Genomic DNA, 72,089 nt, shown 5'->3' with positions numbered 1-72,089 from the left:
CAGTAATACAGCTGTAAAGTCTACTGAGCTGTCTCCACACTTCTATCCATGGATTTCTTCTAGAAGATTTGTAGCTCATTATTTAGTGGTTCATAGGCCTGCTCAAAAATGGAAGGAATATTTTGGGTTATGCAAGTGATCTATAGTGCTTTGGGAAATCCCTTTTCCTTAAGAGCTCAAGAAGAAAACAGCTATGGAAACATAAAATGGATTTTTCTTTAATGGTAGAAGCACCATTGTCCCTAACCTCTTATTATGCTGATTCTCTCCCCATCAATTCATGTTTAGTTAACAGTGTTTAAACTGCATCATTATAATCCTTTCCTCTTATAAATGCTTCAACCTTTCCACTAAAGCAAGGTGGTTTATGTGTGTGTACAGTGTAGAGCCAATCTGCAGTGCCTCGTGGCAGTGTTTGTAGAGGATGTAGTAAGAGTTTAGTGCCATCTCTGGGGAATTGGACCACTATTATTTACAGTCATGTGAGTGTAACTCCTTGCATATAATTTCTGAAATGTCACCCTGATACAGTATATATCAAAGTCTGAAATTCTGTGCATGTTTATGCCATCAGGTTTTGGCATGGATTCGGAATTTGAAAAGCAGAAACTGGTCCCACTAAATAATATGAAACTTGTGGAATCATGCCAGCTGCTTCCTGCTAATGTGACCTTTTCTTCCATGTTTCTCTTTCCCTGTCTTGCTGATGGATAGGATGATTTTAAGAGAATTTAGTACATGATAGAGCTGCCAGATTTGGATCCACATCCAATTATTTCCAAAGGTCAGAGGCACTTGCACTGGGCATTCTTGTTTGCATTCCTTCTCCTAGTTTCCAGGAACACTGGTGACAAAAATAAGGCAGGGAATAACTACTGAATGTATGAACTCTTGGCTAGATATCACTGATATCCTTCTTATTATAACATATATTTTAAAAGAAATTAATGTATTCTATACCTGCCTGCTTATAGGTCTTTTTGTACCTTCCTATTCCAGCATTGGCCTTTCCTGGAGACAGAACTGAATTAGAGAGATTGTTGGATTGATCCAGTCTGGCAGTTCCTGTGTTAATATTGGTCTAAACTTCAGGACCTGTCAAACAATAAATAAATGAATGCCAAACCAAAACATGCTGTTGTAGTTTTAGTTAAATGGGAAGGATTTTTCAGTGATGAATATTTCATAACACCACGTAATTTCGGAGCATGGGGACCACCCCTATCCAAGCTGAACTGGGGGAAGATTGTCCCTGGGGGTTGTGAGACCCACCGGAAAGGTGGGTCCCTGTAGAGGAGCACCCCGAGAACTCTGGAGACAGGAGATAAAAGGTAATATTTTCTACCTTTTTTTTTGTTGTTGTTTCTTTCCTTTTTTAGTAAAATTTTTATTTTTTTTTCTTCATTCAGACTCCTCATAATTTTTGCTTTCTGTATACTTGAAGAGGGAAATTAAAAAAAAAAAAAAGAGGGTTCATCTCATTAGAGGTCTCAGTTCTCTAATATATTTCCATTAAACCCAGATACATGTCAAGGCTTTTATTTTTGACATGACAGAAGAAAGAAAACCAGAACTGAAACTATGTAGGTCTCCTACTCTGCTCTATCTGTCTTGAGATATAAAGATACCCATTTAAGGTTTTCCAGATCAATATCCATGAAAAATTTATGACTAAACAAATAAAAATGAGAAAATCATTGACCAAAGTTATATTCTGGATATCTAGATGTTAAAATCTGGGTTTTTGAGCCCTATATGCTGGCTTAAAATTTAAAGATTCTGTAACTTCTGTGAATTATTTTTACATTTTATCTTTCTGTGGATCCAGATCTTTGCTCTTGGTTAGAGGGAACAAAATTCCTGAGGACTACAATGTTTCAGAGTCTGTGCAAGCTGTAAAGTTCCCCTGAAACCACTTTCATTAATTTTGCAAAAGTTGCAGCCTTAAGGTTTTAAAAAGTGCTAAGCAATCAGCAGTCACTCATTTGGGAGTCTAATTATGGAGTTAGGAAACAAGTATGTCTTGGTCTATCACTTTCCTCACATAATATCTATACTGGGACTTAACCCCACACCTGCTCGTACAGATGTGTAAATGCTTGTGACTGCTGGTACCACCACAGAGATGTCTCTTTCCAGGTATGCCACTGAGCAACATGGGAAAGCAGCTGGATCTTTCAACCCACCAGGAGGGGAGAAGTCTTCTGATGGCTGAAATAGGTGTTTTATGATTTCAGGTTACATCTGAAGTATTTGAAGTATCTTTGAGTAGAAAATTATGACCTCTGGGATATGACTTACATACATTCTCACATACATTGTGCAGGAAAAGTGCAAATATTGTCCTTTCACATGTGGAATAAGCAGAATTAAGCAAGAATACAATATTCTCTGAACTGTTTCCTTTATAGGGACATTTCTCACAGCTATGGCAAACCAACTCATCCTACTTTTAGAAAAAAAATATTTTTTTCTCCCATGTTTCACTGCCAGTAGCAGTAGACACTGGTTTTTGAAGGTAAAGAAAGATTACTCTGAATGGACTGGCACTGACTGTCAGACAGAAGGTTTAGAAGAGCAGCTGAGCTAGCTTAGAAACCCCATAAATGCCTCCTGCCACAGTCTCTCTTCCTATGTGTATCCATTCCTGACCCTTTCCTCTCAATGGAACTAAAGACCCAGCTGTGAATGCCTTATTTCATGAAAATGGTGCAATGCTTTCTGAAAAACTCAAGCAGAAGCTTTATCTGAGGTTGCTGGACACATGTCCTTTGGAATTCTTGCTGAGAATTATAAAGAAGGACAAAGATCAAAGGTGTGAGTTTAGGTAAACTGTCCTTTACAGCTGTGAAGCAAATGGAATTCATTCCCACTGTATTTAGCCAGAAGCTGGAAGTAAGAGCACTGTAATAAAATCTGCAGGTGGTGTTAAAAGGGGAGGAAACATGGATACCGGAGAGGACATGACAGTAAGGCAAAGAGCTTGATGAAATAGGAACATGGAAAGAGAAATCATTAAATGATATTCAGGAAAGTGCAAAATCTGATCTGGGTGCATTGAGAGAAAACTCATCCCAAATATCTTAATCATAGAAACATCATAGAATCATAGAATCATAGAATCATAGAATCAGCTGGGTTGGAAAGGACCTCTGAGATCATCAAGACCAACCCTTGGTCCACTACCACTGTGGTTACTAGACCATGGCACTAAGTGCCACATGCAGTCTCATCTTAAAAACCTCCAGGGACGGAGAATCCACCACTTCCCTGGGCAGCCCATTCCAATGCCTGATTACCCTCTCAGTAAAGAATTGCTTCCTAATATCCAACCTAAACCTCTCCTGGCAGAGCTTCTTGTTAATGGAAAGTCAAATCCTGAGAATGATCTAGGCCGAACCTGAGAAAACTACAAAACTTCACAAACGTGGAGGTTTTTCTGGTACTCCCAACCTTGCTAATCTGGAAATTTGAGACAATGTGTTTGCTTAGGAGGTGGTGAGGAAGAATGGGGTGATGGAGAATGCCCCTACCTTCAGCATCTTTAAGTGGTGTATGCACACACTCCTCCTTCACTCAATAAAATTTAATTTATATTGTTGTCCCACCTCTGCATCCCATAGGAGCTGTGTTGAGAGCCTCTCCTGGGTGACTCCCTGTTAAATTTCCCATATTATGGGGTCAAGAAATAATTGTAAAGACATATCAACAGAGACACCAACTTAGGGAAACAGCAAGGAAAAGATGTGATTCTTCTGGCAATGAAATTGTGAAGAACAGCTCAAAGAGGAAGACGAAAAACAGCTACCAAAACAGGAAATGTGAACTTCGGAAGAGAAGTCAGAACTGGTAAAGCTGTTTTTAGAAGAAAACAGTATATAGAAGAGATTCTGCTCTGAACACAACTGATAGTTGTAATTAGAGCTGGTAGGAAGATAAGGCAGCTTAGCTTTTTAAAAAATAGAAATCTTAGAAAGAATTGATCTAAAATGCTGTTCAGGGTCAGATCCATCATCTCTCTTCTTTGTTGTTTTATATCTGGGACTGCCAGGCCTCCAGGCACCAAGGAAGACAACTTCACCTCAGCCAGAATCACATCACATCGTTGAGTTTTCTCCTGGTATCTGATATGAACTAACATCCCCAACAGAAATTGCAAGTTTAAACCATCAATTGCTAATGATTAAATTAGCCTAGGCCTAGTTAGCTATCTAAATGTTCAATCCCTTTTGGAATTGCATTTGTGATCTGTCTGATTAGGGAAGCATATGAAAATGCCTTACATCATCTTGTGATGATGAAAAAAACCAAACATTTGTGAAAAACAAAAAGCTTTTCACTTTGCAGAGATGAAACCAGAAAAGTCTGTGTTGAGGAGAGGTTATTTTTATTTTTATTTGAAAGAGCATGGTGAAATAAAGCCCAAACAAATCAAAACATCAAGAAGGCTAGAATGTTTGGGGGAAAAAATGAAAGGCCATTTTTTTTATTGACAAGCAATGTGAATGAAAAATGTCAACCAGTTCTATTTATAACTGGGGATAGGCAAAGAAGATGCATTTAAATATGGATGAAGGAAGTGTTCTCATTTCTACAGTTTGTGAAGGCTCTGTCTGATTTCTCTGAAATGAAACATTAGGCAAACAGGTAGGGTCTAATTCTTTTCTGGTATAATCATTTTAGCAACTCTGATGTTACTGGAGCTATGACAATTTACGCCAACTGAGATTTGCTTCCTGATACTCCAAAGATCCTAATCTTTGGTGTGTAGCAGGAAATATATATTTTTGTAAGTTTATTACAAACAGCTCAGTTACTGTTTTGGCCAGTCTTTTTGTTATACCCATTTTTCAGCATTGTTCCTTGTATTTAAGTCAATTATTAAGTCTCCTCTCATTGCTTGTAGCTCAGTTCCATTCGGCCTTCATTGAAAATGCAGTTTCTTTTATTCTTTGCTTTCAGGATATGCAGTCATTTTAATGTCAAAGAAGCTTACAGATAAACATAAATATTCATGTTTGACTGAATTAAGCATTATTTTGGCACTAAGTGCATGATACTAATTCACAAGATTTGAGCCTGCCGTGGTTTATATTATTTTGTCTTGAGGGTCATTTCACAGCATCATACATGTAAGAGAAAGTAAATGTAGATAAACTGTATCTGAATACAGAAAAATGTGAAAATGTGAAATTCAGCTTTTAAATGAATTATTTTCAATTAGATTTCAGTAATCTCTTCCTGCCCATGGAACATTCCAGATACTTTACACATCTTGGATTTCAAACTTCAAAATGGAATCGATTCCCTAATAGATGATACTGTATCCACACTGGCAAACCGTGTAAGACATCCCATGAAAGACACGGTAGTGCATGCCACTTCCTATGGCCTCGTTTTGTGCTGTGACATCACCTGATAATTTTCTAATCTCCCCTGTTAACATGACCTACGTCAGATACTAAGCAGCTGTATTTCATTTATAATCAATCATTCACTACACAGCACAGCTTTTACTGACAAGTAATTCATTACTTCATTGGATCAGTCACTAATCTGCCTGACAACATTCAGGCTAGAATCATATCTTGAAGTAAATAAACACAGTTTAAGCTGCTTCCAACTTGCTTTTGACTTAACCTTTCCCCCAGCCTAGTCTGCCTTTCCTAGCTGTATGATTTTTAAACACCCGCAGCTGAGACTGAAGTGAGTAGATCAAATCTTGGCTTCCAGCTGCAAAGCTCTTACTGACCTCAGTTACAAAAAAAAAAATTAAAAAATGTTACCTACTGGCAGTTCTTCAGGACCTTTGAAAATCACGATTTAACAACTGGCCAAAGGTCAGCCCAGAAATCAGTGCCAGAAAAAGGACTAGGCCTCAGTAGGGTCTAACTCCCAGTGTGGCCCTGGAAACACAAGGCTATAGCAGGTCAATAACGCTAAGACAATCCCAGGTGGAGGTAAAAAACTGCAATGGTTTATTGGACATACAAGCTGATATTTTAAGGGTCTGGGGTCTACATATTCATGGGGGGGCAAGCTATTACAAACAGGGGGTTTTACAAGGATGAGGAAAAATCCAAATTACATCTTTTGGGTTTAGCACTTACATCATGGGGAAAACCCACTTATCTTAGGATTACATTTTTGGGGATTTACATGGGGGAGAGATATTCAGTGTTTACAGAATACACAGGATACACAGGCAGGGAGAAAACAACAATGGATTTTATACAGAGGCTTGATAACATCACAGCATAGTCTCTCTGGATTTTGGCAGGACATTCCAAACAGGTGAAATTTTGTCTGGTCCTCAAATACAGGTTTTTTCCCCCAGCTTTTGTGGTCCAAGGTTTCTGTTTAAAACCAGCAGTTTCTTTTCTGGTATCCAACACAAGGTACTTTCTTCCCATGTACCATGTCACAGATTTTTCTGTCATTTCTAAGCCTTTTTTCCCCGGTACATGCTGGACTGGAGAAGAAGCATGACAATATAATGATTAAGTTGCAAACATGCATCGGCTCCTTTACCCAGCAGTACTAGGGAATTTAAACATTCTTGGAAGAAAAATGTCTCCAGGAAGGAGGGAAAAAAAAAAAGTTAAGTTTTCAAAAACTCCATCTGTAAAAGAAAAGTGAAAAAAACAAGCTCTTAAGATTATGAAAGGTTCAAGAGGGTAGGAACACTGAGGCCTTGAGATTTTAAGAAGGGCTGTGTTTGCTTAATAAAAGCTTTTTTCCTACTTTGAGAGTGTGGAGCATTACCTACAAAAAGAAAGAAAGGAAGAAGTCTGGGAGCTTTGAAGTCTTTAAGTGTTCTTACCTACTGGGGAAAGAGGGAAAAGGGAGAGCCAGCTCGTGAGAGTTGACAGTGCATCCAAAAGGGAGCTGCTGTTAGCCCTGGGAGGCCAGCAGGATTTTTTTGATCTAGTTTAGCAAGTCATTTTGCTAATCCAAGGGTTATATCCTTGTCTTTTGGGCAAATACTAGGCTGCAGAAACTGTTCCTTGGGTTTTGGGAGACAATTGTTAAAGTGGTAGCACAGAGAACAGAACTTCGATTAGCAGGGTGAAAAAGATGGAAAGCTGTAGAGAAAACATGCCTAATCCATATCCTGTTCCTATCAACATAAACACTGGTTTAATTTAGATTAACACTGGCATGAAGAGCCTCAGTCTTGATATTTTTCACTACCTTCTGCCCACTAAATACTTGTGTTCTCATGTTCTCTCATAAAAAAAGCAGCTCATACTTTCATTTGTGCTCTCAATCATGAATTTAGAAGATAAGAGGCTTTAGAGGTTTTTTTTTTTTTTCTTTTTCTTTTAATAAGACACAATTTTTTTCTCCGTTTGAGTACAGAATGTCCAAAGCCACCTTGGAGCATTGTGGTGCTTTATAGGACCCTTGCACACAAACTGGGGAACTGTTGGGTAATGAAATTCCCTACTACCTTCCAGGAAAAAGTATGTTGTAAGAGTATATCATACTATTTGGTATCCAAGAAGTCCCAGCATAGCCTACTGGAAGAATTGCGGGAAGCTTTCATTTAATTTCATTTATTTTCATTTCCTTCATCACTTCAAACCCTACAGATGTAGAATATGATAAAAACTGAGCTCCTATAAACTTTATGCTTTGAACACAAGTCCTCTCAGATAAAACATCATGTTGTGCATTCCCACTTGTGTTGTGGGGTTCCTCCTACAGACATCTGAGGTCCATGTGGAATCAGAAAAAAGTGACCGTGGTTAGGACTCGAGCTACCAGCACTATACAGATGTAACTGTCCCATCAAAGAGACAGAAAGGTGCCTTGGCCATTCGCATGACCCTGGAGACTGGTGCTACCTTAGCATAAAGAGCAAACAATGAATTCTGTAAGATCCACTCATAAATATGTAACTATTACAACAGAAAACAGGTTTTGTTCTCTCCTGGCAATCTGGATTCATGCAGGTTACCTGAGCTTTGTGCCTATACTTAGTCATTTAAGTACATGACTTAACTCACACATGATGAGAAGGAATTTTTGGCATTTACTCTGTGGGTTGGCAGCATGTCAAGTAACTGTAGAATTCATTGATTCTAGAAGAGGCTCTGGGCTGACCTGCCACAAGTAAACAATGTTGTTTTCCTTAATCAGTCTACCAGAGCTGGTATCTTGAGTATCCTTCGTCTAATTTTCTAGCATGTTGGAATATGACAAATATAATAATGGTGTTTTTCACTCATTTGCAGTAGTTCTTTTCTTTCAATGGTATTGAAATACCCCTCAAATGCCAAACTTATTCGGGAAAATATCCATGTATCAGTTTTAGTAATATAAAGCTATTATTAATGCCTATCTCCCAGGGGTTTTTGAAGCTTGTTTAATTGAGGTTTGAACTGTCATTATTTGTGAGATGAGATAATCTATCATTTATGAGCTTTCAAATGAATACCAGTTAATCTGGGAGACAGAATGCTGCCAAATCCTAAAAGTTTCATGATTTTCAGCACAAATAATTATTCCTCCAAATATTCACTCTGTATAGTTTTTTATTTATTACTTGCTATTCATTATCCATAGTTTGTCATTTGTTATATTCCTGTCTAGAAAATTCAGTCACCCAGACAGGTACCAGAAGTAACAGTATGTGACTTTTATGACCATTCACCCACCATAAGTAATATATACAGGAACTTGCAGAATCAAAGCAAACAGTGCATGAATAACATGTAGACAAAATTTGTTTACATGAGCTATTTCGTGAATATTTATGAGCTAGAGACACATTTGTGGAAATTAGAATCAGAGTGCAAGAAGAAAAACAGGGCCAAATTTGCTGGAATTCAAGTTCTACCCATAGTTTATTACTATGTCAGAGTTACAGATGGGTAAGCTCTGACCTTAAGTTCAGATGAGTCATGCAAGTAAGTTGGCGGGGCCAGAAGGGAAATGGCAATGTGGTGACATTTCAGCCCTGCTTGACACTACCTTCACTGCCTCCCAGAGGCTGCTGTGTGGTGATCCCTGCTAGGCTGAATTGCAGACATGCAGCCATTACCAGCCTGTCATTAGATTCACCTGCACTCTACACCAGCAAGTTCCTCCAAGATTCTCATCAAGGCAGATGCTCCTCATGCATCAAAGGCAGCAGGACTGTGGGAAGGGTCCATGCTATGGACTGCAGCAGCTTCAAATCTGCCTCAAGGTCAAAAAAGCCTTGTGGCTCAAATACCGTCTGTTCTACCAGCTAACAGAGGTCCAGGCTGTTATAAAATACCTATTATTTAATCCAACACGGCTGCCATAATTTTTCCAGAACATCAAAATTGATGGGCGTGAAAGTGGAGTTTCCATCACTGCCTTTTTCTTTTTGCATGGTGTTATGTTTTAAGCCCAGCTAGCAACCAAGTAGCACGTAGCCTCTCACTCACTCCCCCCTTGCCCCAGTGGGATTGTGAGAAGAAATGGGAAAAAAAAAAAAAAAAAAGAAAATAGGAAATTCAAGGATTGAGATAAGAACATTTTAATAATTGAAATAAAGTAATAATATTAATCATAATGAGAAAGAGAGAGAGAGGAATAAACCCCAAGAGAAACAATTGCTCACTGACCACTGCCCAGTCTGTCCACCACCAGCAATTGGCCCCTCACAGACAACTCTCTCTAGTTTGTATACTGGGAATGACATTCTGTGGTGTGGAATATCCCTCTGGCCAGTTTGTGTCATCTGTTCTGACCATGCTCCCTCTGGGCTTTGTGAGCGCCTGCTTGCTGGTAGAGTGTGAGACACTGCAAAGTCCTTGATTTAGACTAAGCACTACTTAGCAACAACCAAAACATCAATGTGTTATCAGCATTATTCTCATACTAAATCCAAAACACAACACTGCACCAGCTACTAAGAGGAAAATTAATTCTATCCCAGTGAAACCAGAACAGTTGACCCAAAGTGGTTTTTTTTGAAACATACACAAAAGCACAGCTTTCACATTTACAGATTTCCTATGCATTTTTACGTAGCCAGAGGATCACAGGGGATAAAGCTGTTCTGCATTATTTCCTAATAGAAAAGGCATCTTCTTACCCACAAAATCGAGCAGGGACTTAGATTAAAGGCAGACAAGAGCCTGAGAGCATAAGGAATAAATTAAAATCCGTTTTTGTATTTCATGTGGCAATAAAATCTTGCCTCATGTTTAAAAACACAAATGTTGCATATTTAAAAGAAAAGATTGTATGTGTTACAGCGACCAGCTGCATAAATCCTAGTGGCCTTGGAAAATTAATGTTTTGTTTTAAGCAAAGCTGAAGTTACTCGTGTTATTTCACTCTATCAATAGCGAGTACATTAACATTATCTAGTGTCTGCAAGCACACTATTAATTTACCTTGTACTGTCCCAATAGAGGGAAAAGAATTGTTCAAGGCAATGAGGCGTATCTGCTTCCACTCCTTGGGACTCCTTACCTCCAAATAATCAATATTAATGTGGTAAAGGGAGGGCAGAGAGGAAAAGGATTCTCTGACTGATTTATTAGCTAAAGCCACATCACAGTGCAATGAGAGTCTGAAGATTCCTTACTAGACTGAACAGACACTAAATGGTTTATCTAGGGTGGAATCACTGTCACATTGTCCACTTGAAGTCAGGATTAATATGACATTTGCCAGCCAGGAAGCTGACAGATATAACTTTCCACTTCTAAAATGATATGTTCTTGATTGTAGAAAAAAAATCCAATATGTTCTTGAAAATACCTGCTCGCTTCAGTATCACCTTTTTTTTCCCATTGAGGAAAATGTTTTTTTTACAGAAAGGTAGGTTGTTTTCTCTGATGAAGTACTTTTCTCCCATAGGTCAGATGAACAGAGCAACACACAGTTCTTAATGATATCTGAGGCAACTCTGGCAAAGCACGATTGGCAGGAAGTGAAAAAAATGAAATATTAGGGGGGGAAATTTTTAAGTAACATGACCTGAATTTTTCTTTTTAAACCACAGGAAAAGTAATTGTCATAGAATGACCTTTTGCCCTTTTGACCTTCAGCAAAAAAAAAGTTATTTTTAAAATTGCATTATGGTAGCAAATGCTGTAATCTTTACATAGGTTGAAGTCAGAGAGGAATGGCAAGCACTCTGCAGCAATACTAAAACATTTGGTTCTGGCTGTCCACAATAACACATGCTTACACTTGAAGATATAGATAACAGTCACAAAAAAAGCTCAGCTAGGGGTAAAAAAACATGACTCAAACAGTGTCAAGAAAAAACAGTCTATTTTCCCGATGTGGCTAACAAAAGGAGAATCCAGGTCTGAGTAGTTAACTCCCTACTGCAAGAGATGAAACATAGGTACTTAACTTTCCTCCTTTACTAATTGTTACATCAAATTAAGATTGATATATTGATTTCTTTACTAATTATTATATCAAATTAAGATTAAAGAAATCCTAAACCCAGGCCTATACACATACACTTATTATATGTGAAAGCACCACTTAGTACTCATCAAACCTGCAGTTGAGGTTTTATAAAGAAGAATGTCTCAAAAGAAGACCAGGCAAATTGTTCATATTATTCCTTAAACACTGTGGTCAAGGGGATACTCAGTCCACAGGAGAAGTAATGAGTGGACACTTTCAGGCTGGAATTAGAATATTTAACACCTTGTAGAATGATGACACAATTATGCAATGAATAATTGCATAATTGCAATTATGGTGACAATCCAGGCTGTACAGTGGTGACAATCATAGAATCATAGAATCAACCGGGTTGGAAGAGATCTCTGAGATTATCAAGTCCAACCCTTGATCCAACACCGCCGTGGTTACCAGACCACGGCACTGAGTGCCACATCCAGTCTCATCTTAAAAACCTCCAGGGACAGAGAATCCACCACTTCCCTGGGCAGCTCATTCCAATGCCCTCTCTGCAAAGAATTTCTTCCTAATATCCAACCTAAACCTCCCCTGGCACAGCTGAAGTTGCCTGGGAGAAGAGACCAACCCCCATCTGACTACAACCTCCTTTCAGGTACTTGTAGAGAGTGATGAGGTCTCCTCTGAGCCTTCTCTTCTCCAGACTGAACAACTCCAGCTCCCTCAGACTCACCTCATAGGACTTGTGCTCCAGTCCCTTCACCAGCCTTGTTGCTCTTCTCTGGACCTGCTCCAGCACCTCAATATCCTTCCTGAACTGAGGGGTCCAGAACTGGGCACAGCACTCGAGGTGTGGCCTCACCAGCGCTGAGTCCAGGAGAAGAATCACTTCCTTGGACCTGTTGGCCGCATTGTTCCTGATCCAGGTCAGGATGCCATTAGCCTTCTTGGCCACCTGGGCACACTGTTGGCTCCTGTTCAGCTTCCTGTCAATCCAAACTCCCAGGTCCCTTTCTGCCTGGCTGCTCTCCAGCCACTCTGTGCCCAGCCTGTAGCCCTGCATGGGGTTGTTGTGATCCATGAGGAGGTGTGAGGAACGTTGACCTTATCCTCGTGCTCTGCTTTACTCAGTGCTGGAGAGGATCCAACCTCTGAGGCATTTTGTGGGATAGTTTGTTGCAATGACCTGAAGTGAAATATATCTCATAGAATCGTAAAATCATACAAAGGTTTGGGTTGGAAGGAACCTTAAACATCATCTAGTTCCAATTTCCCCACTATGGGCAGGAACACCTTTCACTACACCAGGTTGCTCAGAGATCCATCCAACCTGACCTTGAACACTTTGGGAATGGGACAGCCACAGCGTCTCTGGGCAACCTGTTCCAGTGTCTCACCGCCCTCATAGTAAGGAATTTCTTCCTAATATCTAATCTAAACCTTCCCTCTTTCAGTTAAACTGAAGCTCCCTCCTTGTCTTGTCTCACCTTGGTTTAAGTATCTGCAGTGTGGACTTTTACATACCTTTTGAAATTCCATCATACACGTATGTCAGGATCAGAGGAACTGCACCCATAGCTCAACCCAGTGTACCCACATGTGGTCAAAAAAAAAAATCTGTTAAGATTTATTCTTTACTTCTTTTCACAATCTGAAGTGAGGGCACTGGCCACTGCAAAGTATGTGCTGTGCTTTTTGTGTGTTGGATAACACAACATGAATCTGCCTGTAAATGTATGGCAGGTTTATGCAGCCAAAATGTGAGGATTTAAAAGAGTGAATCAAGGGGTTGTAACTAAGAGTAATGGGATGATATTAAGTGAGGCAAGTGGTACAGTGAGTGTCAAGAAATGCTCCTGGGCACTGTAGGGACTTGGACTGTGGAGGATGATCTTGGGGGACGGACATTACATAATGTGCACTTAATGATATCTAAAAGGCACAACAATGCACTCTCTGGTGCCTAGACTAAACAATATTGCAGGTTTTTACTGCCCTTTATTCAAGGTAGCAGGCTTTAAAACATTGTTCAAAACATATATAACCTATTTTTTCTCTGGGGTAACTTATCTGAAGCTCTCAAGGGTGAAAATGAGCCCTCACAAGTAGGAGACAGTACTGCAAGACCTGGAGGCAACTCTAAGAAACAACTGAGATTTTAGTAACAGATAAATTCAGTTTAGTTTGAGGTAAGAAATAATTCCATTTCTCCCTAGGTTCATGGAAATTACACCTTAGAAAATTCCCCTAAAGGATATCCAGTTGCAAATACCATGTTAACAGAAAAAAGTGTCATTCACTGAGGGTTTATATCAAACTTTTCCCACCTGAGTCTAAGGATAAAGAAAACTAGAAAGGGAGAAATCTTAGTGAATATGTCTTAAATTAAACACCTGTTTAAAATCTCTGATTTTAGAATATTTGCTTGAAGAAGAGTATTTGCTTACAATAGCTGGTGGAAGCCCATTTCTTTACATATTTCTATCACTTCTAACTATTTCAGTCCTTACAAAGACTGATTATATTTTCAAATCCTGCTTTCTTGATACACCCTGTACTTATACTGAGGAGAACTCAGTCGTAATTTTCAAAGATAGTCTTAGACTCATGGATGCACTCAGTCTATGCTTAAGAATTCCCATCTTCAGCACTAACCAGGTGAGTGGAGAAGGGTCAGCATTCCTTGGAAACGAACAGGAAAAGGTTAGTTAAATAGAAGTGACTCATTTAAGAGTCAGAATGATTTCTCCTAGAAAAATCAATACTGTGTTTTTTAATATTGCTTTCTGGGAAGTTCTGAAGAAGGCATCAGCCGATAGGTAATTTCATTTTCCTAATGTTCTTTAAAAACCCAAACCCAAGACAAGAACAGCAATCTACTCATTATGTTTCCATTCTGGCAGGAGGTTCCGAAATCCTTAGAGAAAATCCCATTGAGATTTCCAGAGACATTTTGTATCTTTGGAACATTCAGGGATTCCAGGGATATTCCCAAAATATGTGTAATACTTGTTGAGCTGCACTGAGATGATGTGTGGAGGTTAGTACAGGCACTGGTTCCTCAGCTCTGCAAAAGTCAATAGCAGAAGGACTAGGTCTTAGCTGACTAGAAACAATTTCTTGTTAGTCGCTGTGAATCTTAGTTGGACGGTACTAAGAATAAGTTTCTTGTACCTTTGCATGAGCAGTAATTTGAGATGTGCTAGAATCTACTTAGCACAAACATGGAAGAGAGCACAAAAGAGAGGTAGTTTGGTTGCCTGGCTTGAAGGAAACATCCAGGTGTTGCCTTCTGGTTATTGTGTTTTGTTTTGGACCTAACCAAGAACCACCCTACACTCCCCTCCTGAATGTGAACTGCAGCACCCCCCTAAAGGGCTGGTGCTGTGACTGCATCTCTACAATTTGACTGTGTTCTTCCACGTTCTGCTCTTGGAGATTTTAGCATTGCTTTTTCTCTAAAAGACCTGTCACTAAATGAATAACTTGACCTTAGCACGACACAGAGAATAGGAGAGATTTCTTCAGCAGCAGCATGAGAAAGGAAGATCCCATAATCTTCCCACTTCCTTCCTCCATTTGCAAGGCCCAAAGAGAAGTTGGAGCAGGTGACCCCCTGCCCTTAGCACGGCAGCCACTGCCTCATTAGCCCAAATATGTTCCATCCCTCTTCTTTAAGTGCAAACCTGCACTCTCATCCTCATTGCAGTTTTACCTCCTATCCACATTTAATATTGATATCACCTATCAATAATGCTTTCTGCTACTTCAAGAGTCTGCCAGATCCCAACTTCCAAGTGCCCTTTGCTTCACCTCATTATATTTTTAATGACATATACTTTGTTTCTTTCTTTTTCCTCCTCTCTCTGCCCGTCCCCTTCCCCACAAAGGGCGAGAGAGAAAGGTGTTGGCTGAGAAAGTGGGAAAGGGAATAATGTTGGTGCTTTAAGCGGTTGCTCCCACACTGTCCCTCTGCTTAGTAACCAGTTTGACAGCAACTGGAAGGTTGGGAAATGGACTTGGTTGATGCCCTACTCAAGCATGGATGCTTGCTCAGAACCACCACACAAAAGAGAGTAAAACCTACTTACTTCCTGTAATTTTGTTGCAAATAGCTGTACTTGATCTTTGAAAAGACACTCCTCTTCATCAGGTTTCCCAGCTTTATAATTTGCAATCTTTAGCTCATTTTTTCTTCTGTTTGTTTTCCAAATCAGCTAATTTTTTAATGGCTAAGGTAACATCCTGTTACTCAGAATGCACAGAACAATTAGAGCAGTTATACCTGAGAACAGGATTACAGCATTGACCCAGAGACAGCCTGAGTGCTATACAGAAGCAGGACTAGTAAATTATTCTAATATTTAATTTCACAGTCTTGTGTAATTGAGGAACATGAACACAAAGGACTTGCCGATGATATCAGAATAATTCCAGTATGTATATTTTGAAGTCATAGAGGAAGTTTGTTTCCCCTTTATCTTTTTAACAACTCTTTTCCTGACTCCAGTCTAATACAGCATTCTGTCTCTTGCTGCCATTTCCGCTGTCTGCTGGCTCTGTGAGTCTGTTTGGGTCAAAAGACACATGTGTTATGTTTCCAGAAACCAAATCAACCAATTATGTCATTTCCCATTATTACAGTTATTTAATTGGATAAGAATAACAACAGAAAAAATGCAACAGCCAAACAAGATCCAACTTTCATGTTGAGTAGAGTGAGCCTGATATACTGTTTTTCCCCTCTCTGCCTGCTCAGGGACTTGGTGTAATGGTCAAACCTTTCATGTGTTGCCAGCATGGAGCCCATGAAAGGTAAAAGTACAACAGTCACATACAGTCACTGGTCCTCCAAGTTCTAAAACACACACTGAGACTTCATCCACAAATGTGAATTTCAGAGTGTTTACATAATGTGATTTTTAGTGGGTGCAAGAAGTAATCATATGGAGCAGAAGTCAGAAGAAACAAGAGAGTATTGTGAAGATAATGTATGTACCTGAAAAGAGAAGACAGCGACCCATGTGCTCTTAGGTGGTCTGAAAGACATGCACACATAATACAATTAAGCAGACATCCCCCAGCTTGGAAACAGTGCCCTTTACTGGCAGGGTATCAGCTGTGTGTTCATCTTTCCACTGCATATCAAAGAGCAGCTCCAGCCTCAATCAGAGACATGCAGGATTCTCAGGTACAGCTGAGCTCTCTGTGAGATCCGTCTTGTTGACAGTCTGTTCCTGAATCTGGAAACTGGTGAATACTGTAGAGCACACCATTTAGTGGCTGTTGTAATGCAAAAAGGATGGCTTTGTACACTGTCTACATCCTGACCTACCACCAGAAGAATTTCTGGAACTCAGACAGGGCAAGGTGTCCCTTTTGCTTTGATGGAGCTGCAACAGAGATTTTTACCTCTAACAAGGGGTGGCAAGTAATTTACAGTCTGGTCTTAGTTGTCACAATTCCATGATCTCAGGACACTGAGTTATCCTGATGTCTTAGTTGTATGAGCAAGGTACTGTGTGAGTGTGACTCGATTTGGTGCCTCTGGGTGTATTATAGAATTTATAGATATGGGAACACAACACACAAGGATTTTTGTCTTATCAGATTGATGTCCTCTGTGCTCATACCTTTCAGAAGTGCTGTGATAATTGAGATAATCCCCATCCCTTAAAGCAGCTTTTTAAGCTGTGATTATTTTGGCAGCACAGCTCAAGTTTTATCACTCACAGAGTGCAGAGGAGGAAAAGGACAAAACATTTCTTCTTTTTGTTCAGTTTTAACCCAAATAAGCCCAGATCACTGAAAACAAGAAACATCTGCCTCTACTCATCTCCCCTCTGATTACTGTCCAGGCATTCACACTTGCTAGAAAGTACATATAGCATTGTTTTATCAATCTTACATATTCTGAACATGCTCACAAACAAAAAGATTTCTAAAATGCACAGTTCTGTGCTCTACAGAGGCAACAATCTGTAATTATGAAGATGTAAGTCCGGAGCAAGAGCAAAATATAGGAACTTCAAAAACAAATCCAGGAGTTTGGTAAGTCTTCAGGACACAAAATTTGTCCTTAACTCCTCTTAGATAAATTTTAATACCTAAAGGTTCATCTTTCTGTATTGAGGCACCTTGCTAACCCAAATGTATGTGATATCTAAGACTTGCTACTTTCTTTAAATTTCCTGTTTGCTACTTTTAAAATCTTGTCTCTGTTTACTGCTTTTGAGATGTATTTTGTGTCCTGACAATGTGTGGGAATTCCGAGGGTCTGACTCAAGGTGCAAATTTACTTAGGCACACTTACATCACATCTTCATGACTCCAGCTTGAAACTCCTCCTGTCATCATTAAAACAAATGTTTATACTACCTTCAATTCAGTCTACTATATAAGCTCTGAAGCACACGGTGCTTTACTGAAGTATCATTGTGGTACCCAAATGATATTAAAGTTAAGGATTGAAGTGACAAATTTAGGCCCTACAATACCTACACATATTAGAGGCCCTAATGTCAATGCCAGTGCATGAGTTCAAAAATCAATGATCAAGGCAAGAATGTGTCATAAATTATACCTTTTGTCCTTGTGGTTCCTGAATTGTGGAGTACAGAACTCCTTGAAAAACTGTAAGTCAAACTGCAGGTTGTCGTGCAGCTTGTCCCTTCTTGGAAAGTATTCCACTGCATATGAAATCCTCAGTGGGTGGCATCCCTGCCCATGGAAGTGGGATTGGAACTAGGTGGTCCTTTAAGGTCCCTTCCAACACAAACCATTCTGTTATTCTTATCCCTGCTGTGGTGAAGAGTGTGAAATCTTGTTGCTGGAGCATATAGCTGAGAGCTGCATCTCAGAGGCTGCCTCACTAGCTACTTTCCAGGGCTTCTTGATAAAAAGGTATTATACATAGAAACCATTTCAAGGCACATGAGGGACAAGGTAATTGGGAACACAGAGTCTGGATAAATCATGTGTAATAAATCAGGGTAAATTGTGCTTGACCAAACTGATTGTTTTCCACGTTGAAACAGCAGTCTCTGTGACCATGGGAAGGGTGGTGTTGAATAATTTACGTTGGCTTTAGGAAAGTTCCTAACACAGTTTCCTTACTATCCTTGCAGCCATAATGAGGATATATGCACTGGATGAGTTCATTCTTTGGCAAGTATTAAATTTACTGGATTTTCACACTCAAAGGTATGGCTGTGATGCTGTATCCCATGATGAACAAAGAATGTCTTAGAAAACAGCGTTTCTTTAACCTGGAAAAGAAAAGGCTAAGGGGAGACCTATTTTTCGTGTTCAACTACCTCAAGAGTTTCTGTAAGAAAGACAGAATAAAGCTTTTCTGAGAGACGCACAGCAAGGAAAAAGAGGTAATGGTCACAGTTGCCACAGGACAAATTCCAGTTAGTTACAAGGGATGATTATTCACACAGACACTCTTCACAGGTTAAACACAGAGAACTCTCCATCCCTGAAGACTGTTATATCTCAGCTGGACAAGGACCTGACCTAACAGAGAGCGGCAGGTAACTTTAAAACCAGTCTTGCTATGACAGGGGTGTTGACTAGAAGACCTCCAGAGATCCCTCCACTCTGCATTAGTGTGTGGTTGTAAATATTTTTGAAGCAGGAATATAGCTCAAGGATTCTCCTTTCTTCGCAGGGTTCTCCAGCCTCATAACGAAAGGTCCCAAAGCTTTTGCTAAAAAGCTAAAACAGGGAGGCAGCAAGCTGAGACTTGTGGGACCTGACAAGGTAACATCCAAGAGTCCTGAGGGAGTTGGCTGATGTAGTTGCCAAGCCACTCTTTGTGATATTTGAAAAGTCACAGCACTCAGGTGAAGTCCCTGGTGGCTGAAAAAATAGAAACATTGCACCCATTTTTAAAAAGGTAGAAAGGAGAGTTCTGGGAACTACTAGCCTGTCAGCCTCACTTCTGTGCCTGGGAAGATCATGGAACAGATCCCCCTAGAAGCTGTGTTAGGCCACATGGAGAGCAGGGTGGTGATTTGGGACTGCCAGCATGGATCTCCCAAGGGCAAGTCCTACCTGACCAATCCAGGGGCCTTCTATGATGGAGCGGCTACGTCAGTGGACAAGGGAAGAGCTATGGATGTCATCTATCTGGACTTCTGTAAAGCCTTTGACATAGGGACCCCCACAACATCCTTGCCTCTAAATTGGCAAGAGATGGATTTGATGGGTGGACTGTTTAGTGAATGAGGAATGGGGTGGATGGTCACATCCAGAGTGTAGTGGTTGATGTCAAAGTGTCTGGATGGAGACAAGTGATGAGTGGTATCCCTCAGGAGTCTGTACTGGGACCAGTGCTAATTAATTTCTTCCTTAATGACATAGGCAGAGGGGTCAGATGCACTCTCAGAAAATTTGCAGGTGACACCAAGCTGAGTGGTGCTGTTGACACTCCTGAAGGACAGGATGCCATTCAGAGGGACCTGGATAAGCTCAAGAAGTTGGTTCATGAGAATGTCTTGACATTCAATGAGCCTAGGTGCAAGGTGCTAATGTAAATATAAGCTGGGGGATGAATGGATTGACAGGAGCCATAAGGAGAAGGACTTGGGGGTGTTTGTAGATGAAAAGCAGTGTGAGCAACAGGTCAAGATGATTCTACCCCTCTGCTCTGGTGAGAATCCACCTGGAGTATTGTGTTCAGCTCTGGGGTCCTCAGCACATAGACCTCAGCTGGAGCGGGTCCAGAGCAGGGACATAAAAATGTCTTCACACCTCTCCTGTGAAGACAGGCCGAGACAGCTGGGGTTATTCAGCTGGAGAAGAGAAGGCTCTGAGGAGACCTTATTGCAGCCTTTCAATCCTTCAAGTGGGCTTCTAAGAAATATGGGAACAGAGTAGTAGGGCCTGTTGTGATAGGACAAGGTGTATTGTTTTGAAACTAAAAAAGAGTAGATCCAGACTAGATATAAGGAAGAGATCCTTTCCTTATAAGGGTGTTAAACACTGGACCAGGTTGCCCAGAAAGGTGGTAGTTACCTGATCTTTGGAAACATTCAAAGTCAGATTGTACTGTACAATCTGATGTAGTTGAAGATGTCCTTGTTCGTTGCAGATGGATTGACTTGTTGACCTTTAAAGGCGTCTTCCAACCCAAAAAATTCTATGACCCTATGAGAGACCTCTAATGAAATGGATAATCAGCAGGTCACACAATATTGTACCTCTGGAATTTGTCGCGGTCCGAAGAGGGAACAGGACACCAGGAAGGGTGCAAGCAGACTTGTTTATTCAGGCGTGCGCCCCATTCTTAACCGTCCCGCCAGGGAAAAAGGGGCAGAACATAGGGTGGGCTATCAGACAGACAAACAGGGGAGCCAATCAGAATAGGGCACAGGCAAAAGGGGGAGGAGTGGGGGAAGCAGGGAGCAGGCAATCTCATGTCAGGCCTGGGTATGTGCAGTTGTGCACCGCACAGCATGAATACAATGAAACCACACAATAACAGCAACGTCCATGTGAAAGTCCTGCCAATTGCTGCATGCTTTTCTCCATCCTGAATCGTGTTCCGTCACAGGAATTGGCACTGCAGGAAGTTATTGCTGTTATCAGAGAAACATGAAAAAAGACACATGAGGGCACAAAATATTACCTCTTTGTGCTGGATCTGCATCTATGCTTTCCCTTCATCTCTGCCCTTATCTTAAAGCACTAATCAGTTGAGTGAGAAAGAGTATTTATATTTAAACCTGAGGAGCAGGAAAAAGAGTTTATCTCAAGCTGGTCATCCTAAGTGCGTGCTCTCACCTTCCAACTGCTGTTAGTAGCCTCCTTTCCATTAATTTGCTCTTCTTACCTGTGTTGTTTACAGGCTATAACCTGTAGTTCTGCTATATATGTTCCAGAAAATGTCATCTTGAAGAAACTTCATTTTATGGGAACTCTGGTTTCAGGAATATACTAAGTATTCCTGATATTTCTCTGGGATTGTAAGCTGAGAAAAGATATTTCTGGATCCCAGGAAGGCATAGCATTACTTAACTCACTCAGCTTTTGCAAAACTTATATTTGATGGGAGGCTTTTGAGAAAGTTTCATAAATAAAATCTATGCAGTTGAAGGTCAGGACAGGAAAATCTTTCTTTTTTAGACCTGAAGCACCCTGCCCGTTCTCTTCCCAGCATAGAACTAATGTATTCATTTATCCAGAGTGCTTTTTCTCCATATTATGGTGCAGTGAAGATGAACAGTTTGTAGCTGTCTGGTGCGAGGTTCTGCACTGAGTCACTTTGGCTTGAGATAATCAGCAAGAAAATAACAGAAACCAACATTGCTGTCATAAGACTGAACCTGTGTGGACATTTGTAAGAAAAGTCTTAATCAATATTAATGAGTATTTTCACTTCTCTGTCCTATTGTTCTTTTGTTTTATATGAGATTTTTTTCCATTGTCTCTATCTAGTGGTGAGGTTTTGTTGGGATTTTTCCCCCCATCACTATATCTTATCATTCCACTACTTGGCTTGCCACATGAATTATTAATACTGTTTTTATGCTAAATATCCCTGTCTTGCACGTAATTTGACCCTACTTACTGAAGGAGTAACTGTGCTAACCCTTCAGGACACATTACCCTCACTGTGTCTATGAAATATATTTCTTCCTTGTGTTTGACTTTGCCAAGATTCAAAACGCTTTGAACACAGTCACATGACCTTTTTTTTAATTAGTTCTTTTTCAGTAGAGAGTGAGAAATAAAAAATAAAACACTAACCTTTCTGAAAGCTAATTACATATTTGGTTGCCAGTGATTGTTCCTGTATTTCCATACTGTCATCTATCCTTGAACACACTGAGAAAGCGAAAAAATTAAAACTTCCCTTCTCCTACATTTAAAAAATGCCTTGATCATCAAGAAATATTCAGTTCAGCTTTCAAATGTGGTTTAGGAAGGAACTGTAGCTTTTATTCACCTCAGGATAATTGGAAAGTGTCTCAGTTTATCATATTGGCTCTCTATTCAGCAAAATGTGTTCTTATACCTCTCCCAATCTAGTAAAATTTTAATCCTGTACTGAGCTCAGCAGGAACAATTTTAAACACCTGCTGTCTCAGTCATAATGTCCACCATCTTTCCCTTAGGGAGTGTAGTTTCATTTCTGTGAGAAACTTGAAAGGTAATTCCAAAGTCTTTACTGAAAACATATATGTTTACCAATGATCTTCCATCACTTCCATCAAAAACAACAGGAGATGTCAGACATATTGAAAGACAAATAGTTGCTAGCAATAATTCATTACAGAATAAATAGTTCAGCATAAAATGTTCATCAATTTAACAATTAACAGTGTAGTTATTCTGATGACCATTGAAATATCCTTTTGCTTCGTGAACCCATATATACTCTTGCTTCCATAGTGTTCTATGGCAAGGAGTTTCATAGTTCAATTAGGAATGTATTTCCTTTTTTTCCAGTAACATTATTTCTTCCAATTTCAATTCTCCTGTTGGCTCCCAGAATATTTGCTGTGTCTCCCTTTTCTCCTTGCCAAAATAAGCAATTCCAGTCTTTTACAGTTTCCATCACTTGACATATTCCTTCCTTATTGCAGCAATTTCCACCCACACCCGGCTCCCCACAGGACTGTTTCTGTGAAGCAGTGACCAGCACCTACCTGGAGCCCATCACTCCAGATGAGTTCACAGCCACTCACCTGTAGTTCTTCATCTTTCAACAGTCTTTGACTGAAGAACATGTGTGTAGCTCGCTTCCAACAGTCTCCATTCACCACAGTTTCAGAGGAGAAGTAATAGGCAGAGTAGACAGATTACATTGCAATCCTTTCTGTCTCAGTGTGAATTTGGAGATCCTCCTCGTTGAAATCCACCCTGACATAAATAGGGGAACTCTGTCAATCTGAGTTGTCTTCAGAAACACGTCACATTGTCTTGTCTCATTCAATCCCACTGAAATAGGGTCTTGGCCCATCTGCAACCCAGAGTAGAATATTCACCTGTGAATATTTCTTTGGATGCTGCATGAGTACATAAAGAAGACATTCATCCTATCCTCTATTTGGCTTTGCTTTTCCAGTGATATAGTGTACTTCGTTTATGCATAAAAAGTAGTCACATCCTCACAGTCATATCATTATGTGAAAACAACAACCTTAACTGTGAAACTAAAAATTAACAAGAATATTTACATATACTAGATGGCCCAGATTATAAATATTGGGTAATTATAGTTAGGACTCATGGGTAAAGTTCACTCTCATTTGTAACTACTCAGAATGTCACTTATGCGCTCCTAATTTGAAGAAATTAACTTTCCCTTTCTTATTATTATCAATTTGAAAAATTTGCTAGTTAGAATTTAATTGTACCCTTACCGATGTTTAGGTTTTCACTGGTAATCAAAGTTTGTTTAGACTCTGCTATCTCTCTCAGACACCTTCTTCACTTGCTTTCACATGAGTGCTGCATCCTGCAGTCTTATCAGAACACATTCTTTGCAAAAATGTAATAGACTTTTTTAATAGACACCTCCAGTGTGTAAACTACTTCTGAATACCTTAAAAGTTGGCAAATTAAATAGTCCATTTCTGCCTTTTCACAAGCAAAATCAGAAGGAAAGAGATAGTACAAGACAAATGATTATCATCCAACTTTTACAGTAGAAGCTTGGAAAAAAGTCAATTAATTTAAATGTCAACTTATTGTCAGGTTATGTTCTTAAGAATTTTATTTTATTTTACTCCCCTTCAAATGTCAGTTTTGAATAAAAATTTGTATACACTGTTAAATTATGTACCCACATCTTCACTACAAGATGAACCTTTAGCAAGGAGCATATTGACACTACTTTACAAAATAAACAGGTGTTTGAGAGCATTTCTTTCCTTTAATATTGGTATTTCATTCATACAGGTGGGCACTGTGAGCCTGTTCAGGTTGAAAACCATTTGGGTATAAATAATTTCATGGCTGGATTGTCACTATGTGTTGGAGATAAGCCAAACATCTTAAACTTTTTTTTCTTTCTGTCTTTATTTCTGTAAAAAGAAGGAGAAAGTACCAGGATACAAAACAGGCTAAAACCCAGCACTACTCTTTCGGTCAAGTTAATATCTATTAGTTTCCATAAAGAAAAATATGGTTTTTTTCCAGCATATTGAAATGAAATGGACACATCCATGCAATCCACAATCCATTGACACTGGTAGAGCTGCATTTACTGACATGAGGACTGCATTTTAGATATAAAGGCTACATGTCACTGTTATCCGGAGTAGTAGCAGTAGTATTATTATGGCTGTTACATTGCATTTGTATCAAATATCACTCATATGTGACTGCCAGTTCCCCATGGATGCAGAGTTCCTTCATCATTTGTGATTAATGCAGGAGACAGAAAAGATCTAGTTTATAATGTTCTTATTGACTCTGTTTACCTTAATTGAGAGATTTTTTTTTGGCTCACTCCTTTGCAAGTTATTAAATTGCTATTCTTCCTATACATTCATGTCACAATTAATAAAATTTGGCACTACCATTCCTACATTTAATAGAGTTTTCATAGTAAATTAATGTACTTCTGTGTTACTAAACCTATTCAATTTAGATACCAAATTCTGCTGTGAAATTTAATGAGCTTAGCAGGCAGGATCCTGCAGGGAAAGTTGGCAGGGCACTGCGTGGAGCCATGTGTTTGTTTGACTCTGGCAAGTCACTTCTCCATCTCTCACCCAACATCTGCCCATCTTGCACAGTCAACGAGCAAATTCCTCTCCTGCCATGGCCCGTGCCAGCAGTGCACTGTTGGAGCTGGAGGTTATTGGAAGACTGAATCAGGGCTTAGAACTGTGCTGAGACTGCTACAAAGACAGGCAGTTTAGCAATGATAAAGGAGTATGTGTGTCTAGATAAAGCTAGATGTGCTTTCTTTTATCAGAGTGCCCCACCTCCCTCCCATGAATAGGTCAATGGTCAATACCACAGGATGTTGTAAGATGAAGTTTCCCTTTCAGGGAGCTGCCCTGAAAGAAGGTATGAGCCCAGCAGGTACCTTCACACGCATGCTTTGGATTCACATTGCTACCTTAAACTTGGATGGAACATCCTCTCAAAATTAGACAGACACACAGTATCCAGTCAGTCTTTGTGAGCCATCTTTGTTTCATCATCTTTGTTCCACTGAAGTGTTCATCATTGCTGTCGGTTTTGTCTTTAATAATAGTTTCAATGTATGCATCAGTATTCCATAGAGAGAGAGAGACTGAGAGAGAGGCAGGGCATTTTACTCTGTGTACGTAAATGCTCTGAACACCTCAGTACAGTGTCTATACTGCTGAACAATGCATTATTTAAGCTGTGATTTGATACTGATCAATGTCAATTACCCAAATCCAATATAAACCCATTTTCTGTTCTTTTTTTCACTTTATTTTTTTTTCTCTTTTTCTTTTGGTCTTATCTTTTTAGTACCTTTGTCATAGAAGACAGGTTAGAAGTGAAATATTAACAGGAATCTTGTACCAGAAAAGCTCAACTGCAGAGAATGTGTTGGGTAATCCAATTTTAATTTCCCCAGTTTCTAAAGTGTCGTATGATACTTGGTCATTCAGCAACATTTGAACCAGTAGTCTGCTTTACATGAACAAGGAAATTTAAACTGCCCCTCTAATGTTCAAAGAAGAAGTAGTTTGTCTGATTTAACTGACAAGTGGCAAGTTTGTCAGTACACAATGGACTAAGATGACTATAATTTGTAAATTCCCAGTGAAATATGCTTTTCCCACAAGCTTTATGGAAGTTGTTGATGTGGTAAAAACCTCCAGTTTTTGAGCTCATTACAGCTTCTAGTTAAGTCTTATTTTAGTTATGCCCCAGTTTATTGTGGTTTTGTCATCCAGACAGGATGTTTGCCATATCACAATATACTTACACAATCCAGTAACTAATTGACATCTGGCAGTCCTGGTGTAGGACAGAAGTCTAAATTTTCATGAAAAAATCTGTTATATTAAACTACAGTTGCCTAAAATAAACCTGGAGACTATATTTCCTCCACGCCCCATCCCTTCCAAGAGGTGAGGGAAAGGCAGGGTCAGTATTTGACTGCTGGGTTGGGTCAGCCCACCACAACTGGTCTTATGGAATAGGAAAGTTATGGCTGTTATCAGAAGAGGAATACATTGGGCAAGAGCAAGGAACCTTGCACATTGTCTTTTACCTAACATACCTTGTATAATGTTTCCAATATTAATCTTGTTTCCAATATTAATCTTTTTTCCAAACACAGCGGCTGGGGTTGGGACCCAATTTAAGACGACTGCATTAGAGGTCTACTTAATGTTCACTGGGTTCTCCTGTAACTGATGGTGATCTACAGGTCCTGCTCAGTCACCCAAACAAAGATACCTATTGCCAGCCGAGATGCAATGGGATGTCTTGCCTGGTCTCCGACTGCCAGTCCAGAACAGCCCATGTCCTGGATCCTATGTTGTATCTGCCAGCCCCACATGTCTGTACTACCACAAACACCTACATCCCTACCTGAGAGTGTCTGAATATTGCCACTACCCAATATAAGCAGAAGGGGAGATCATATTAGCTCACCCTAAAGTAGATTGGCTGAGCAGCTGAATTCCTCTCTAGGCTCCACTGACCATACTGACCAGATGAGCCATGCAAGTGGATGCCTACAGATGGGTATCTGATGGCACCTGAGACACTCAAAGGTACTAAGGACTATCCAAGAACATATGACATGGAACTTCTACGAGTATATGACCCTTGGGAGAGGCAGCTGGAGGAAAAGCAGGGTGAACTGATTGTCCTGTCCCATTGGAGATGACATTCAAGCAACTGAAGCGTGACTCTTAAATTTCGACCAACTACAATGGAGTCTTAGACGCCAAAAGCAGAGGTAAACATCAATTTGTAAACACTTATAAGTAGGATTCCTAAAATGAATTTCACCTGGTAAGGGCAGGATAACTATGTCCGGGATTCTTGGGTGGCCATTTCACATGCAATTCTGCTCCATTTTCAGGCCAGCACTGCCATCCCACAGGTTCTGTGCGACAGCTGCCAGCCCCATGAAGATGTCTCAGCTGTCTGTGGACTTTGCAAATAAAACTTGACATCTCTGAACAGGCAACTGACTCAGGCCTCAAGATTCATTCAAACAGTCTACCAAACAAGAAAGAAAACTCCAACGCTGATGTGTTATGAAATTCTCTGTTTAGAATCTGCATAATTGCAAATATACTTGTGATGACCTAAAATGAAATCATCATATAATCATCAATAACTGAAGGAAAACACCTGTTGCCCAAATCTTGAGAGCTGCAAGTGATGCTAAGAGACAACAAATACACTCCACCAAAAAAATCCAACCCCAAACAAAACAAACCTACTGTGAATTTCATAAACCAAACAGGAAACAAACAAACTGATCCCATGAGGCAGATAAACTGTAAATGTGATGAAGGGAAGTTAATTTGATGATATGACAAAAGAGATTGGCAGCTCCCAGTCTGAATCTCTGAACTTTTCAAACAAAAAGAGTTCAGAGTTCAGGTTTTGGTTTCAATAGCTTGCCTAACTTTCATTAGAACATGGAATGTTAACATTATTAGTTGGATTCCACTGGAAATCTTTTTAAACAAAGACTTCTCCATGAAAATTTTCATTATGACCCACCAGGGCTTCATTCAGTGCAAATGATTATGAAGTTCTTTATTGACAGGGTAAGATACACTGGTCTGCTGCACTTTTCCAGGTTCATTCCCTCCTTGCACTACTGGAAAATTGGTTACATCTTCACATTTGCATTTACATGACCCTTAGGTGTTGTACTTTTTATGTGTGTTGTTCACTGTGCAAACATAACTATTAGTTCTAATAGTTTCTGGAGCTGATGACTCTCAGATTTTTTCACATCCTTACAGCTAACACATAGAAATGTTTGCTTGAACTCTTCAAATTAATTTAAGTGTAAACTGAACCAGACTTGTGGAAATCAACAGCAATTGTTCCAGTTTAAGACTCCTCTGGAAAAAGGAGAATGGATCTGTTTTACTTTGCTCTAAAGAAGAATAGGAACCACACATAGTCAGCTGCTATGTCTTGGATGGCACAGTAACTAAGAGATGAACAGTGCTAGTAAAATGCTACTGTAGAAGTCTGAGCATGTAGCTACATCTTAGACTCTGTGTTAACAATTCATACATTTCCTAGAATAACTCGATTTTTTTTTTCACTAATTGTACATGATAACTGGAAAAGATAAAATTCACAGACTCTGGCAATCTATGATATCACAAAATCTAAATACAAAGAAAAGGCTTGGGTCCTCAGTGAGTAAACTGGTAAATTTCATCAATGTAAAATCATATATCCGTAGAATAATTTTGTTGTAAAATATCTCTAAGATCATCAAATCCAATTTTTAATCCAGGACCGCCAAGTCCACCAAAAGATGTGAAACCACATCCCTACACACCACATGTACATGTCTTTTAAATACTGCCAGGGATGGTGAGTCAACTACAACCCTGGGCAGCCTGTTCCAATGCTTGACAGCCCTTTTGGTGAAGAATTTTTTCCTAATACCTTATCTAAACCTCTCCCAGTTATACTTGAGGCCATGTCCCCTTGTCCTGTTATTTATTACTGGGAGAAGAAAATGATCCCCATCTGACTACACCCTCATTTCAGATGGTTGTGGAGAGCAACAAAGTCCCCTTGATCTGCCTTTTCTCCAGGCTAAACATCCCAGCTCCCTCAGCTACTCCTAATCAGACTTGTGCTCCAGAGCCTTCACCAGCTCTCTGGACATACTCCAGCACCTCAATGTCTTTTTTGAACTGAGGGGCCAAAAACCAGACAAAGGATTTGAGGTGTGGTCTCACCAGCGCCCCCCTTGGATACAGGGGGACAATCTCTGCCCTGGTCCTGCTGGTCACACGGTTTCTGATACACCCCAGGGTGCCATTGCCCTTCTTGCCCACCTGGGCACACACTGGCTCATGTTCAGTCACTGTTAACCAGCACCCCCAGGTCCTTCTGCACCAGTCACCTTTCCAGCCACTCTGTCCCAGCCTGTAGCACTGCAGGGGGTTGTTGTGACCAAACTGCAGAAGGAATATATCCATGGAGTTAGTTTACATCAGCTAGTTTACATCAGCTGATGATCTGCCTGATGGAATCTAATATCTTTCACCAATGGTAGACAAAAGTGGTGATAAATATAACAAAAAAATACAGATTATCTAACTGATATTTAAAGAGAATTTTAAAAGAGACACTTGCAATTTTAACTGCAATTGTTTCCTTGTGTTCTCCTTTGCAAATCCATCTGTTTCTTACCTTATAACCCAACTGGAAATCTTGCTGGGCAGGGCTCCTATTTCTACCTATGAACATATTTCCAGCCATATTTCAAGACAAACTAAAATGCAGTGATCCATCATTGGAACTCCTATCTAGTATTAATACCACTATTACAGATTGTTCCTAATTAAGAGGAAAGACTAATTATTTAAATAAGCCACAGAAGCCAAAAAGAGGAGCAGATAAAGAGAAAAATCTAGTTAAACTCAGGAACTACTTGTACTTTCTAAAGAAAAAACTAAAGCAGACAAAAGATTGAGGTCAGTAGTGACTAAAAGGGAGGACTCTCCTCTGCAAACGAGATACCAGGTCTCAGTCCAAGGTGCTTTAAAAATAGATGTGATGATAAATGACTGAGGCTTGTGTCTGTAAAAGAGAACCTCACAGAAAACTAAGGATTTTGTATCAACACAGAGCAGATTCTCAGAAAGATGATTTTTTTAGGAAATACTCAGAAAACTCCCTGTTTAAAAGGCAATTATGGGAAGGATGTATGCTTGTACAAAGGAGTTTAGACTAAGAAAGATGCACTTAACCAAGTTGAAGATGGGAATAAAGTAGAAGCAAGGTGTTCCTCACAAGTGCACACTGAAATGCAGGCTGATAGCACACAACAATCATGTTTATCATTTGCTTTCTTAATCTCGGAAACTCAATAAAGAATAGAAGGCATGATGTGTTAGACCCACTGTTTGCCACTGTCCCACGTCAAAAGACAGCAGCAGACATCTGTTTATTTTCTGTGTTGCTTTTGAGGCAGAAAGTTCATTACCATGACTGAATCCCTACATTTATTCAAATACCACTTGCAATGCATCAAAGTTTATTTTTTTCACTTTGTGACCATGTGAACACTGGAACAGTCAGCTCTACAAGGAAATCCAGGTCCTGTAACCTGCTTTTTGTCTGCAATTCAGATTGATACTCTTCAACTGCCTGAAAAAAAGCTCTTTCACTCAAGGGAAGATAATGAATGTATTTTAAATAATAATTATCAGATTTTCCCATGGCAGATTTTGAGCATTTGATGAAAACTTGAAAATATTTTGACTCTGAAATGTCACATTGGTGTATTTCTGGTTCATCCAGGAATCACAACTTATAAAGAAGAAAGGGGACCTGAGACACAGAATGCATGAGTCAAGGACACAGCCAAGCAGCTATGTGTCATCTGAATCTGGAAACTCAAAATAGTTTGACTCCGAGCTACCATAGGTGACACTTTCATGAACATTTCATCAAATTATCATTTTTTCCTTTGAAACAGCCTCAGGGGGTTTATTAATTTATTTATTTAAAATTTTTTACTCACATTGGTTCAATTATTGACCAGAGAGGCTATGGATATAAACACTCATCCACTGCAGGCCAGCTTGTCTTTTCACAGTAGAACTGGTCATTTAGACGTGAAATGTATTTCCTCCCACCAATGCTGTAAATCATTCAATTCATTGTTTAAAAACAGAATTTATTTTTCTGCACCATATTTTATTGCTCTAAAACCACACTATTTTTTCTTACTTTCCTCCTTTCCAGTTTTGATAGATCCCGAATACCAACGGGATATCAGCTCAGTTCTAAAAATAGTATTTATTATGGTATAATTCCATTGACATTTTTTGGCTGTAAATTACCTTAAGAACTTTTTGTTCCCTGATGCTTTTTCTACCAAGAGATGACATTACCTCTTCACCTGTACTGAGAAAAAAATGCTGTTGTTGTGCAGTAAAGTTTTTCTCTGTTCAGTCACAGCCTCTCTGTTTCAGAACCAGGAGGCTTTGTGTTATTTCTGGATTTTTTGGGCCAAAGAGTTGCTTTTGCTGTGGGCTCTCAGGGCTGATTTGGTGGTGTTTTTTGGAAAGCAAGAGCAAATGTAAAAGTAGGCATTTCACTTCCGTGGTATAAAGAAATGAGACTGGAGAGAGAAAACCACATTGTAGGCGTGATCCAACTCTGAAAAACAAGGGCAAAACAATCCCTACTTACTAAAATAGTTTCTTATGAGGTTTAAGTCTTTAGACGTTGGTGTGATCTTCTATGCTTTATTCTTGGTTACTAGTCAACACTCATGTTTGATTAGAGTAGTGCTTCAGGAGAATAAAAACCAAATTAATGCACCAGCTCTCACATTTTAAATGCATCCGGATTCAAAACTTTAAGAAGAAGAAGGCTGGATTTCCTTGCATGGTGCCAAACAAGGAAACCAACAGCTGAATTCCTATATGGATGCACCAACCCACTGGATATCACACCTTAACACCCAGTTAGTGTGCAGGTTTGGCACATAGAAATATTCCTCTATCATCAAGATATGAAATGCAAAAAGCAATTTGCATTGAAAGGGATCAGCTTCCCTTACTTGAAGATGTCACTCTTCCCTTGAGAGTGAAGATGATTACTTTAGGATAGGCACATCACGTGTACGTGGCTACAGTCAAATGAAATGAATTTCATTTGTTGAGATCATGTAACTTGGAATAATCCATAAAACACCACAGCAGAACATCTCAGCAAGCTCTTTTTTCAGACACAAGCAGAATGATGCTATTTCTTAATTTTCTTCTTTCTGTATGGTTTTGTGGCAGACTTTCTAATTTATCAGCATTTTTGAAATGCTTAGTTATAAACCCTGAGTAACCTAATTTCCTATAGAATATCTAAACTGAGGTGAAGATTGTTCTTTCTGTATAAAAAGACATGCAGGCATTATCATGTTATCAGAAAGAGCTCAAAGAACAGAGTTTTGAAAACAAGGTAGAGAACATTAGTACATAGCTCACAAACATTTAGGGATTGAAAAGAATCTCTGCCTTTATGGCTTGAAAATAAATTTCCCATCAATTAAGAAAAAAAAAAAAAGATGAGCCAAATAAGGGCTCTCAGTTAATAATCCTGAAAACTGAAATTAAATCTCAGTCATTAAACTCATATAATGTCTCTACACCCAATTATGATTTCCCTAGAATTTCTCTTAAATTTAAATCTTACATTATCCAAAGTTAATGGCCCTCTTAAAATTGGAAAAGATGTAAACTTAGCCTCAGCCCCATGCATTGGGCAAATCCTCAGTGAAGAAACTGCCAGTCCATGTGCAATGTGAGTAATAAGCAACACTGTGCTGAACAGAGTGGGGGACAATGTTAACACCTGGAAGACCACTAAAACTTCAGTTGTCTATATAGATATATATATAGATATATACAGGATATTCTCTTTTACTTCCTTTCCAAATACTGTTGTTCATGCCAACTAAAGTAGTCTAAGGAAAAAAGAAAAAGAAAGAGAAGAAAAAGAAAAATAGGGAAAAGGAAAATAATTTTTTTCTAAGATTATTTTATTATTAAAAGGATATCAGTCTTACCTTATTAATTTTCTCTAACTTTCCCTGACAATTTAATAAAGTAAGCATATTATTATTGAAAATCAACCTAAAAGGAACCTATGGAGTCTGCAGCTCTGAATTGTACAAAGCTCCTATGCACAAGTGTCAAAGCTTTATCACCTGACCAACAGAGCTTTTGGATAACCCAAATTCCTGTTTTCTAAGGGGAAGCAAAGACAGAACATAGCAAAGATTTCATCTCTCAAAATTTACTTGGAACTCTGCTTCTTCCCCAGCTCCTCAACATACCTGGTAGGAATTTCATAGATGTCAAACCCAATAATATTTCATTTCCTTCTTAAATTCATCCTTAAAAAATTATGTCTAATGTCTTTCTGGATCTACCTGCTTAACAATGGAGATTCCATGGCAAACCTTGGAAACTTCTTTCAGGGCTATAATAGCCTATTAAAAACTAGCCCTGTGAATTAGGTAACTTCTGGCCCATGTTAATGTGTTGTGTGTAATTGTAGGTGGGTGTTAGGGCTCCTTGGAAAGCAGGAGGGGACAAGGGATTGACAGCAAAAGCTGCAATATTTAAAGGCAACGACAACAAAAAAGCAAATGTAGAATCAAAAAGGCTTTTGTTTAGCTACTGAGAGATTCTAGCAGGATTTGTGCTCCCAGCAAGACAGTTGTCTGCAGGATAAATGATTCCAGAGAGAGAGCTGCTTGGGATGAGAAGGAAGAAAAATGGCAGCAAGATAACTGCAATGAAAAAATACACAGGAAAGTAGAAGCCAAGCTAAGATTTTCAAAGAAGAAAAGTAAAGCAGGAGCCTAGATCTCATATTTTCTGTTGGTGGTCTATTGCCCTTGTGGTGGGACAGGAAGATCCTTAAAACAGAATTGAAGTAAGAGACAAAAGCCTCCCACCTTTTTAGGATCTCCACAAGAGACAGTGAAAAGACAATCTATGTACCTATAAGAACAACCCTGAGGAGACCTCAGTCAAGATGAGAGGGCAGGAATCAGGGTCTATATGGCACTCCTCTGCCCCATCACTACTGGTGGAGGTTTCAGGCTTCAAATCCTAGTGCCATTTGCCTCAAGATGATTGAAAGGGTCATGTAATCTGTTCCAGACAGAGCCCATCCCACAACTCATAAACCTTCTTTTCCAACTGTGAGAGTATTCAAGGTGCCCTGGTATGTCTGACATCATGGTAGAGCAAGAAAATTAGAAACTCCCAAAAAACAGTGCTCCGCTACCACCTTTTTGTCCTGAGAAAGGAATGAAAGAGGTACATTGCAAATGTCCATCATGTAGAAATTGGTTAATGGTGGTAAGTTCATAAAGAGTGAGCAGTGAGAACAGTTTGTCCTTTCCATATTTCTGAAACTAAAGCCATTGCTACTTGACCATTTCACCTGGCTGCTGTTTACAGCTAAACAAAGGATTGGTACTAGTGGTAAACTGAAATTGTGCAGCATAGAAATGGAGCTGCAGTTTCTGTCTCAACTGAGTGGGAAGATGTCAAGCAGTTTTTATACATTATTCTGGATTCTGACTATGTTTCTCAGGTGAGGAGCAGTATTTTACGCCTGACAATAGCAGATGTTGCAAAAGGATTTGGGAGGTCTCTAATAAAATCTTTAATCTGTTGACAGAAGAATTTCATTATCCAGTATCATTAACATGGTTTATACAATTCCATGCCCTTACCTGCATCCAGACAAAGCTATACCTGCATTACTACTTCTACTTTTACCACTTAGAAAGGCTTAAAGTTGGCCTTTCCATGAGCTCCCCTTGGGTATTCTAGCAAGAAGTGGATTTAACACAGTACTTGACACTGTACTACAGCCAATAAATCCAGGATAAGTTACTTCAGTGTTAAGTGGATCGCAATATTTTTGATAGAAGATGGGAAATTATATCCCTCAGGCTGAGGCATATGTTTGGAGTGACATTAGTTGCTCATCATTTTCTTGCACAAATCAGGAAGGAGACGTGTGAGACTCACAAATCTGAGATGGGAAAATTTTTTCTAAGATGTCAGAAGCTTCTCAGTAAATCAGAGGGTGGAGCTTAATGAAGCACAGTGATGGATGGCTTCAGATTGTCTGAAAAGCCTTTGTAGGTGTGTGTGAACTGTTCTACAGAGCAGGATTCTTCCACAGAGTTCAATTCAATAAGCTGAAGATGCAGTTTGGGTTAGTTATAGACTTTAAAGGTTTAGTTGGAGCACAAACACTTCTTTGCAGCCATTGGAGTCTACCCACATGTTTTTAATGGACATCATGATCAGGGAAGAGAATAGAGGAAGAGGATATATATCAATATCAAATGCTTCTATATAGTGTTAAATACTCACCGGAATCTTCATTCTTACCCAAAATTAAACCACACTCTCCTGGTTAGAGACTTCACCCTGGTTTGATCCAATTTTGGAACTTGTTTATGTTCATGCACCTTCATAATCAAACAGAGGAGTCTTTTGTGTTTTGGGAGCAGAAGGGTTTTGTTAGATACCTGGCCTTACTCTATAACTTTCTGTAGATCCTCTAGGGAGTGCAGTGGGACTGCACTCCTTGTAAAGGTGCTGTAGTTAAACTCCCAACATAAGACAGGATGAATTAGGGTCACAGTGAAATTGGTGAAAGAAAGCAAGACTTTTGACTCTCAGTTGCTTGCCAGAAAGGCTTGCTGATGAAAGCAGAGGTCAGAGCTTCACAGAGGATATCAGTGAAGATCAATTCTATTTCTTTCAAACATTTACCTTTAAACATAAACAGATTCTTTGAGCATCATAAGATCAGCTTAGCTACAGTCCATATAACCACAAGTACAGTGCACTCTGTTTCTCACCATTTTTACTCATTCCTTGAATTCCTGTAGCATAGAATATTTATCCTAAAGCAGTTGTAAGCTGTTTACTTCTAGATGTGGATTTCTGCAGTTTCTGGCTGTGTTTTGATTTGGAATCCATTTCTAATTACATGCTTGCTGAGGAAATTCTTGATGAGTAATTTCTTTCTGTTATGTTCACTATAACACAGCATATTTGCATATTGTGAAGCAGAAAATAGCTGTCTCTGGTTTTCTCTAACTACAGTCAGGAACAAACCCTCAGCCAAAAAACAGTGGTATTATTTCCTGATTTTTAAAGCTAGTGGGACCCAGAGACCTGTTTTTGTAACTGAGAAACCCAGAACATTGATTTCGTGGTTTTGTGACCTAGCTGGACAGAGAGAGGAGAAAAGAGTAGATTTGAACACATTGTGCAGAATACATGAAAGTCAGATGCAAATCAAAAAACTCCATTTCAGTTGCACAGTGTAAATTTCTCAGCTGAGTTCAGTGACTCTTTGGACCCCTAACATTATCCGTTGACACAAATTAGTGTTTTGTACACAGAGACTGACTCGCTGCAGTGAAGGAAGGTTGCTGAAATCCATAAAAACACTAGAACACGTAGCAGAGGTCAGAGCTTTGTCTTTTTAACACCTTTGTGATTTCTAGACCAACTTGATATCGGCATCTACTTTAAAAATAAAACCTATTTTCTCCCCAGTTAACCTCCTTCCTCCCTAAAAAGGATGCAATAATTTCGGCATCCCCTTTCCCTTACCAAAGCATCTTATGGAATCATAGAATCAAGGAATGTTTGGGGTTGGAAGGGACCTTAACATCATCTAGTTCCAACTCCACTGCCATGGGCAGGGAGACTTTTCTCTAGACTGGGTTGCTCAACACTTCCAGCCTGTCCTTCAACACTTCCACAACTTCTCTGGGCAACCTATGCCAGTGCCTCACCACCCTCAGTGTGAAGAATTTTTTCCTACTATCTAATGTAAACATAACCCCTTTGAGTTTCAAGCCATTCCTCCTTCTCCTGTCACTACATAAATAGTCTCTCTCCAATCTCAAGGGAGTGATTGCAGTTCCAGGCTATGTGTGAACAGTGGCAGAGAAGTAGTTAACTCAGCAGGTTTTGAAGTCTGACTGCAGCAAACAGTTGAATCTCTAAATCTGTACACTGTTTTTTCTTTTTTTTTTTTCATTTTCTTCTTTCTTTTTTTTTCCCCCCAGTAGCAGCATGTTTGTGAGTCATGAATTTTGTTTGGTAGAATTGCTTTCATAATTTAACCTTGCCAAAAGTGGCTACACCTCTTAGTAGTTTTTCATTATAAAAGATCCTCTGTGTCGCCCCCAGATACTCTCAAGCCAATAAAAAGAAACTGATTATTACATTTTTTTTTGTCAAATGGAACAAAAAATACCCAATGTGCTATAATAATAACAGCAATAATAAAAGATACTGACAATACTTAGAGATCAGCTGAATAAGCCTGTTCACTGCACTATTTTTGGGGATGGATTTTCATACCCCTTCTTGATGACACTGTTGGAGTGTATTGTATTTTGCCTTCCAGATGAGACATTACTTTTAACTTTTGTATATAATATGGGTTAATAACTTCTCATGACTTTTCAACTGGAAGTTGTTCTTTGATAAACTGACAGTGATATGAACACTCCTGCAAGATGTTATTTTTGTGACAACGGAGAGAGAGTTGGAAATTCTACGATTAATGACAAATTTTCAGTGACAATAATTGTATATTACCAGAGCTGAAAACAATAGGGGAATTCTAGAAATAATGGTCTACTTTATGTGCGAAAAGAATAAGACCCATCATTAACACCTTCAGGTAAACAAGTGATGATTTAGGACACTTAACAAAAGTTCATTGGTCTATTAGGCTTTTGAAAATGAGGACAGGAATTGTAATTACAACAGTGGGAAAATTTTTGAGCACCTGAGAAGTTTGAGATTGAAATTGCTTGTTGGAGTATGTTTTACTGTACTGCTGCACTTAAGCTGTACTTTGAAGTTACATCAAGGGCATCCAGAGTGTGCAGATAAGCAGTATCTGTCAAGTCCTAATATTAAAAAATGAATCACAGAAATATACCATTACTTAGAACAGATGTTTTAATATTACCATTATAAACATAAAGAATTAGAGCCACTCAAATTAATAAATGTCAATAAAGAATAACATTGAGATCGTGAACCTCAACATAAAATTGAAATACAAACACTCTCCGGTTGTATTAACAGCTTTCTAGCCATTCTCTCACACTGTTAATCAGTGTGGGTCAGTTAACATCCTTCCTTTCTACAAATGAGTCCAGTGTCCAGAAAGGAGGAATGAAAGATCCAAACATTTGGCCCGTGAGTTCCTTACAGGTGGTCAATCAACTTAATTTAAGACATTTCAGTGTCTTATACATCCAGTACTTTACATCTTCTAACAAAAGACAAAATTCCATATCATTATTTTGACTAGATAAATCTCTCCATGTTCCTTCAACCAGTCTCTAAAGAGGGAATGTCCTTGTCAGCCAGGTGTCTTCATCTATTTGGGATGTCTTCCAATAACACTCTATTTCACACATGCTTTTAAATTTTGCTTTGTAGATCTCCAGCACTACAGATATCCTGTCAATACTTCTGAATGGGTTTCTTTATTTCAACTTCTCTATTTCATACCCATAAATTGCATCTCACATTATCCTGCTTTTCTCCTACAAGAGGCTGCATAGAAAGTGTATCAAGCCATTAGGTAATTTCCAAGGTACATTAATCATCTTACCAGGGTGTAAGAACAGGCTCACAAGTGCCAATATTCAAAGCTGAGTGGTGTGCTTGGAGATGTCCCAGTGCTCTTGAGGAAGGTCGAATAACATACAATAATGTAAATGAGAATGCTTTTCACTAAACAATTATTCTCCATAATGTTCCATAAAAGGAACACAGAAATAGAAACACTGGGTCCAAAGATGATTTTTTAAATCAGGATGTCAGAAGCAGACATACCAATCTCTTCAGCAAATACAAGAGAAGTCCCTTTAGAGTTACCCTTCAAACAGTAGCCTTTATAATAAATGGAATTGAAATCAGACTCTAGTCGGCGTTTAGGCTCTCTTCAGAGTCAGGAAAAGAAAGCCTCATCAGTTTGCATCAAATTCACGGTATGAAACTTCTGGTGATCTCAGTGGTGGGACATTTAAAATTCTTAGACACTGAAACTGAAGGCACATTTCTCCTCTGGGATTTGGGCTGCCCCAGTCTCACGTCGGCAGACAGCAGTGTACCAGCATGGTGTTGCTGCAGATGAATTCTGTCACTATCAGGGTGCAAACCCCAGTGACTGTCAATCAAGCCATCACTGGGCTGCCTCCAGGTAGTACTCAGCAGTATGAGAATGCAAGGAAATGCAAGGAAATGCATTTCCTAAGGAAACACCTTTGGACTGGGATGCAGGTAGGAACCCAAACCAATCGCTTTCCTGATTCCCTCTCTGGGTAGAAAAATACTTCAGATAGCTCTGAAGCTCTCTTCTGGTCAGAATTTCCCCTAATCTAGGGTCCATTGCAAGTTCTACACAAAGACACAGCCATTCTCTTCTTTGCCTTCAGGCATATTTCAACTTTTTTTTTTTTGAGGGATCATCCATCAAAACAGACAATTGTAGATGTGATTATCTTGGCAAGTCTGTCTGATCATTACAAAAGGGGAGTGGGAGATGATGACAACTGTGTGTTTCAGAGAGAGGACCAGAAATTTTAAGTTTTATTTGATTCTTTGCTTTTACTGGCTTTTGCAAATGGAAGGAAGATTGCAGCATCTTCATTCCCAGAACAATATCAATTCTGCAAAGCCTCAAATTTTGCAGAATTACTTTTGAATCCAGATATCATTCCCAGTCACTGTACAAAAGATATTAAAGTTGGGATTAAACTACAGAATATCATCAATCAAATTAATTTTCTCCCCTTCCATCTTCTGTATCTTTTCTGTAGCATGAATGAAAATTAATTTCCTATGGAGGGGGAATGGCTGTGAGAAATGTTGAAGCAATTAATTACTGTTGATTTTGTTCTTCTTTACCAAGACATTTATATTTTCTTAACACTTAATTGATGCAGAGTTTTTAAGTAATGGGATAAGGAGAAGCTGAAGCGATATTTTGTGTAGAATTGGATTACACTCCCCTTCTTCCTCCACATCATCTGGAATGTTTGCTCACATTTTAAAAAGGAATTTCACAAAGTTAAAATTTATGGACTACAATATGCAGATCCTTGAGACTTAGATGCTGATTGTACTCAGACATCAATGAAAGAAAAACAGGCTGAAACCACCAAAAGCACACTAAAAATGTAATAAATAATTGTTGAAATATATGACTGACTTTTAAATAATATTAGGTCTTCAAAGGGTCCTCATGAACTTTCCTTTGTTACTGTGGCATATTGAAATTAAAATGAAGGTTTCAATATATCCTTCACAGCTCTGCCAGCACATCCAAATAAACTCACCCTATCTCATTTTCTTTCACAGCTGATTTTTTCCTATTACATGACCATCAGAAGCACAGTGTGTATACACATGCTTGTATTTGTACAAGTCTGGATTCTTCATGCTGGAAAGAACAGCAACACCTCAGTTCTTATCCAAGCATTATAAACCACAGTCATCAAGCAGCTCTCCACAGCTAGTGGTATTACAGCCCTTGGTTTAAACTGATCCTTCATGCCTAGTGAAGCAGAAATCTGTAGACAAACTTGTCCAAACGTGGGGATCAGCAGAACTCCAAGTGTCTCACTTCACAGGACACCATGGAATTTCTATAAAGAGACTTTATCCTCTACTGAGAGGAAAGGCAAACCCAGTGTCAGCTCTTTTCTCCCAGCAAGAGAGACTCCCAGTTCAGAGCAGTTGATTAATAGTTAACTGCAATCTCTACAGCTGTAATATGTTGGGGATAATAAACCCTAGTCCTGGATAAACTTCTGTGGGAAGCATAACAAGACCAGCCCTCAGCTGTATCTTTCCACACAGACATGAACCCCAGAACTGGGTGTATTAACATCCTGTGGCCCAATGTTAACCAGTTCTGAACCCACAGAACTGCTCTGGTAGGGTGAGGCTGAATGTGAAAATTAATCAATACTGTGAAAAAACAAGTTTCAGGCAGTCATACCTTTTGAGTCACTTTGCAATCTTTTTAATCCCTGGTTTTGCTAGCAGAAATTCCTTAGCATTTCTGTTGCAGATACAGGTTTTAGCAAGATGCAGAGTATTACAGAGCTTCCTTTGCAATCACATTAGTTTTAATGTGCATAGTCCATACACAGAAAGCTCAGCATCATAAATGAATAAAGCTAAATTTTCAAAAAGTGTCAGATATTTTTGGACACCCTGCACATCATGCTGAAGTTCCCAAACTGTGTTTAGAGCTAGAATCATTAATGAGTGAATGACATATGTGAAAAACAGGCATACAATGACAGGCACCAAAAATCATAAGTTAATTCTTAGTAAGACCAGCTTTAAGATCAGATAAGAAGTGCTTGGAATAGTTAAAATGAAAGATTAATAAGAGTTCTCATTGCCATGTTAATGCAGAGAGTGTTAGTTCCAGTGGTGGTCTTTCTCTTTCCAACAAGGATTACTGACAGAGACATTCCGATCTGACAGACAACATTTAATTATATATGAAACTGCTGAAGTCAAAGGCAGACTGGGTATTTATACAGGTAACAGAAATATACTGAGTTAATTCTAAGAAAAGCAGCAGCATATATCAATATTGAAAGGGTGCAAAGAGAATACCTAATAAACAGTTAAGGATTTATATGAAACTTCACTGGTAGGTTTATACAGTATGCTTTTTCCTTGTCTGAATCCTCTATGGGAATTGACATTGCTCATATAGATATCTAATATTTTATCCACATCTAGTGAATGTCTTGTGTTCAGTTTCTGCCTGTGTAGTTTCAAGCCCTAGGTTCTCCTTTGAATTTTGGAGGTAAAGTTAAAAGTAATTCCTGTCTAAATTTCAAAGTGTCACTTAAATTTATTTGAAGTCATAATTTTTGGTTTGAAGAGTTTCTGAATAAACTTTTTCAACTAGCTTCACGCACCCACTTCTCAGATCTCTCTTCATTTCTACTGGGTTAAAATGTATTTTGTCTTGATCTTCTTATAGATAGGTCTTGATCTCATTGCCTGGAGGTAAGAGATCTCCTGCTGTGATAACTAAACATCTAAATGAGGCTGACAAGTATCACACAGGACCTCTGGGAGACCTGGGTGGTTTTGGAACATGAGCTGGAAGTCTTTTCAAATGATGCATGACTGCCCCACTAAAAAAATCGAATTTCAATGTTCTTTGTGAAGTAGGGCAGAAAAAATAACATCCCACATACACAGAAATTTCAATTCTGAGTTCTTCATTTTGGTTAAACCATGAGTGGTATGGCTTCTGTCTCGGCACTGCTGGTGAGACTTCACTGAAGGCAAGTCATCATTACTGTCACTCAGTATTGATGGTCTGATTCAATAAAAATGAGCAAATTTTGCTGCTGAAGTCTCCTTTTCTCTGCACCCATACTGCGATTTACCAGGTATGATATTGTATAGGAGCTGAACCATTTATACCAGAACAAAGAAATTATGTTACTGCAAAGATCTCATTAAGCCATACATGTATTCTGATGAATAATAGCTTTTGCAAAATTACACACACAAGTCACCCTGCCAGGATCATGGATAATCCTAGGAATACTCAAAAATCACTGACAGGAATTTGCTTTATAATTTACAAATATGCCCTTGGGAATTATAACTATGCTACACAATGAATCTAATTCTAGAAGGGTCACAAGGCATTTGTGACATTGCTCACTATTCTGCTTGCTATTTTGAATTTAAAAATGAAAGAGCTGAAAAAATAAACCAGGTTCAAACTTACACCTGTCACACAGGAACTTTTCTGAAATCTGCCCTCATCCTAACCCCTACCAGAGCTTGCCTAATGTCATTTTTGGTATTTAAATGAAGTAGCAACAGCATACTAAATATATAGATATTGAGGATTTTGTGTTTTCCAAGGAAATGCCTGGAAACATCCTGAATGTTCAGTCTCAAAAAGATGTCCCTACGACTTCAGATAAAGAGGATCAGAGGCTCTCCGGGCCATGTCACCATCAGTGCCCAGTTGTTTGTTTGATGTTTCTGTTATAAACATGCATTCACCCCTTTTTATAGGCAATTGTTTTTTAGTTTCAGGGGGAGCTTTCATTCAATTTCCTTATTTGGTACATATGGAAGAGCTGCCTAAAGCACTAGGCAGGAACTTTTGACATTTCTATAAAAAACTAAGTGCAATCAATAGCTAGATATTGAGGTCAGAAAAGTAGCTACTGAGAAAGTTCAGTTAGTTACTGTAAGAAAGTAAAGTCACAGGAAGAAACCACTTTTCGTTTAAACCCACAGACTTAACGATAGAAGCTAGTGAAGGGCTATAGGGATGACATTATGCCAAAATAAAAATAAATTGTCAGCATAAATCCAGGGAGACATTGTCACAATATCAGCTTGAAACAAAATGACACCAATGCAAATTTTATAAGAAACAACTTTAAGATGTCAAGACACTGGTAAATTGATGTCAGTTCAGGTCTGCAGGGAGACTGTTAAGATTAGAAAAGAAAAACCTAAACAAACTAAAAAACATTCCCAAAGTAATGGTTATAATAAGAGTTTCTAATTTTGTCAGTTGAAGTTAGTTGAAGCAACAGAAAAATACAGTTATCATGATTATAATGTCAACAAAACCAAGGAAAACCCAATAAAAACAACAACAAACCAACCAACCAAAACCACCCAAACAAACAACCAAAATAAAGGAAATACTTATACAAATGTTATACACATTTGACAAATGTCAAATTGTATGTACAAATAGACACTGACATTTCCAGAGTTTAGATTGCTTATACATTTATATACATAATCTCTGATTCTAATTCAGTTGACTAATAGGGAATCTGGAACCTTCTTCATATCATACAACCACCCTGTAGCTTTTTACACATGCATTTAAGGTAAGTTGAACAGATCAAATAGACAGCAGGAGCAGAGCTTGACTCTTTCCAAAGTCTCTCATTATCAGGCTTTACTGTATCTCCTTGTCATCGTTTCACATGTCTTGTAGCTCAGTATCCTGGTAAATCTGAGCCTAACCCCACTAGTGACCAAGAAGGCTCAGAAACACAAACGGATTTATTTTGAAAGTCTTATAGGATTTTCTAGGAGTGTCTTGAAGCATCACTTTTGAGAAGTGGGATGCTGGGGGCAGTTTTGAGAACACTTAATGCCTGGCATCTCCTGAAGTCATTTGCATTCAAGCAAAAGTGGGTGGAAATTCTGCCATGTGAAAACGACATTTGCAAATGTGTAAATGACTACACAGCTCTTGGAGCAGTCAGTACCCAGGGCCCTGCTCAGTGCTGTGGTTCTGCCATGTGCAGCATTAACCTTTACCATGTTCTGCTTTCCCTGCACACAATAACAGCAGATCCTTGTCAGGGGGTGGTAACACAAGACAGTACATATGCTCCCAGGCACCCAGTCCCAGATCAAAATACATGGCATGTAACACTGAACTGATCTATACTCATTCCCCATTCTATATTGATTTGAAACACTTTAGGGTGTACATCTGCCTCTGAAGACTTTTTTTGGCATAAATCCTGCATTATCTGCCCTGGTTATTTTAAAAGACAAACTATTATACCATTAGGAACAAAGTGGAACAGTTTTCAACTACCTGAAGATGTGATAAACCACAGGTGCTCTTCAATGTCAGCCTAGTTGAAATTAAGTATGTTCTGTAACCCCACTTTGGGTGCGTGTTTAGTTGCACAAACCCGAAGAATAACAACAACCACAAGGCACTAATAATAATTACACCTGTGGAATTATTAATGCCTGAGTTTGTGTTTAGAAGCTGACTGAAAATATCACAGGGCCAGATTTCAACACCTTCCATGCTGGAGCCTGTCTGCAGTGACGTCAGTGGAACAGTTCCAGATTTATAGCTGCCAAGTTATGCACATCTCCGTATGTGTCATTTCATGTTAGTTATTTAATGCATTGATTTTCATCCCATAAGCAATTTGCATAGAACAGCATGGAGCCACTCCAACATGCCTGAAGAGGTGAGGTGGGTGAGACATCTGGAAGCTGAGGTGAAGGTGATAGTGACTGTGTAGAGGTGGAAGATGAGGGTCTGTGGCTGACTTGGGGGCTGATGGTTTGACTACATCAATAAAACTGAGAGATACTGTGTCTTTCATCTGCTATCGCTGTGCATAGAAGTTGTGCCCAAAGGCACCACTGTAGCAGCCTTCTGCATTCCCTGCCAAGGGCACAGCTAGTTGGAATGGGGACTGAAGGTTGACACATCAGGAAGAGGGGACTAAGGAAGTAGGAGGGAGGCTGGTCATATTTCCTGGTGTCTATGAGAACGTCACTTGGTGGCTAACAGTTGCAGTGCCAAGTTAAATTTGAAGCCAGATGAGAGCAGACTGGTAAATACATGTGTGAAAGATATAATGAAAAAAACATGGACTTGCTAAGCCCACAAATGTACTTTAGGCTAAATGGAATGAGAATTTTGTTAAGCTTGATGTGAACCATGGACATAAAGAAAACTCTCATTAGGAAGCCTGGGTATCATCAACAAAATCCTACTTACTCCCTGCTCAAACCATACAAATCAGGTACTGATCCCTTGACCCCTTTCTAAATATCGCAAATCTAGTCTTGATGAACCAAAAGAATTTTACTTGGAAAGATTACCCAGAAATTAAGTTTGCATCATTTATATCCTTGGTCTTCTAAGACTAAACTATGGTTTTCCTCCTCAGAAGTGTCTCTGAGATTAATTGCCAACTGGCACTTTCTGTGCATACACATCTACTGAGCACCATCTGGGGTCTTTGAAGGGCAAACTGGGGAAAAGTGCAACCCCACCAGGTTCTCTGGCTCCCTGAGTGCTTAATACCTGTTAGTGCCTACATTTTTAAAAAGAAATTCCTGCCTCTATGCAAGTCTAAATTGCTGGCTCTTAGCAGCTTGGATTCTACAGAAGTTCATCAGACCCTTCAAGGTAGATATCCTTCTCTCTAAATGTCCTCAATACCTTTAAGAATACTTGTTGAAGATGCAGGCCTGCTGCCATACTCATTTCAAGCCCCAGTTAAGGTAGTTGATCACTGAGAGAAGCAGAGAAGCAGCCCTGGAAGAATGCTTCAGCCTTGACAGATTGAATCCCAACCACTTTTCCACACACTTTTGGTGTTGCTCTCTTTGTTGGCACCCAGGAGAATTTTCTTTTCCAGACATCCTAATGTTGGGACTTAATCAGAATGCAGAGATGCTGCCTGCTGCAAGGGCTTAGTAACCAGACCATTTCTGTTAGGAAAGGTGGGGTGCCTGTAGCACAACCTCTCCAAAAAATGAAGCCTCAGCCAAGGAAGATGGTTTAGTGATACTGCAGGATTTCAGCTTGTTTTGGCTCAATATATATATATAGAGTTTGTGTAAAGAAAAAGGTGTCGAGTCCTTAAAATCCATCTTCCTCGGGGACAAAGCTGTGTTCTTCACTCATTTGAACCAGCAGAAATTAGTTCACTTGCAGTAAAACTTAAGCAGGTAACAGTTTCATTAGCAGTTTTAACAAAGGTTGAGTGTTCGTTCACCAAGCATCCTAAGTGGCAGAGATGCAGTCACAACATCTTGGTTGCAGATTCTCTGTTCAGGTCAGAGGTGTCTGCCATTGATTTAGTGAGTTGAACTAAATTCAGTAGGCTCCAGATTTTAATTAGACTTTCTAGTCTTTATTAGCAACATTTACTACCTTCTCTTAATTTCTTTTTTGGCCTACTTTTAGACAATCTGCCTTTGTTTGAAAAAAATAATTAAAAAAAGACACTATTTTTCTCCCTGAAGGCAGGGCCTTTCAGTGCAAACCCCTTCCAGTAAGGTTAAAGGAGAAAATCCAGTTCCTATGAAATGCTCCTGCAGCAATACAGAATTACTTATTCTTCATTGTGAATAAACTGAGGTTATTTAGCTTTATAAACAAAAGTAGAGCTCAACTATGCCTTTCAGTAACTGTCATGAGTGAATTGCTACAATGATGGACAGATTTCAAATGATCAGTTCTGTTTCTCTCAGGGAAATCTAGATCAGCTAGTCAGCCTGTTAGTGATAATCATTCCTAAGCAAACAAACAAACCTCGAACAAAATCCACACACATTTTTTGCATCAAAACCTATATTTAACTTTAAATAGGTGGTTGGCTGCAGTTTCTGCTCTTTATCTATTATTCTGCTTCTCTGTGTTTGTCTCTATCTATCATGAGCTGTCACATTTATTAAAGTTCTTTTCTTATGAAAATGTTATTTAATCAGAAATATCTCGTCCTGCTTTAGCAACTTAAACAAAAGTACTCGCAGTACTTCAGGCAGTATAGTGGCAGTGGTTCTCATAAACTTTTCTTTTTTGGTTTGGCCACAGTTCTGCTCCAGGGCACCTGAAATACCATTTCAATACTTCTAAAGATAAATAGAGTTCTGTCAATAAACTGAAAATTGCTGACCTTGTCTTGTTCATCAATTTAGGTATTGAAAAAATTCTGCCTCCTGGGACTGGCAACACTTTTCCATCTGAAGTGAAAAATGCTAAGCCTGCCATATTTAATGACAGGCCCGGGAGGGTTAATGAAAGAATAGAAGTGGCATTTCACCTTGACTTGCAGCTGCCCTAAAACATTGCCTAAGGGTCCAGCCAAGTGTTAGCTCCATCTGAGCAGTACAAGGCAGGAGTAAAGACCTATAGAGAATTCTTACAGGATATCCTTGATTGCCCTGGTTCTTGCCCTTGTTACCTTTTTCTGTGTGTCTGTGTGTGTGTGTGTAAAATCTGTAACCAATGAAGCCTCAGAGATTTGTCTTCATTGGTTACAAAGGCTCTGGAAATGTTGAAAAACCGAGCAAGAAAGGAATGATGCAGTGAATGACTAAATGGTCATAAAGCTTGCACCTGGACTCTACCAACATTTTTAAATTTGATTTCTTTATTGATAGCTTCATTTTTATAAGGTAAACATTGATGATGAGTCTAGACTGGTGATTAGAAGGTATCCTTTTACACAGAGGCTTGGATTAAAAGCTTTTGTGATTTCGAGGACTCTGGTTTGTGTGAATGTCAATTTGATCCTTTTAGCATGTTTATGCTAAGTATCAATAGGCTCCTGGGATTCATGGAAGAGCAGTGCTGAACCTCTCAGAGACCAAGCAACAGCTGAGGTGCTGCTTCCGTTTGAAACCCTTTCTTCTCTCCTCACTAATGGAGGATCAAAAGTCATCCCTTCAATTAAAAACTAAAGAAAGTATCCCATTCTTTGACATTTTATGTCTAATTAAGGATTTTAATGGGAAATGTACAGCAGTGCTCACTGATTAATTTATCAAACACGAAAATCCCCCTTTCCTCTACCAGTCCAATTAACCAGGCATTTTATATGGCTGGGAGATTGAAACACTGCTACTACACGGAAAGCAGAGGCTCTTTGCATGGTAAAGAGACTTGAAAATTTCTTGTCTAATACCATGCATATTTAGGGCCTGATCCTGTCAATTATTGAAAATCCCTACTAAAAAATATATGGTCTACTGAAGGTCCATTCTGGTGTGATATTCAATACCCTGAACACACAGGAGCCTCAGGGAAAAGCAGGGGGTGCTGAATACCTTGGAAAATAGAGCGTTTACTGCATAAAATGGCCAAAGGGAAGCATAGCTGCTGCTTAGACAATCTCAAACTGTGTAGAGTATAATTCATGTGTTAGCCGCTGCCTTCTTACCTTGTGCTGAGATCTTTTCGCATTTCAGAAGCTGGGATTGATCTTTCCTTCCACAAGCCACATGTCAGAAACAATGTGGAAATATATTATCAATCATTTGTCATTCCCCTCAAACACAAGGATCATGAATCACACTGTTTGTCAGCTCATGTCCCTTGCCTATACATCAGTAGGGATTATTATCATCTCACTTTTCCTCTGCTGAGAGCAGGCATGTGAACCACAGCACTAAGACCATTCTCCCTGTTGCATGACTGTCTTCCAGAAATGCACTAGGAAACAAAAGCAATAGCTTTCATGTGTTCTTTATTTGCTTATCGTCCCTCTCAGGGTGGTGTTTGGTGGAATGTTTTGTGCTGTTCTATATTCCTGGTTTGGGTGTTTGTGGTTTTTTTTTTGTTTGGTTGTCTGGGTTTTTTTGTTTGGTTGGTTTTTTTGGTTCTGGTATTTGATGATTTTGTTGCTACTATTGGCTTGTTTTATTAATTTTGAAGAACTATATTGTAGCACTTTTTTTATGGAAGGTAAGATTAAGGGAACATGCTCAGTTTTTTGAATGGATTTGGACAGCTCTGGATCATGGAGATGCTTGATAGATATAGCCTTGAGTAATGAGGTAGTGGTAAACTGCACAACTCTGATGAGACCAGCCGGGAAATGCTGTGGCTGCACTTGGATGGATGAATGAGGTCATATCCAAACATCTTGGAGTGCAGGCATTACCATGTTTACAGATAGAGTATGCTCTCAAAGCAAACCTCCTCATTCTTTCCACTTATTGCCCTTTGGTTTGCGTTGTGCAGAGCTCTCAGAGGACATGAGTTGGGTTCTTCCAAATGAAGTTAAATTGGAAGACGTGTCCTGGTTCTGAGGGCACTCCCAGGAAATGATGGCCCTGACCTGCCCCAGCTGGTGTGTCTCACATCCCTACCCATGGGTGCTAGGACCCAATTGTGGTCCAGCCTGAGGATATCAGCCTCTGGGCTGCTCCTCCCAGCGCCCCCAGCTCAGTTGAGGGGCTCAGCTATCCCCTGTGGTGGAGAGCTGGAGCCAGCTGGGACAAGTTGGGACTGACTGTGTCCAGCACTGGGCAGGCCCAGCCTCTGCCTTGCCACAACCCCATCACCTGAGCACAGACATCACCCACGCACCAGTGTCTGCCCCACACTCAGCTCTTTCCCAGCCTAGCAGAGCAAGGGAAGCCAGTTGACGTAACCTTTTTGGATTTCAGTAAAGCTTTCCATATTTCCAGGACTGGTTTGCAGACGACACAAAACTGAGAGGATCTGTTGGCTTCTTCTGAGGGAATGAGGTCCTGCAGAGAGAGCTCCACAAATAAGAGTACTGGGAAATCACCAACCATTTGAAGTTCAACAAAAGAAAATGCCAGATTTTGCATCTGGGTTGGGCAACCTCAGATGTTTGTACAGGCTGGGGAATGAGATGCTGGAAAGCAATGCCAGGAAACGGACCTGGCAAGTTGAATATGAGTGAGCAGTACCCTGGTAGCCAGGAGGGCCAATTGTGTCCTGAGGGGTCTCTCCCCTCAGAGTGACCTTATTTGTTCTTTTCCTAATACAGTCGCCTACATATCACAGGGGAAAAGTGTGCCAACATGATTCACTAGGAAGGGTTGGATAATTTTCCAAAGATGCCTTGATTCACAAAGAAATAATTAAATTATAAACTTTCTCCCTACACAAAGATGTTAAAAAGAGCAAGAGTAATTTGAATACTTTGAAGACTTTTCTGACAGGGGATACAAGAAATAGACAGGAGAGACTATCTAGGAAAACAGAATTATTAGTTTCTAGAGGAGGAGTTCATTGAAGAGGAAGAAGAGCAAAATCTTAAGAGGATAGGGAAACCAAATTGTATTTTCATTGGCGATTTTGTGAATTTCACTATTTGTCCAGCCAGTTATGGTAGAACATCTACAGCATGACTAAAAAGTACTAGAAAACCATGCTGGGGCAAAACTGGAGGCCATTACTTCCTCTGTTCCTCTAACACTTTGTATTCTACCAGCTACTACTAAGAATATGATTTTGATGGCTGTACAACTCTTTCTTTTGTAGGTCATGCCTCTGATTTTCCTCTGTCCTATATTTTCCATTCCCTATATAAAGGGTTGATAGTGCATATCTGAACTCCCAAGAAAAAGCAGAATAGTAGAGTCAGGTATAATTTGTCCAAACACATCCAAACACAAAGCAAGGTAAGGAATGCTTCTATTCTCCTTTCAACTGTGGCACTAGGAAAGAAAATCTGTAATTAATGTGTAGATAAATTCAGGTTGGATATGGGTCTTATTTAACTTTAACTTATTTTATCTTTGTCTTGCAGAATGTTAAATTTTAAAGTTCTGGGGGTACAGAAGGGAGAAATGTAAGGATAACTCATATTTCAGCAGCATTTGGAAAGCTAAGAGTACCTGTAGTCTGCTCCCACAGGAACAGGAATGAATTTTCAATAAAAATGTTCTGTCTGGACAGATAGAAGATGAGAAAAGAGGATCTGTAATCCTAGACATAGCAAAGCTGTCAATCTTCTATTTTGGTCTACATCATTTTTGTGCATCCTAATGTACAGGTGAGCTGCTTTGGCTAATGCCTTCAGTGCAGAAATACCTCTGTCCTGCTGAAACTACTGAAGGGTACTTTTTCTTGCCTCTGTACATATGGTAAACATGCCTCATGTTCAGTGAAAGTCATACTGGAACATGGGAGAAAATCTTCCTGTTAATAGTTCTCACAGATTAATATCTTTGTACTGTAGGAAAGTGATTTGGAAGGGTAGAAATAGATATAGAGACCTAAAAGGAGAAATTGTACACTCAAAAATATGCCACTTTGGCAACTAAAAAGCAAGACCGGCTCATCTGGAGTTTTTATTCAGTCCACACTCCTCAAAACTGTCCACAGTTTTGGAGATTTCTATTTGCAGCAAGTGCCTGATGCTTCGACTGAATATTTTCAGAAAACACTGAGTGTTACAGAGCACGTACATACTCCTGACTTCCAAAGGCTAAACAAGCATGATTGCAAACACCATCACAACATTAGCAAAAAGGTACTGAGCCACATTGCCAGAGACACTAATTCATGATGGAGAATACTCTGTTATCCATGAGAGAGATTGGTCTTTGAGCTGTGTGAGGAAAAGATAGGCATATTGACATGTCTTCTCCTGAAGTATCCATCCACTCTGCCATGGCCTCCTCCTTCTGCTTGCTTCCTATTGATTATGCCTACACTTAAGTTCAGCTGACCGTATATATTTCAAGTGAGAAGGATGGAGAACTGGGCATTTAAAGCCATTTAAGCACCTTTTGCTAGAGTTAATGCTAGAATGTCACCAGCAGTTGTCAGGACTCAGGCAATGAAATTCCTGAGGGCAGTTCATAATGATTCAATTTGTCAGCATTTCAAGCAGAAACGCGCAGGTCTGATATTCCAGTCCAAGGGGTATAAGAACAGACAAAAGAGTGTGTCTGTGTGTCACCACCAGTTAAATACACAAAAAAAGCACATGATGGCTCGGAGGTAGCTGTACAACTTTAACTGCATTGCATGAAAAATTGGGGCTGCAGAGACAGAGACTACTGAAATACTTTTCTATGAGAACTTTTTTTGTCTGTTGTGTTACTGCCTCTGTTAAATACACACATTGGTATAGCAATGGTGTGCACAGGGCTGTAGGATGCTCTGGGAATCCTGTGTAAATGTGTACATGGTCTTTTATATTCATATTTATGTAGATGACCTATGCTCTGTTAGTGTATTTTAGGCTTTGACAGGGTTTCAATAAAATCTGTAGTGAACTTCTGTAGGGTTTTGTGATCTTATTTTCTTTAGCAATGCTGGAAGACCTGCACAGACAAGAGGGGAAATCAAATTGCCAGCAGACAGTACAGGGTAGACACTATTCACCAGTATTCAGTTCTACCATCTCTTGTGTTGCCTGCTTTGTCTTTACAGACCATGTACCTGGTGCACTTTGAGTTGTACCTGTGCTAAATCTGGTGTAGAGTTTAATTTTTTTCCATTTTTGCTCAGCACACTAGGTGACAGAGTGGTGACCTGTTATGCCTTCACACTGCAAACACACAGTGAAGTGTTGTTAAAAGCACAAAACAAACAGGAAAACAGGAAGGATATCTTACTTTCTTGCTTCCTTGTGTAAGGTCGGATTTTAGGTGATGTGCATAAAAAAATTAAAAAAAAAGGTCCTTACTAACATTTTCATATTAATGTCTTATTTTCAACCACGTTTGAACTAGTAGTTTTGATGTGCTTTTTCATTAGACTGTGTTTGTATCCAGACTTAAACATGTGACCTGAGTAACCTGATGGTTTGATGGACTACTCAAAAAGTTATCATGAAAGGTGACTAAGAGAAGTCAACACACAGTTTACAAGTTTAAAATCATTTGTAAGAATCTCCAGTGGGAACCATGGCTGTTTTCCTGAAATGGAAAAGGTCCGAAAAATTACCGGTTAGGAAAACTGAAGGAGTAAACTGGAAACTATCCATGTAGACCATGTTCAGCCAAAACTTACTCTCCTGTATGCAGAGCTTTTATACTGAAGATAAATAAGAATAGACTATAGATATGTGAAAAGTAGTATTTTATCTCCATTGGATTTTAATATTTGTTTATCTTCTATGTCATTTAATGTAATGTGCTTCTTTGTGGTACTTTTTTCCTAAAAGATTCCATATGCTGTTACCGATATAGCTTACTCAAATAACTAATTAATAAGACTGTACAAAACAGTAGGAACAGATTTTCTTGTACTGTGGTAGGATGACTCTATTAGTGCAAAACCTTTATGCAGCTTCCACTTTCCTTTCCTTAGACTACCCTCTTTTTAATGATTTATTTAAATACTCACATTAAAAATAAATTTAACACAAAACACTCATAAAGCTTGAATCCTCCTAAGACTGTGTAGCTTATTCTAGAGCAATTTCATGGGACAGTTTCATTAAGGGGAAATTTTGTTAGCTGCTTCAGGCTGATTTTCATGAGGTTTGGAAAGAATGGTCCACGGGCAGGGACTAAGTGAACCGGTACTCTTATGTCTATGTAGGACTGAAGGGAAGAATAATTACAATGTTAGAATCTGAAAAGAGGAAGGATGGGTTTAAAAACACGGGACTTGAAATGCTGGAAGGAAAATAATTATGTCAGACATTAGGGAAAAAATCAGTAATGTTCAAAGGATGCAAAATTACTATAAAATAAGTATTATTATAAAATAAGTAATATTTTCTGCCATTGTCTTAAAGGGAAATAGGGCATAATAAACAAAAAGAGGCAGAATTTAGGCTCTTAAATGGATAAAAGTAGATCTTTATTCTCTATAGATATACAATGGAGTAAAAGGAAGAACTTACAAAAATTGTGTTCAAGGTACAGGGAAAAGATTGCAGAGTTTAGGTGCCTAGTTCTGAACAATACTAAGGCACAATGTCATCTTTGATTGAATTCACCAAAACCAGGTGGATAAATAAGACTTCTCCTCTCCATTTATTTTTCTTTGAAATTCACTATTAAAAAATTCCAGAACTAGATGTTGCTGAGAGCCTCTACCACAGAGATCAATAATCTCAGAAAATAGATATTCTCATCTAGTTATTTTTTTTACTTGCTGTCATGAATATTATAACATCTTCTCCTTGTACTGCAATAATTAAGGTGGAGATGACATTTCCATTAAAAAGATCATATAACTCAGTGGGGAAAAACTAAATGTTCCAGCTGGGCTGAAGTTGAGCTTTGGACATATCCGCCTAGAAGAGAATGTTTCCATCAATGTCAAATTATAAATTGAGATGTGTCTAAATAAAATTTGTGGAAATATTTTTTAGGCACTAGAAGATCTATCAAAGGCTATGGAGAGAAAAGATTCTGAGGCAGTTTGGCATGGTATGCCCTTGGCATGGGATTTGCTTTGTAAAGGCAATACTTCTCAGACTTGGAGAGAAATTCCTCTGAACTGGATGAACAATTCCATGGTGAAATTATTGGGAACAAAGCATTTTCATCAAGATAGTGACTCAGTTCTCAGTACATTTTGGTGTTAAATGGATGACAAAAAGCAGGTGGCGTTTGTAAAGAAGATCCTGCACAGTTCTCCAGATATGCTCTGATGTTCCCCAAATTTTTCTTTCTCCTCCTCCTTTCAGACTCAAACCAGGCCATGTCATCCCCAGGAAGACTACAGTAATTATTTGTCTGGTAATATTTAACCTATTTCCCTCTCTTCCTGACTCCCCTTCTCTGTACCCCTTTGCTAGAAAACTCAAGAGTGGGACATAGGACGGGGCTGTTTTTAAGGAATGGCAACACTCGGGTAGCTCTAGAAAAGAAAGCAGAGAAATCCTACAGTCATCCTAGACCTTCCCAGCTAAAGCAGGATATGTGTAGAGGAGAGGAAGTCTGAGCCTCAAACACCCAGGTTTCATTCTACAGTCATTTCCTATTGGGATTATTTAGGAGCATGAAACCAAAATACAATCAGAATGGATCCTGATACATTCACAAGGGAGAATAACTTGGGATTAGTTACTACGCCAGGTTATCACATCTTTCCTTAAGAAGGATATAATTTGGGTCTTACTCTATTCGAAGGATCAGCGTGGGGAGAGCCATGAGCCTTTGTGATTTGTGACATAAGGACTAAGATTAAACTATGTGTCTCTTCTTATAAGGCTAAAACAATGACTCATCATCTTGCTGACTGTTCTCACAACAGTACAGGGTCTTCTATTATCCCAGATTTTCATCTCTTGGCAGATGACTTGTTATTCACTATTTATTTGAAGAGCAAAGCAGCCAGAAAGATTCTTTAATGAGTAAAATAGATTCTGATCTCTGCTCAGTCCTCATTTATCTCAAATCCATGTTCCAAAGTCAGTGGTGAGTGCAAGTGAGGGAAGAAAAGGAGGAATAAGGGTTAGCTAAAAGAGACCAAACTGCAGAGATAAGAGGTCAATAACACATATGACAAATTCAGATATAGGAAGACAAGATTAGAACTTATGTGAGAGGATCTAATATAGTCAAATTAAAGAAATCCAGCACAATGGTTAGTGCTTTGAGTCACATCCTGTGGTTAGGACTTGGATGGAATATCAGGCAGGGCTGTGTCTGGCATTCGCTAAGCACTGTGCATTCTACACTGGAACTGCTTTAGTGCAGCCTGGTCCTGGTTCTGACAGCAGGTACAAATGTATATAACAGGTATGTAACAGGTGTTGGTCTCTTCTCTCAGGTGCCCAGTGATGGGACCCAAGGGAATGGCATGAAGCTGCATCAGGGGAGGTTTATTTTGCATATTAAGAAAAAGTTCTTTATCCAGAGGTTGGTTGGGCTCCCCAGGGAAGCGGTCACAGCACCAAACCTGTCAGAGTTTAGGATGTGTTTGGACAATGCTCTCAGGCACATCGTGTGCAATTTGGGGTTGTCCTGTATAGGGCCAAGAGTTGGACTCAATGGTCCTTGTGAGTCCATTTTAACTTGGGATTTTCAATGATTCTGTGCAAATTTAAAATGCTTTCTGAATGTAAGCCTTCTCTGGCCTTTGTATGATTTTTGTCCTGTTAAATATTGCAATATCTACATAGAAATAACATTTTCACCTTATGACTTTAATTCAGTATTATCAGTTTTCCTCATGATGCAGAAACTCAGCTGTTCCTTTGTGGCTGTCTCATAACAGTCTAAAATTTTCCTTCCCAGCTCCTTTTAAAATTAACCCTAATGGATATCTGGGTTGGATCACAGCTGTTTCTTTGGCTGTTTTTTGATTTTCACATATTTCTTTGAACTTTCCCCCTCCAATAGTTCTCCCTGAATCATTATCCAATCACGGTATATTGTCAAGCTTCTCAGCTAAAAAGCGCAGAAGTAGAGATTAAATGTCACTTGTTCTGTTTGCACACTTCTCTGTTTTCCTCAAAGCACCACATGGTAGGACCTAATTGGTTTCTGCCTGAAGTACCAGCACTTACAATGAATGAGAACACTAGGGTAAAATGGCAGGAGGGTGTTTGAGGCAGGTCAAGATATCTTGTCTCTCCTGCCACAGCAGAGACCCCTGGGACACAGCCAGTGCAGCACCTTATGGAAAGAGGGATGTCCTACTTACATTGTTACCGTCTGTGCTGGGTTTGAATGGGGTAGAGTTAATTTTCATCATAGTAACTAGTATTAGGCTGTGGTTTGGATTTGTGATTAAAAATTGTTAATAATACAGAGATATTTTCATTATTGCTGAGTGGTGCTTACATAAAGTCAAGACCTTTTCTGCTTCTCACACTCCAGTGAGGAGGGTCAGGTTGCACAAGAAGTTGGAAGACACAGCTGGAACAGCTGACCCCAGCTGACCCAAGGGATATCCTCATCTGGACATCATGCTCAGCATATAAATCTGGCAGAGAAGGAAGGGGGCACATTCAGAGTGAGGATGTTTGTCTTCCCAAGTCACCACTATGTATGATGGGGCCGTGCTTTCCTGGAGATGGCTGAACACCTGCCTGCCTATGGGAAGTGGTGAATGAGTTCCTTATTTGGCTTTTCTTCCATGCATGGTCTTTGCTTTGCCTAATAAACTGCCTTTATGTAAATCCACAAATTTTCTCAGTTTTACCCTTCCAGTTCTCTCCCCCAGCCTAGCCAGGGAGGCTTGAGCAAGCAGCTGTGTGGGGCTGAGTTCCCAGGTGGGGTTAAACCACACCATCAGATACAGAAACTTTTCATGCTTTTTTATTTATTTTTTTTTTTTTTATTTTGTGGCATTTGAACAGTAAGAAAACTCTGCTATAGCAGAATTAACATAATAACCAAGCTGGGGAGACATAGGTCCTCTCCTACTAATGTGATATGGGTCTGGATCTTCTCAGAATTTAACAGGACCTTTAGGTGGCTTTGCCTGAAATAAGTCCCAGGAACTCCGTATTTCAAACCACTTGCTATGAAATAGTAAAGTGTGTTGGCAGCCTGGGGAAGAGATACACATGATTCTACCTCCCTCGCCAGCACTAATGTTTGTTATTATATAGACACTCATCACAGCTTTTAGCTCCAGCTAGAACTCTCATTAATCACCACCTGGGAACACCATACACAGAGCAGGCGTACGTGAGCTTTTGTGAGAAAAAGCAGAGGGGAGGAAGGCTGTGTGTCATGTGGGGGTGTGAGTGATGATTTTGGGGTGCAGAGTGAGAGACTGAAGTGAGGAAGAAGTAGAGCATGTAGGAAGGAGGAAAGAACACTGCAAGAGCTGCTTGGGGAGATGAAGAGAATGAGAAAACACAGAGGGGAAGCAAAAAGAAGACCCTATTTCAAACAAATTGGGCAAAGGGGAAAATTGTGCACCACTAGCAATATCCCATTTAGACTGCTCTTTACCACAATTACTGTCAAATTCTAAGACAAAAGTGCAATTAGGTCAAGACCATTTGCCCGTAGCAAAGACGAGGCGAGGGATAACCCGTCCCCAGTTTCTGGTATGGTTCTTTCCTCCCTTTGAAGACTTCCATCTAGATCTCATTATGAATAATTTTCTTTTTGGTCATAATTTGTGCTAAGAATGGCATAGAATGTATCCCAGGGCATGTGTCTCTCCCATTTCCTGCAAGGTTTTCCTCTGATCTCTGGTAATTGGTGGACTGCTAAAAAGGTTATTATTATTTATTATGTTTATTACAGTCACGCCTAACAGCCAACAAATGATGTGGTTTTCTTATGTTAAGCACTCTACAAACATACAGTAGTAGAGGATCTTTACCCCAAAGAACTTTTAGTTCAAACAGAGACATGGGTGAGGCTGAGAGCTTAATACACTGGAAGTGAAGAGAGTTCTGGCAGCATAGGTAGCATACAGCATATGGCAATAGCTCCATGATTTGGTTTCATTCATATGATGAGAGGAATAACTGCAGAAAAGAAAACTTGATGAACAGAAAGAAAAAAAAAACAAGATACATGATGTGATGTCAAGGAGTTCTAGGAGTACAAAACAGGTCCATTGAAAGCTACAAATATGTCTGAAATGTAATAGTTCCCTGATTTGGAGGATTCTGTAACACATTGCTTACTGTCTCTTAATGATGCTTCTCTACAGGTTCTTTTCTTTTTTTTTTTAAACTTTTTCTTTACTTGGGAAAAACAGTTGCTTAAAGGACAGAGGACTGGGTCCAGCACTGTATTAGAAATAAGGTATCCAACTTCTGTGCAGCAGAAGAAAACCATTTTTCAGTGTTCAGTCACTTTGTCATTGTTTTCCAGAGAACATATAGCAAAAGCAATGAAACAATGCATAAAGAATGGAAAATTTTCTAGTTCTTTACTAATTTGCAAATAAAGAATATTTTCTTCCCAAAATGTAAGGAATTTGTGTCTTCTCTAACTTGAAAACTCTGGGCACAATTTGTTTCCTTAAGTCAGAGATACTGTCTGAGGCATTTAAGGCCTGTGATATGGTCTTCCACAACATCCTTCTCTCTATGTTGGTGGGACATGGATATAATGAGTGAACTGTTTGGTGGATGATGAACAGGTTGGGTAGTTGTATCCAGAGGGTAGTGGTCAGTGGCTCAGTATCCAGATGGAGATCAGTGACAAGTGATGTTCCTCAGGGGTTTGTATTGGGACCACTGCTAATTAATGTCTTCATCAATGACATGGCTGGGCTTCGCGAACAAAGATTTGGGAAGGCTCTATCCACATTTGTTACAGGCATGTTGGTGAACTTATGAGGCCAATACGAGACAGATATATCCGATCGCAAAAGGCACAGCAGAAAGACTCCTTAGATGGTGTATTCTGCAAAACATGGTTCTTTCTGCGTTGCCTTTTCTCCTCAAGAGTGATCCTGCGTGTGTTCTCAAAGGAGACAGCAGCGCTATAGATGGCGTGTCTCCAGGCCTCTCAGTTGGAGGCCAGAGTAGACCAGTTATGTTGATCAGTACGGCCAAGGCTGAGATGTTGTTTCAGGGAGTCCTTGTATCTTTTCTTTGGGGCTCCTCTCTTGCAGCAGCCAGTGGTAAAATCTTAGGGAGGCGGTGGTCCTTCATCCTTGAGACGTGCCCTGCCCATCGCAGCTGTGTTCTCATCAGCATGGCCTCTATACTTGTGACTGCTGCTTGCTTTAGAACAGATGTATTGGTCACAAAATCTGACCAGTGGATGCTTAAGATTGTACGGAGGCAGCGTTGATGGAAGCGTTCTAGAAGACGCAGGTGGTGGCGGTAGATGACCCATGATTCAGAACCATACAAGAGAGTAGACTGTACTACGGCTCTGTAAACACTGATCTTGGTACTTTTGTTCAAGTGTTTATTACGCCATACTCTTTTGTGGAGTTTTCCAAAAGCACTATATGCCTTAGCTAACCTGTTGTCTATCTCTCCATCAATCTTACCATCCGAGGAGATAAGGCTGCCTAGGTAATTAAACTGCTGGACTGATTTGAGTTCTGATTGGTCAATAGTGATGTGGGGATGATGGGGGACTTCCTGAGGCGCAGGTTGATGGAGAACCTCTGTCTTCTTTAAGCTGACTTCCAGCCCAAAGAGCTCAGCAGCATCTGCAAAGCAGGATGTTAAACGCTGCAGAGCTGCTTCTGTGTGGGCGACAAGGGCAGCATCATCAGCATAAAGCAGCTCCCGGACAAGATGGTTTAAGGTCTTGGTGTGGGCTCATCAGTGACACAGACAGTGGTATTGAATGTACCCTCAGTACCTTTACAGATGACACCAAGCTGAGTGGTGCTGTTGACACACCTGAAGGATGGGATGCCATCCAGAAGGACCTGGACAAGCTTGAGAAGTGGGCCCATGTGAATCTCACGAGACCATGTGCAAAGTGCTACACCTGGGTCAGGACAATCTCCAGCATTAATACAGGCTGGGGATGAAAAGACCAAGAGCAACCCTGCTGAGAAGGACTTGGTGTGCTGGTGGAGCAGAGGTTGGGCATGAACTGGTCCAGAAAACCACTGTATCCAATGCAGTGTGGGCAGTAGGATGAGGGAAGGGATTCTGCTCCTCTGCTCCTCTCTGGTGAGACCTCACCTGCAGTGCTGCAGCCAGCTGTGGGGTCCTCAATGAAAGAAAGACTTCGACCTGTTGGAACAAGTTCAGATCAGGGACACGAAAATTATCAAAGAACGACTCTCGTATGGATAAAGGCAGAGACAGTTGGAGTTGCTCAGCCTGGGGAAGAGGAGGCTCTGGGGAGACCTCATTGCTGTCTTTCAGTGCTAAAGGAAGCCTGCAAGAAAGACGAATAAACTTTTTAGCAGGGTGTGTTGCAATAGGACAAGGGGTAAATTTTTTCAAACCAAAAGAGGGTAGATTTAGACTAAATATAAGGAACCAATTTTTATGATGAGGGTGGAGAAACACTGGAACAGGTGACCCAGAGAGGTGGTAGATGCCCCATGCCTGGAAACATGTGAGCACCATTTAACTATGATATAGAACCATGTGTTCAATTCATCTCTTTAGGGACAGAAAAACTCCATATCTACAGAAAAAGAAGGGCCTGGGTTTTTTTTTTTGGCTGAGTGGACTGATAGCATGGCACAGGTCATATCTATCTGGATAAAGTCTCTTCTCTTTCTTCTCTCAAACAGAGTGGTTGTCTATACTGAGGAACAAGAAGAGTCCATGACTGATGTTAATGCCAAACTGAGTAAGGAAAAACTTCTAGCTGGCACAGGAACACTACAACATTAAAAAGTGTGGATCAGCATGGGCCAGCTTTGTTTCTATATCTTGGCCATGGATAGTCTATAGTATAGACAAAACTGAAAGAACCAACACTGTAAACCTGTCATAATGAAGCCAGAAAATCTCTTTTCAGTGCAGAGTTTTTATTTCCAGACTATCTTTGGTGACTGTGCCATGATAGAATAGAAGGGGGTTTTTTTTGGTGGGTTTTGTTTTGTTTTGAGGTTTTTTTAGGTGATAAATTTGTAACTTATTTTAGATTTTCATTTTTGAGACCTTTGCCTGAACCAAGGCATGCAAGATGAATGGCCTTTGCTGAGAATAGTAGCTCCACAATCTGGAGCTGGAACACTTTGATCCTAGATCCTTTGCCTTTTCTTCTATTTCAATCCAAATGACAAAATCAGTCTAAGCCATTTCTGTGCCTAAAGCTGCTCAGATGCTTGCTGGATCAGTATGTGAGCCGGATTCTTTGATAACAGGGAATGTCAGACTAGTGTGACATGTTGTGTTTCCTTTTAGGTAAAGCTGGCAGTGTCTCGGGTTTGGTGATCGTGGCAGTTTCTGTCTGATTTGTTCAGCAGATGGCTTCGATATGCTGGAGCTCAGTCCTTTGCTTTGAAAGACATAATCCTTGGCTAATTTTGTGATGCAGAGCAACACTGTGGAGTACAAAATTACATACCTTTTATAGCAAGTGGCATTACACGTTTGATGATATGATGCCAATTATGCATTTCAGGATGTCTTAAAAAAAGCGGTATGTGACAAAGTTTTAATTTGAAGAGGAAACTTAAAGATAAATTATTACTCTCCCACTTTCAGATGTTATATGTTGAATGTTCCATACCACTAGAGTAATGAGATTTGTGCATATATATCATCATTTTCTTTTGAGCTTCACTGTCTTATTTTATTGCTCATTAAGATTGCTTATACATAGCAGTGCTTTTTTATAATTGAGGATCATCTTTAGTTAGCCTTAAGGCCATCCTAATCAGTGTGCTATCTTAAAGGTAGGATATTTTCCTATGCTTTTCACTATCATAATATCTACACAGTTTGCAGCTAATTCCATGTGTCAGACTTTCACCATTTATTTTCAGGAATCAAATGTCACCATTCTGTTGTTTCTGAGGTGGAAGAAGAGACACAAATTCTACAAAGTAGATTTAAGATTTGTCTTTCTGTACATACTGTCTCTAATGTACACACTTTCCAGCATCTTTAATACCATGTTGAAATGTCAAAGAAAGTTTTACAGGGTAGAGAAATTCTTGGTTTACGCTGCTGAATAATTCTTCAGCTCTTAACTTAAAACGAAGATGTAGATATGGAAATGAAAGAGAGAAGAAAACAACGTAGGAGAAACAGAAACTCAGTCATGACTTGGAACCATGAGCCAATTATTGCACTGTAATTTGGAAAACAAAGTAGGGCTGTTCTATAGAATGCTTATACCGAGTCTGACAAGGAAAATGCACAATTGCTTTAATCACAGAGTTGTGAAGTACATGTGAATCACTTGTAATGATATTTCCCAAGTAATAACTTATATTTGTTTAATGCTTATGAACTTAACGAGACCCATAATTAAATTCAGGAGGGAGAGTGCCAGTTAGATATTCATTAGGGAAATGATAGAAGTGAAAGATTTTTGTATTTTTTCAAGTAAGATGGTTAGTTTCATCTTTTATTGTAGATGCCTAGAAGAAGTGTGTAATCTTACAGATCTAATTGATAGTCCGTGAAAAAAATATCTCTTCGTGGTTTGGTTTTAGACTCCAAAATAAAGCTTCCACTGCGGAATGCAGAAAGAAAACATCTACCTGACTCTCATACTGCCTTCACCTAATATATTACAAGTAGAACATCAAGGAATATCGATGCAAATGGACGTGGATTTTGCTAGCAATGATAAATATGGGAAGATAATGGTAAAAACATTGGAGGAAAAATAATGCTTAAAAGAGAAGGCCCATTTGTAATGTTTGTGCCCCAAAATAAGAATATATAGGGAAGGTATTTGCCATTTAGATATAAGCATTTATCTTTCATAATATTTTATTTTAGTACCTCTTTGTGAGTAAATAATCTTATTGTGACAGAATGAGAAATATTCATCCACTGCTAAATTCAATAAAATTATATTTGATTTTCTCTCAACCGTTTATAGGCAAAGTTGTTAAAATTTAGTGCAAGCTTTTTGTAAGGGAAGACTTTAGAATTTAGCTTATTTCAGAGGCAAATACATTTAGTAACATGTTCGTTTGGGCTTTCATCCTCTAACCAGATAGTTTGCTCCTTTACATATGAAATATATCAAATTAATTGGATTTCTAAATGCCAACATGGTACAAAAATTCTGAAACTCTGTATTTCATTACTGCTGCCCCTAACTTTTGCATGGGTGTGATGGGACCTAAAGCAAGTCAGAGCTCTGAGGTAGACTGAAAGCACCCCACAAACACCAAGCAGACTCTCCATTGTCACATATGTGCTTATGAAAACACAAGAAAGAAGTAGCTTTGAAAGTGAAATTGTAAAATGATATTTCATATCTAAGATCTGGTAGGTAAAATACCACAGTAATTGAAGGATTTGCAATCAGATTCCTCTCTTCTTCTTTCTTAAAATGTTGGGCTCAGCCTAGTGGTTTTCAGAACCTTTGTGGGCTGTAACAAACTCCATATGAGCAGGATGCGTTTGGTTCCTGGAAAATCCTCTTTTCACTTGTTCTCCAGTTTACCAGTCTCAGTCTTTGCTACAGGTTTGCTGCTGCCCTACTCCTGCTCTGCACTCCAGCTGCTCCACTCAGGTTATTTTTAGGAAGGACACAAATTCCCCTCAACCCAGGGAGTGCCACTTCACGCAGGGAATATCTACCAGTTTAGGCAGGTAAGCAAGTTTCCTTCCTGCACCCCTTTTCAGCACAACAGTACTAGTAATAAAAAAGATCAGACCGCAAGAAAAGAGATTAAACAGTTTTACATGTCCTTCCTTAATACTGTCTTTCTCATCAGGCCTCTTTGAATTCCCTGCCACCGTTTCATATATTCATTTCTTTGGTCTGCTGGAAATAAGATTTTGAATTCTTCTGAGATCAGACTTTATTTTCCGGAGAGTCTGAACAACTCCTTACATAATGGAGGCCAATTTTCTTTCACCCGCCACTATAGAATATAAATTATAACGTTAATATGCCCGGGTGGAATGCTTAAGTATTCCTTCAATAGTACTTCCTTCTCGTTCCTGCTTTGTGTTTCTGAGAGGTGCTTGGTGATAACTTAAAGTAGATTGTGCTGCATGTATCGTATGAGTGCAAACAGAGGAGACATAAAAGAATTCTTGCTGAAAAAGTGGCCACTGTGCTCATGGGTCAATGTGCAATATTCATTTGTTGTAATTTCAATTTCCAGTAAGCTGCCCAATATATCTCTGTTTCAGTGCCTATTACATCTGTGTCATCATCTACTGTCAAACTAATAAGAGTAATTTCATTAGTCTGGACATTCAGAAAAGTAAAACTTTTGTCTGAAATTAATAACTCCCACAGATTAATCAAAGGTAATTATATTAGGAGAAGTTATGTCTTCTTGTATCCTGAGTCATAAAATGAAATTCTCATTAAAATTGTATTACATTCATTACCCATGTATACCCAGATTCCCAGAGATATACATTATATAAGAACCTCCATTTTAATATTGCTTGCAAACCTCATTTGGATTCAGGGCCAGGGTTTCAGCACAAGGGTGTTCAGTCTGAGGAAATCATGAAATTCCTACATACACAGAACTTGGGTTGTTCTGTTGTGAATAAAAGATGTTGCACTCAGCTTAGCAAAGACTGTAAGGTTCACTTTGTCCATTTGTCAGCTCCAACCGATTTCCAGCTATAACTATCAACCACTGTTTCAAGAGGATAATTAAGTTGCTGTTGCACCTCTACTCTTTAGAGGAAAACCTAAAATCACTGAAGTTTGTGTTACATATTGTTTTTCTGTGCTGTGAGGAAGCATAACAATTTGGTCAGAACCCTAGCTTAAAACTCATGTGATGAGTGCTATCTTTAGCATCTGTTTTGAATGCATACCCTTCTGTCCCCTACCTTTTATCAGTGCTTTCTACTGAGCTTTGAGCAGCAGTTTGCTCCTTCCATGAATCTATGTAATGCCTCACACAATGCAGCCCTGACCTTGGTTGGGACACTGCAGTGCTGTGAACAAGAAAAATATTAATTAACTGCTATGTCCCAGCCAAAACATTTGTCCTTCAAAGGTGTATGAGGATTATTTTGCTCTTCCTATTGGTTGCAATAACTCTGCCAACTATGTGATTTTATGGTGAAAAGCTCTAGAGATACACAGTGTTAGCTTTTTTCAAGGTAAGATAACTATTAGCAAGGTTGCTCTGAGTAAGAGACAAGATTGTCTAATCCTTTTTTGAGGCCAATAATATATTAATTACTTGGACAAAGAGAGAAATCTCCAGGAGAGGTATTCCTTTTTTGACTTTGCTCACCATCATCAAGTCACTTAGTGACATCCCCTCCTACCTTATCTCAGAAAACTCCATAGTTGCCCCTTTCTTTTGACTCACTTGTGCTCCTGCAAATTGCCCCTGAAGTCCATTCTGTTATTTAAAATAGCATGATAAAAGCTACAGTGTATGAGAATTGTCTGAATGAGAATGATATGGAAATAACAAGTGAAACCTCATCCGATTCTTAAAATCACCGTATTTTTCGCTTGAGAAGTACCATTATCACACAACACTGCTGCCTTTCTTCTACCAGCTCCAGGATGAACTAAATCAAAATACAAAATTTTTGTTATAAAAGGGAATAAAAATTTTGGTAATAAAATTTACACTAGATCAAAAATAAGGTAAAAACCCAAAAGCCAAAGTAATGTTTTAAAAACACCAGAACTAGCTATTAAGTGGCATCTGTGGTGCTTTATGAAAAATGAAATTTACTTTTCCAGTCGACCCTTTTAGATCACATTTACTGCTTGGACACACTCTCCATCCTTCATGGGGGGCAGTTCTGGCTCTGGAGCTCTAGTTTTGGTGCATTAGATGAGACAGTTTATCTGGGAGCCCTGGCCATAAGGTTTACCAGGGCAAAGGAGCTGCCAGAAATGCTCCTTATACACTAAAGCAAGTGTGATAGAAAACATTTCACAAGCCTAGAGGTATGTCATCAATAGCAAGCTACTGAAAGAACCAAAATCCAAACAAGAATAAGCCAATCTTCTCCTATGATACAGACAGGTAGGTGGTAATTTTCATGTAATGAATTTTGGTGGGTTTTGCTTATAGATGCAACAAAACATATAAAGCAGAGCTAACTCAGAGCTAGGATGCAGAGAATGGAAGATGAAATCATGTTTGGTACCTGGTTGCATCATGGCTGTGCCAGCAATAGCACTTGCAATTCCAAGGTGAGGTAGCAGAAACACTACTGGTGGGATGTAGTTAAAAGTAATTGTATGCTTCTAATTTGGACACAACGTGATCCGTTTCTCCGAAATGCAATGAGGGTATATTGTCATGATTTCAAGTTACCATCATGCCAGATTGACATGCAGGGTCCTATGCACAGATGAAAGAAGTCAATAAATAAAGCACATTTACCATAACATTCACTTCTTTCTTGGTAGATCAGCTCATGGAGTAAGTTTTAGAGAAGAGATATTTGTGAACGACAGCTGCTTTTGTTGTCCCAGATGTAATATGATCAGTGGAATCCTGTTGTCATAGGGGTATTCAAATGGAGTAGAAACATTTCATTTAACTACTCGGTACAGCACAGGACACTTGCAAAAACCTTTTTGACAAGAGCATGGGAGAAGAACGGTCTTGTAAGAAGCTCCTGAGCAGCAGCAGTGGCAGCATATCTGTGACTATCCTGTCAATTATAATACATAATGCAGAGAAACTTTCCAGGATGCCTCTCGTGACAAGAGGCACGGACTGTACAGAATACTAAAATCTGCACTCTGTGCTACAAACACCAAGGGCTGTAAATGCAGAGACCATGTCAGCAGCAGCAGGTGTGAGGACACGAGTCAGTCCTGTGAACAAGTGTGTATTTCTGGACTGGCCACCCAGGCTGAGAGTTACACAACAGAGCTGTGTCAGGGGCAGGGCTTTGCTCTTCTCTTCAGCATGAGACATGTTGATGACGACTCTGGTTACACCTCTCTCACTTACACCCTCCTGCTTTGTGGTGACCTTGAGATGCTTTCTCTCAACTCCTCATGTGTTGGAACACAGCCCGAGTAAATTCTACAGAACTTGGCAAAACTAGCTCATGCAAATTATGGCTTGATGTCAACTGGGCTTATTTTTATTCATAGGGAAGCTTGAGGAAGGTGTTGTCAAGAAAGGTGTGGACAGAAGGATCATTTCTATAAATTTGAGAAACGAAAAGTGTGACAGAACTAGATAAAAATGGAGATGACAAAACTGGGCACAAGTCAGTATTGTTCCCAGAAGGCCTCTGTGAAACGCTAGATAACAGCAGCAACAAATCAAGGGATAATGAAATGGGTATCTTCTTCCTTTATAAAGTTGCTCCAGTATATCAAGACCTTGGGGGAACTACCTCTGTTACACTTCTGAGTTGTTCCCCAAAACATTACAGGGTGTCAAAAAGGTCTTTTTTCTTTAACTCCCTTTTACGAATTGAGAAAAGATTAATTTTATTTATGATAGTAACTACAACTATGTAACAGAGAAGCTGAAACTTGCCCGGGTTCATCTCTGCTGTGAAAAGTACTGTTGCTTTAATAGATATACTTTGTCTAATTTTAATCTACTCTACATTTATTTAATATTTGTATTTAACCAAAACAGAAAGGTATATAATAACTTTCCTTTAAGGGAGGGCAGCATTTCTGTTGAGGTGGGGTTATTTTTTATTATTCATCCTAAGACCTATAAATCAACTTTTAGAGACTGTGGCCCTGATGGGACCCAGTTCAATTTTCAACTGGAAGATCATTTTACACTGAATAGCCATCTGGTTTATCTGAATCTGTGATCTTTCACTTCTTTTCTCTGGTTTATACCTCAAATACCTTTCTGAAAACTGTTTTAACATTTCTGTAAAGCTCATAAATCCCTAAATTTTTTTCTAATTTAGCTTGGCAGTGCTTGTTCTAAGGAAACATTTGCATGATAGTACCAAAGAAAAATTTGTAATTAAGAAAGGACTCTTCCAGCAGTTTTGTGTGCTAGATGAAATAATTTTCCAGTAATAAAAGCTTTATTTGCTATCAGTAGCTTGATTTAATTATGTTACCAAAAGGACAATGTGATCCAGGCAGCCTTATGTTCACTCTCAAGTATCTAGTCTGTAACACTAAGAACTTTTCAGGCTTTGTAACCTTAAAAATAAATGCATGCTATTACATATGAATTAGTTATTGTTGAGTCTTTTTATAGCCTAATCATCAGTTTGGCATATACTCTCTTTCCATTTCATTGGATCATGAGCAATATTGGATCATAATTTTTTCTAAAACTCATTTTATTTCCAGAAATTTTTGTTGTTGACAATTTCATGCTTCTGCCTAAATCAAAATAATTTTCTCTGATAGAGCATTATGATAATTATTAACAGTAGCAGTAATTGTAACAATAATTATTATTTTCTCACTTAATTGTCAGGAAATCAGAAATCTCTGGAATGAGCATTTTACCCAAACACAGCTTTGGATTAGTGGCAGAATACATTAAAGAATTAGATTCTTAAAAAAGATGTTTTTCATCTGTTTTCTATGCCGGATAAAATTACAAATTTTTATTTTCTCCTCTGCATTTAGGCATTTTTATAAATCAAGTATTGTCCTTATCCTGATTTTTATCACCTTTTAATTATATTTGAAAAAAATTTACTAGGTCAGCCAAAAATGTTTTTGCCAGTTTTCCAGTATTTTGAAAAACTCTGACGTGTGATTGATGCATTTGAAAGCAGTACAGTGCACACTACACTACACCCTGTCATTTGGTTTGCTAAATTGTTGGCTTAGAGAGAGGAGAATAGCCTTGATACTGCCAGTGTGGAAAGAGTTAAACTGATAAAATTCTCATAATATCCACTGTCCTCAGTGGCAAAGACCATCTTGAGAACTTTGCCATTCATGAAGCTGTGGATGATTTGTTGCCCATTGGGGCCACCTGTTTCCATCCTATGTCTGGATGGTGGCTCTGGATGTCGTGTAACTGTTAAATGTTGTGTGGGACCCAAATTATTCCCAGGTCATTTTTTTTCCTTTTTAATTTTTGACAGCAACAGATAGCTCTCTGCTGTGCTGTACAACAGTAATGCTCCTGCTTGATCTTGTTATTTTGTTGTTGCTTTTTTTCTTTGTTCCAATCATGAGGTTATTTAAAATATTTTAATTAAGTTCTGTCTTGTAAATTCATATAAGTGACATCTTTATGTTTTTTAACATTAATTAACCCATAACTGCCCTAAGAAATTACTAGAAAACAGATTCTGGAGGTTTCTTTCTCCTGCTTCAGGGGTTAAAGTGTTCTGATCAGGCCAAGCTATGGAAGGTGAGTTTGCAAGTTAGTGGCACAACTCATGTGATTAAAGAACAGCAAGGAAAAGATTATTAAAAGCTAGAACTAGCCACTATTATAATGGCTCCAGTCATCTAATTAAGAAATTCATCTCTTGAAGTGGCTTCGTTTTTATATGCCAGCCACATGGTTTTATAATTGAAACACCCACAGTGCATAAAACTCTTCTGAGGAGCATGTGGATGCACAGCTGTTTTGGAAATGACTTTAAATATATAGACGTCTTAATTCTTTCTACCTGTAAATCTGCAAAGAGGTCAGAGCTGCAGTGACAATTTATGGAACAACAAGGGATATATTTGAAATTAATAAGAGTGGGAGTCCATTTCCTTATGCTGTGGAGGAAAAAGTCATAGAAACTTAGCAGTCAATATATTCTTTCACTGTGCTGAGTTAACAGTAAAAAGAAAATGTAATTTGCTCACAGGCTATTTCATTGTAGAAAAAATTGTGGAAATGGTATCTTTTTATTAACTTATAAATATATGTGCATATATAGGACAATTTAAAGACTGGATGTCAAATACTGATGGATGTGGAAATGCCATATATATATTACAATGAAATGAATATACTTTGAAAAGAATGAAAAGTTAACTTACACATTTCCAAAGCTGAAGCTCCAACTTTTAATATAAATACAGGATTAATGAGAAAAGACATTAGATAGTTGCCAGTGTTGAGGGTGTCAGGGTGCTAATGTTTAAGGAGACAAGTGTCTTCACCTGGACCCAGATCTATGCTCTGTGTTGACATTTCTGCAGAGGGATGCAGGTTGCCTATATTCAGAAGTCCTGGTCTCCAGATGCTGTTGCAAAGCAATGTCCTTTCAAGGGAGCTCCATTTTAAGTGGCTATTGCTGATCCATGAGAATTTTTGAGAAAGCTCCATAGTATCCTGGGTCATCAGTATTCCATGTCTCCTGAAAGTCAGGTGCACCACCTAAAGCTTTGATAAGCTAATGATGAACATCAAACAATGTTCACAGTATTCCTGCATAGATTCACTTTGAGATATGGACAAAAGTGTATAGACTGACCAAGGAAGGCATGGGGCTCTGCTAGGGCAAAATAAAGTCTAACAGCAGACAAATCAATGATGTCTCATCTAGAGGAGCTGGCTGAACAGGGTCATCAGTATTGATGGGTAGTTCCTTGTTAGTAGTGTCATAGCTGTCAACTGCCTTGTCCAGCTTTAACACACTGCACAAAACTCTTGTGGCTCACTAGCAGCCTTCTTGTATGAAATCACAGAGATACCAAACTCTGAATATCAACTCTAAGTGTGAGGGGGGCTGGAGGGACAAATCTTTTGCTGCTAGGTATTGCAGCACCTGACTTTTGGAGGTCTGGCCAGTCATGGGAACGTTCAGTGTCCAAGTGATGTATGTTAGGAGCACCACACATTGCCTGGGAAGACTCAGACACCTAAAGGGGGAAAGAGGTGGCATTGCTGTCCTCTTTCCTCACGCAGTAACTCAAAAGCTGGGGCAGTCACTTAACTATAGTGAGATTTGACTCTGCCTGAAGGGATTTGGAGCCACATTCTCTGTTATACAAAGCAGTCAGCTACACAGGTCAATTAAATTTATGTACAATGCAAAACAGGGTGAATTTAGGGCAGGGCTGAAAGGGAGATCATAGACCAGAACTCGAGAGAAGAATGGCATTTCTGTAGAGGGATGTTAGTGTTTTCTTCCCTACCTGTTGCTGAAACATTTGAACATTTTTTTACTTGAAGGCATGATCTGAGTATAGTGAACCTAGACATCCCTTCTTTTTCCACTTTCAAAAACACTGTCCCAGTTTCTGCCCCCCATAAATATGAATAACTTGGTTAGGAAAGGTACAAGGATGAGGAGA

This window comes from Corapipo altera, unplaced genomic scaffold (assembly GCF_003945725.1).
Source record: "Corapipo altera isolate COAL_440 unplaced genomic scaffold, ASM394572v1 51, whole genome shotgun sequence".
In the NCBI taxonomy this organism is placed as follows: Eukaryota; Metazoa; Chordata; class Aves; order Passeriformes; family Pipridae; genus Corapipo; species Corapipo altera.
This window is presented reverse-complemented; position numbering follows the sequence as displayed.